The 72,089-nt window shown below is 35.6% G+C and overlaps 2 protein-coding genes across 2 annotated transcripts; both read left to right on the forward strand.

Moving 5' to 3' along the window:
• Positions 1 to 12,826: 12,826 nt before the first annotated feature.
• LOC117915010 (ankyrin repeat-containing protein NPR4-like) lies at positions 12,827 to 17,781 on the forward strand. The gene is made up of 4 exons (XM_034830552.1): positions 12,827 to 13,209; positions 14,020 to 14,668; positions 14,799 to 15,346; positions 16,963 to 17,781. Exons 1-4 carry the CDS (start codon positions 12,913 to 12,915, stop codon positions 17,605 to 17,607), a joined length of 2,139 nt encoding a protein of 712 aa, XP_034686443.1. The 5' UTR covers positions 12,827 to 12,912; the 3' UTR covers positions 17,608 to 17,781.
• A 12,540-nt stretch (positions 17,782 to 30,321) lies between these two features.
• On the forward strand, positions 30,322 to 40,626 carry LOC117915221. The gene is made up of 3 exons (XM_034830784.1): positions 30,322 to 30,675; positions 30,826 to 30,906; positions 40,516 to 40,626. Exons 1-3 carry the CDS (start codon positions 30,322 to 30,324, stop codon positions 40,624 to 40,626), a joined length of 546 nt encoding a protein of 181 aa, XP_034686675.1.
• Positions 40,627 to 72,089: the final 31,463 nt, after the last annotated feature.

The raw sequence follows: 72,089 nt of genomic DNA on the forward strand, positions 1-72,089 counted from the left end.
AAAGTATGTCCAAATGGTAACATGGATATAATATCTATGATGCCATTTTTAACATGTTAAGATTTTATTGGATATATTCAAGAGATATGTTATATCTTATTCTATCTTATTCAATCAATCAAACTTAGATTATTTTATTTGATATTGTTATCCATTAATCAAATGCATCCTCTATATTTTACACCAATCTTGCACATGTGTTGGTAAATTGGAACTAATTACGCTGCGTCATTTTAATTTGAAATATTATTTTTCTAAGCATAAATCATCTTTGAGAAAAATATTTTTAAAATCATATTTTGATTTATTGTTTTAATGTAAGTGCTTTATATTTTTGAAATCAAAATAACTTTTTTATTTTTGTTATAAATTTTAAATATTTTAACTATAAATAATATTAACAAAGAAATAAAAAAAAATTTATTTATTAAATTATATGATTTTCTGTGAGAAAGAAAAAGATATTACTTTTATGGGTTATAACATCAAAGTGGTACTTGCATCCTTCTCTACCAATCAAACTTGGGTTAGCTTATCTCATCCAGTTATCCGGCCAACCAGATGCATCCTCCGGTTTTGGTACATGGCTGGCAAGAGACAAGGGAAAGCACGTATGCACCAAAGGGACCACCTTCCAACCTATACATATGAGGCGCTTCACAGCATGATGAGATAAATAGATCACTTCATTTCGCTTCACTTCAGTGCCTAATAAACACGTAATGGATCAGCCGGCTGCTTCGAACCACGGTGAAGAATTGCAGAATCTTAACTCGGATGATAGCCCAACCCGGATCTCCAACCAGGCTGCAAATGGAGATGGCAGTACTAGTACAGACATGGATGCGGACGTGTACACGGCGGCAGCAAGAGGGGACAAAGCATTCCTCGCCGAGAAAATTTCTGAATTTCAAGTCCAATTGAGCCCAAGCATAACACAATACTCCACATCGCAAGTGAATTCGGTCAAACAGAGTGTGTGAAACGGATCCTTACGTTGCCTTCATGTTCATCTCCACTGCAATGCCCTAATCTGAAAGGGGACACTCCGCTTCACTTTGCAGCAAGGGAAGGGCATCTGGAGGTCGTGGAAGCTCTTGTATGCAAAGAAAGAGAACTTCATGCAGATAATGAAACTGGAGTTGGAGCAGATAAGGAGATGTTGATCAGGATGACAAATAAGGGGAAAGACAGCCTTGCATGAGGCGGTGCGATATGGCCATTATGGTGTGGTGAGGTCATTGATTGAGAAAGACCCTAAGTTTACCTATGGTGCTAATGATTCAGGTACCACTCCTCTTTACATAGCTGTGCGCGGAGAGAGTATTTACAGGCTTGGTGAAACTAATCATAGACAAAAGTAGTACTTCATCCTCTTACAATGGCTAAATGGGTAGAACGGCCTTGCACGCTGCTGTATTATGCAATGATGAAGGTAGTATGCTCACAATACTAATGATTATGTTATTTTCATATATGTAGATTAAAAAGGAACATGCATGCCTTCATTTATTTTGTTCATTTGCTTAATTTTCTTAAAGTTTTTTCCTTCATCTATTAATCGGAATGACAAATAAGATACCGGAATGGAAGCCAGACCTCACCAAAGAAGTAGATAAGAATGGGTGGTCTCCACTTCACTATGCTGCAAAGAGAGGTTGTGATCTAAAAATAGTGGAGTTATTGCTAAATAACTCATAAAAGAGTGTAGCTTACCTTAGGAGCAAAGATGGAAATAAGACCGCCCTTCATATTGCATCTTTCCACCATCATACAGAAATAGTAGAGAAGATCCTATTTCACTCTCCTGGTTGTCAGGAGCAGGTCGATAACGAGGGCAATAATGTTTTTCACTTTGCTATGATGAAAGAGGGAGACGATGATTTTAAACCTAGTAATTACTTTGACAATGAGTGGTTAAAGGCGAGAGGACTTATCAATGAGAAAAATGCTCAAGGAAACACACCCATCCACTTGCTCTCTCTTAATTCAATTTCAGATTTTTGGTTCGTATACACAAACAAAGTAGATAAGAGGGCATACAACAATGAAAATTTGACAGCTTACAACATTACTTTGAGGGCCAAAGAGGACATTTCCGGGAAAAAGGTAGGGCTCCCAAATAACTTCAATTATATGTTTACTGGCAAATGTTAGTTTAATTTACCATGTTTCTCATTTCCTTGAGCTGTGTTATGTTTTGTTATTTTTATTATGTTTGGTTTCCTTCAACCTAAACTTGCCATCCTTTCATCCATAGCCAATCGACTCATGTTGGGAGTAAGATCCATCACCAAAGCATTAGCTAATTTTTTATTTCTTCTCTCCAAAGTTTCAAGGAAGGATCATAGAGAAAAGGAAAAGAAGGAAATAGGGGAAAAAACTTATAGAATGTTTCTTTCTTTTCATTGTTCATTAAGAAATTAAGCAAAAGAAATTTAAATTTAAGAGGGATGTACTTAGCATAAACTTTTTTTTTTTCATAAAAAAAAAAAAGGAAAATGGGAAGAAAAATCATTAATATATTTTATTTAGTAATTTTTTTTCTTATTATTTTTGGCTTGTATCCAAATGTGAAAAAAAAAAAAACTACTTTTTTTTAAAAAATATTTTTGTCCATTACTTTTCAAAATCAGATGTAGTTTAAGATTAATTTGAGGAAAAGAAAAGGAAAAGAGCAAAGAAAATAAAAAGATAAGAGCAATTTATAAGATTTTCTATCATTACATTATTCATAAAAAAAGTTTAAAAAAAAAATAAATTGCTGAGAAATGTACTCTCTCCAAACTTTTTCCACTCTTTCTAAGGAAAATATTTTATTATGTCCATTTTTTATTTTTTATATTTCCATGGATTCTTCTTGGACTATATGTGGTTCATGAAAAACACTAAAACTGTGTTTATCTCTTTATATTTTTCTTCTCTTCATATTTTTTTCTTATATTTTTTGGAAATAAACATAGCCTTATCATTTGTTTTCGTTTTTTTTTTCCATGACCAAAATATGGCCTTAAGATTTCTCAAGAAAATATTTTCCACATTTTAATTATTTTTATCACATTTTAAAGTAGTAGAAGGTTAGGCTTGGTGAAACTAATCATAGGCAAAAGTAAGGAAACTGACACTACACTCCCTTACATTGGCTTCATGGCTAGAACAGCCCTGCACGCAGCTGTAATATGCAATGACCACGGTAGTATGCTCACAATACTAATGATTATGTTATCCCCACATGTGTAGACTAAAAGGGCAAATGCCTTTATTTATTTCGTTCATTTACTTAATTTTCTTAAACTTTTTTTCCTTTATCTATTAATCAGAAATGACAGAGACGATACTGGGATGGAAGCCAGAGCTCACCAAAGAAGTTGATAAGAATGGATGGTCTCCACTTCACTATGCTGCAGAGAGAGGTGATCTAGAAATAGTGAAACTATTGCTAGAAAAATCAGAAAAGAGTGTAGCCTACCTTAGGAGCAAAGATGGGAAGAAGACTGCCCTTCATATTGCATCTTTCCACCATCATACAAAAATAGTAGAGAAGATCCTGTCTCACTCTCCTGGTTGTCGGGAGCAGGTCGATGATAAGGGCAATAATGTTTTTCACTTTGCCATGATGAAAGAGGGAGATGATGATTTTAAACCTAGTAATTACTTCAACAAAGATTGATTAAGGGAGAACGGACTTATCAATGAGAAAAATGCTCAAGGAAACACACCCCTCCACCTGCTCTCTCTTAATCAAATTTCAGATTTTTGGTTCATATACACATATAAAGTACATAAGAGGGCATACAACAATGAAAACTTGACAGCTTACAACATAACTTTGAGTGCCAAAGAGGACATTTCCGGGAAAAAGGTAAGGCTCCCACATAACTTCAATTATATGTTTACTGGCAAATGCTAAAATTTAAATAAATTGGCACTCATCATATAAACTATTTTATTAAGAAGTTTTAGATTAACCCCATATCTCTTGGAATAAATAATCTTGATTTGATGCATTTAATTAAATGTTGGTTACGTTTGATGGATTTATCACATTCAGTTGTTTACCCAGCAATGAGTGACTGTATGTGAAAAAAATGGGTTCATCAATTGAATTAAATTTTAATCTTCCTCTCATCCAATTTCAGGATCAGATTCGAGAGCAGTTCGAGAGAGCAGTTCGAGTGGGTTATGCCTGAAACTAAATCTTCGGAAGCTAAGAAAAGGGAGAGAGAGAAAAAAAGCAGAGAGTATGAGGAGAAATCCTTGGCAGCCTACGACATAATTTTGAGGCGCGAGGAGGAGAACGGTAAAGGGGAAAGGGTAAGGCTCCCACATAACTTCAGTTATATGTATTTTGGAAAATGCTCGTCTCAAACTCTCAATCTGCATGTGCTCATTTGAATGAAAAGATATATTTGTTTGGATTCCTTGAACCTAAATTTACTATCCTTTCATCTGAAGCCAATTGACTCGTGTCGGGAATAAGATCCCGACACCAGAATTTATTATCATTAGTAGGACTCTTGTTTATCTTTCATGTCAAAATTAAGATATATAATTGCAAAACATCAATGAGTTAAAAATCAATTCATTGGATTTATTTAATAATTTATATTGGTGTTGAAATTTAAGTAAATTGGTACTCATCATACTATTTTTATTAGGAAGGTTAGAGCAAACAAATAAGCTTTTGGAATAAATAAGCTTGATTTGCTATTGTATTTAAGTTGGATATGCATTTTTCATTTGTATCAGATTTTCAATGGCTTGTTTACCCAGCAATGAGTGACTGAATGTGACAAAAATCGATTCATCAGTTGAATTAAATTGCAATGTTCCTCTTATTCAATTTCAGGATATATTTAACAAATTAATGGACAACAAAAAAAGCGAGGAAAAGGAGAAACGCACTTTTGTACTCGTTCCATCAACATCATTTTGGTGGTGGTGATGGTTGTAATGGTTGGAAAATGAATCGGCAAATGCCTAATATCCCTAATGCTTATTCAACAAGAAAATCCTCTCGGAATTTAGTGGGATTTTTTTTTTTTTTTTTTGGTTTTGTTTTGTATGTTCATTGTGTTTTTATTTTTTAACTTTTTTTTCTGTTTCTGTTTTGTTTTTCTTATTGGTGGTACGGTCCAATATATTTTCTATGAACATGGGCTGCATATATTGTTTTTATAAATTTCTTATTACCTCTAAAAATGTATTTGCAAATGTAGCCTAAAATGTTATTTTTATAGTTGCTTCTATATTTTAATTTTGATTATTCACTGGGAATTTATACATTGATGTTTAATGCTAACCAAGTTAACTTTCCAACAATACAATAACCTAAAGTTAGGGCATCAAACTGAGAAATGAAGGGGCTTCTCTTACTGCGGGCATTCTGGAGGAATTCTATTATCAACCTGCCTTTATCAATGAATTTTCTTTTTACAACTTGATATTGTTTTTCTTTGTTAGGGTCAGCCTCTAGGATTGCTCTGTGTTCCATCAAAACTTAGGGAAGTAGTATATATATATATATGTTGGAGTGATGAGCAGGGTAGCTGATGATGCCAAAAAACTTGGATAAGGAGCTCTAAATGGTGAATAAGTCCAGTTCATTTTAGGTAAGACCACCATCATCACCCGACTAGACCCATCTCATATACTTGCCATTATTGAGCTTGGATGTGTGGGGCTAGCCCACTCCTATATGCGATTAGTTCTTGAAAACTTGGATAGGAATGCCATCAACAAAAAACCTATAAAGTCAGTAAGGCTAGAGATGAAACAAGTTAAATTTCGTAAACTGAAAAAGGTGGGAACCTATTAAAGGTTTGCAAATGCAATTTCTTTCGGTCGGTAGGTTTTTGAGGTTAGCAAAGAAAATAATACGTTGTGATAATAGTTAGTCCATCATTATATACGACCAATAGTATCAGTGAAAGACACACAAGAGCTTCAACTAGAATGCATATTATATGTAATAAACTGTATAGAACTCTCAAACCCAGTGGTACTTAAGCTCCCAGCATCTGTTTCGACTGGGAATCTGCAATAAAAAACCTTCTACCAAATCATTGTTTCGTGTTGAAGGAAGAGATTACATTTGGATTTGGGAGCATTGACAAGCCCCAGATTACTTGTATATCAATATACTCTGGGTTCCATGGGCCTACAAACAAGAAATCATAGGTTTTGGAATAGAATACCAAAGGTAAGTTCCAGATGAAGTGTTCTAGTGTTCTTTGTTGTTATCATTGTTGGCCTTCTTTTCTTTCTTTCTGTTTTTTGTTTTTTCCTTATTTATTACGAAGAAGGTCATGATTTCTTTCTTGAAATAAGTTTGCAGGAATGGCAAGGGGAAGGAGGTTGTGTCAGATAGGGTATGCATTTTAGATGTGCAAATTATTGAAGTTTTTGGGATTTGACTCATCTTTGTAACACTATTATTTCCCTCAAATTGTTCTTTAGATTCATGCAATGTCAACAGTTTCAATATGAAATTCATGGCTGATAAAAGGCCCTCCCTTATACCGGCTATGGATTTTAAAACCATCTCTCACATGACATGCACTCATGCTATGGCACGACCTGTCGAGATAATCGAGGGAAGAGATACTTGAATACATTTTAAGAAAATGGTTGTCTTACGCAATTTGATCTGTTCCGAAGGATTTTATAGGAATGGAAGCCTGGAGTGGGATCAAACCATGGCTTAAATCCTTTGCTCCCTCTTTCCTACACCATTTACAAAGACATTGGTCTGTGGATGATGTGGGTCTTGTTTTCTAGATTGCCTAAAAGCTCAAAATCCAACTCAAAACAATTTACATCTGAAATCAACACCGGAATGAGTCTCTTCATGTTACTCTTTGTTTTAGTCACACACTCATCTTACATAGAAAGCTATCACAATCCTCCCTGCAGAGTTACTCCCATGTAGCATCAAATGCATGTGGAAGAACCCAACCCACATCCAAAAGTCTCCAGCAATGATTCAAAGGCCCACCCTGTTTACCATAAAGCAATTACGGTTAAGACTCTAGATATAGAAACCCTTGATAAGTTTGTTATGGTGGTAGTAGAAAGAGAAATAAAGTTGAACGAAATGAGCAAAGGCATGGTCGAGAACAATGTTTTTGGAACTGGATCATTTATTGAACTGAAAAAAGTACGGGTTTATGGTTTAGTGGTCAAATCGGTCATTGAACCGAGTTTAAATCGGTGATGTCATAAATATATAATTTATATATTAAAAAATAAATTAAAAACTTTTAATATAAAAAAATTTTAAAATAATAATATTTATTTTTTATCTTTGATATTACTAAACTTAAATCATGAATACATATAAATGTATTAATATTTTAAATTTTATAAATAATATATATATATATATATATATATATATATATATATATATATATATATATATATATATATATATATATATATATATATAATATTCAAATGTGAAGAAATATATTAAAATATAAGAAAATTATTTTATTTATAATTTATTTTGTATATATTATATTATTTTTCTTATATTAAAAAAAATATTTTAAATAACTACCATTTGTAGTAAAGTGGTCATATTTGATGATATAATAAGCATGCAAGGGGGCTCAAGACAGCCTTGTCCTGGTCTTATCAATTGGGTTGGGCTTCCACCCAACCTTTTGTTGAGAAGTAAAAAAGGTCAACCTAGAACCAATGGTTCAAAACTAGTTCAATGTGTACTTCAGCCCAAAGGCTATGGACTGAACCGAACCAAGCTTTGGTCAATGGTTGGATCAATCAGACTAGTTGGTCCAGTCGGAACTTTGTATATTTTCTCAAAGGTAGGGCCGCTTTGGGTATTTGCAAGTATTGTCTCATCTAAAACTAATGGTTAGAAACTCAATAAATAACTTGACTCTCTTTTTGTATATAGGTGTATATATAATAATACTAATATTTTTTAGTTCTAAGTTATTTTTAAAAAATTATAGACTTGTTAATAAAGTAAAACTATTTTATTATAATATTAGTATTAATATTTTACCAAAAAATATTTATTTTTTAATTTATTTGTAATTATAAAACTATTTTTAATTTTTAATAAGACTTAAATTGAATTTAATTAATATTATACAAATTTAATTTAATTTTTTTAAATAAAAATAAAAATATTTTTAAAATTAATGATTTATGCAAACAAGGTTTTTTTATTTTTAAGTATAATATATATGTATATATGTTTTTTTTAACTTACCAACAATATTTTAAATATAAGTCTCCGAAAACATGATGAGATCTAATTGTTTTTTCATGAAGTTTTAAAAATTACTAAAATCATAATCCAAAGTATGTCTTGGTTGATATAAAAACATCTATTCATTTTTTAGAAATGATACCATTAGGAACTCAAAAAGGTATAAGTATCAAAAGTTACTTGAATTTGTTTTGTAGGGATCTAATTATGAAGAAATGAGGATATGCCTACCTTGGAGGTAATGCAGAAAGAGAAATGATTAGCATTGATAATTTTTTGTAATGGTATTTATCAAAAAGTATAAACTCCTTAATTTCAAATATTATTTTGCTAGCCATAAATCATCTTTGAAAAAAATATTTGAAAAATAATAGTTTGATTTATCATTTAAATGTAAATGTTTTATACAAATTATTAATTAATTATCGTTTGTAAATTTTTTATATAAATTATTTTAAATTAACATAAAAACTTTTTAGTTATTATTTGTTAGAATTTTCATATTCTTTCAAAAGAGTATAAAGTTCATGTTATTAATTGTATTTTTTTTCCTATTATTGTGCTTTTTATATAATAAGTTTTTTTAAATTTCATGAATGAAAAATTATTTAAGTATAAAATTCTATAAAAATAAAAATAAAAACTTATTAAACAACAAATATGAGTTTTTTGCTTTTATATTCTTTATTATTTAAAGTTTGTTTATATAGTTATCGCACCAACGTTGGCTTGACGATGGATTGGGCAAAACATTTCCAATAACCACTCAATTAATATAAAGGAAAAGACATATTAAAAAGAAATTTAAAGAAGAGACAAGAGAAAAGACTGGAGCACATCCTCTCCACCACAAGACTGTTAAAACATTTTCCAACAAATTTCAACCTTATATGACATTTACACGGGCTGCCAAAACAGACGGGAGAATTTTCCATAACCATTCAAATAACCGTTCAAATATAATATATATATATATATATATCAAAAGACTATCAACACACCAAACATAAGTTTGTCTTCATCTTATCCAAGTTCATCAGCCAACCAAGGAAATGCCTTTTTTTTTTTTTATTTAAAAAAAAATAGAAATTAAAGAAGAGGCAAGGGAAAGGACATATGCAATTCCTTCCACCACACAACCTTGCAGTGAAGGGTGGTTTTCCAAGTCATAGGCTTTTAATGATAGACGTATGTAGATATGGATCAAATTGCAGAAGGCTGTAAATAGAGATGACAACCAAAATTGTCATCACAAGCATCATGGAAATTTAGTCTTATTTCATTTTTATTTATATTACTCCTTTTTAAAATAAAAAATTAAAATTTTAGATGACAGAAAGAATTTAAAAATGTATATAACATATCATAAAATAATATTAATATATAACATTATTCAATATAAATAAAATGCTTTTGTATATTTAATAGCATAATGCAATGTTTTTTATTTATAAATTTTAAATATTTTAAACACAAGTGTTATTAACAAAGAAAAAAAATTACTTACTAAATTTTTTATTATATACTTCATGCATGTTTTCTATTTTTGAAAACAGAAAATGGTAGCAACTTTCTATATAAAATACAAGAATTTTTAAAACCTTACATTAAAAAGCTAATGATTTTTTGAAAACTATTTTAAAAAAATAAAGGTATTAAAAAATTTAGTATCCTAAATTTGAAAATTTTTGAAAATTATTTTTAAAAATATAAAGTTAGTGTATACTTTTTGTATAAGAGTATATATATATATATAAAAGTTCTTACTACCTTTTTTTTATTAAAAAAAACACACCTAGAAGTATGTGGAAATTGATATGAAATTATAAATTATCAAATGATTTTCAAATAGTACTAAACATGAGAAAGATTTTTATAGGGATTTTTTTTTAAAACAAGAATGCAATATATTTTTTATTTAAAAAAAATGGATGTTAAAATGTAGTAAAATTTATATCATATTTTTTTATTCATTTCATAAATTAAATATGAACATGCAATAAAATATTGTGTTGGATATAATATCTAAAATACCATTATTACTTGGATATAATATCTTAAGATTTGATTGGATATAATATCTAAGAGATATGTTATTTCTTATTTTATCCTATTCAACAAATCAAACTTAAATCACCTTCTTTAATGTTTTTATCCATCAATCAAATGCATCCTCCATATTTTATACTGATCTTGCTCATGGATAGGTAAAATGGAACTAATTAGGTGGCATTATATATATGTAATTTAAGTTTTATCACTTTATACCCAAATTCTTTTACTTTGTACATTAGATATGATTTTAGTACTTTGTACCTTGACCTTATTGCTATTAGCATCCTTATTCAACGGTCCAAATTTTATCATAAACTTTGAATGACTTGGATTTGAATTTCAATAGGTGTCAATTTGGTACCTTAGACTTTTTCGAATAGAAGAAAAATAAAAATTTTAACTTAATGAAATTTAAGAAAAATGATGCATTTTATCTTAATTTGAAGAAAAAGAATGAAATTGAAAAAGTATAAAATAAAAAAAAATTAAATTAAAAGAGATAAAAAATTAAAATATGAAGAAGGAAAATAGGAAAATGAAATTTATTATCATTTTTCATCATTTTTTGTTTGATATTTTATTTCCTCATTTTTTTGGTATCTAAATATATAAAAAAAAAAATCACATTTCTTAATATTATTTTCTTATTTCTTTAATAATTTTTTTACAAATGAAATATATTCTTATTATTTAAAAAATGAATTCAATTGAATCTAAAATGATTAAATTTATGAAGGAAAATGATATGATACCAACATATCAAGCTCAAAATCTATGGTGCAAAAACATATTGTATGCGAAAAAATGCTTGATTACAAATAATTTAATATATAATATGAAAAATGAATTCGATTATTATTTTTATTTAACCATGGAATGATTAGCATTCATTTTTTTTTTTTAATACATGATGTAAAAAAAATGTAGAATAGAATGTGACATTTATTAAATTAATTCAAGAAATGTAGAGATGTCATTTTCATAGGAGCCAAGTAATTCCAAGATGCCACCATCATTTCATCAAACAATTCATGAGCATTAAATATCCAAACAGTATCCACCACACACCTATCAATCGCAATAAATACCTAACCCTTGTAAGCCACTAATTCAACTTATTTCAAATGCTCTAAGAATTAATCTAGTAAATTATATTATAAAAAATTCATTAGTTGGATATGAAAAAGTGACATTTTAAACCACATATCCATTGAAAGAAAAATGATAGAAAGATTAGGGTCTCGTTCAATATCGAATAAATATGCATTAAAAAGCAGGACTTATAATTTGATTTTATTGTTTTATATCAAAGTATTTTATTTTTTTATATCTTGATATTATTTTTTTGTACTTTGATTCCATTTATTTATATTTTTATATAATAATTTAGATTTTGTCATATATTTTCAATAACGAAGATTATAGATTCGCAAAATATTGAATTTATATCCTAAGAATTCCTTTTATTAAATATCCCAATATAACAAGAGATGATATATAGAAGATTAGAAAATGAATTATTTTCAGAGAATGCTAAAAATTTTGATACAGAAGCTATAAATTACTTGAATAAAAAATCTTATCAAGGATAAATATAAATTTATTAAATGAAAACTATAAAGTTTATGCTTTTATATACTTGAATAATTTAATCTCTCTTATTTTTTTATTTTTTTTATTTTTTTTTATGTTGCTATTGGCTTGAACATTGGCCTCACAATGGACTAAATATTTCACTTTTGGTAGAAAACTTTCCTGACCACTCAATTAATAAAGGAAAACACACAAGTAAAATAAATAAATAAATAAAAGAAAAAAAAAGAGTTGTGCACCTTCTCTCCACCATGCATTATTTGACTCAATGGTGTTATCCGTCCTCTCCAACATGAGCTGGCAAAATATCTATTAATATAAAAGAAAAACATAAAAATTAAAGGCTATATTTTGCTTCGAAAATATTAAATATAGGAAAATTATTGTTAAAAAAAATATTTTATTATATTTGGTTTTATTATGAAAAATATAATTAAAATTAATTAGGAATTTATATATTTTTAAATTATTTATTTTTTATATAAAAAAGAAAAAAATAAGTGAAATAAGTTTAAAATATCATATAAAAATAATTTATTGATTTTCAATCTTTTTATTTATTTATTTTTGTTTAATTTTTTTCTTCTACTTTTCTTTTTATTTTATTTTTCTCTCGTTTTTTTTTTTCAAAATTTTCATAAACATATCCAACAGAAAAAATTAAAACTAAAGAAGAGACCAAGGAAGGGAAAGGACACATGTCCTTTCTCTCCACCACACAACTTTGCAGTAAAGAGACAACCTTCTAAGCTAGACCAAGGAGGGGAAAGGACACGTGCCCTTTCTCTCCACCACACAACTTTGCAGTAAAGAGGCAACCTTCTAAGCTATACCTACTAGGCACTGTATTTAATGGCAAATCTAATGAATAAAATTTCTAGTCATCTCAGTTAGACTACTTGCTTTTACCTCAACATTCTTTGAAGTGAATTGTTATTTTATAACTTCTATCTTCCTTGCAATTGCAGAAAACACATTTTCTTTCGATTGTCATCTGGTATCACAGTCAAGTTAACCAGATGGTTATCTCAATCCAACCTTCCATCCCATTTTTTCAAGGAAATGGATATGATATTTGGAGCACAAAGATGAAGACACTTTTTATCTCCGAAGATTTGTGGGAGCTTGTGGATAAGGGTTATGCAGAAGATGATATTCCAAGAGATACTATAAGAGATGTACGAAAGAAAGATGCTAGGGCATTGTTTTTTATTCAACAAGCAATTGCAGAAAGTATTTTTCCTCAAATTTCAAAGGCAACAAAGTCGAAGGAAGCCTGGAACGCTTTACAAACAAAATATCAAAGCATAATTAAGGTACTTATTATTGATTAGTTACAATGCATTGAAGTCTTAAATTCAATCAAATAAAAACAAATATATGCTCCTACTAATTTTTAAGAGAGGAATGTGTGATTCTAAAACAAATATATGCTTCCTACTAATTTGTAAGAGTGGAATGCGTGATTATGAGAAGAGTTCTGACTATAGGCTTTATTTTAATAGGTTGTTGGATAATTTATTTAGGAGTTTATTTGTGTTTGGTTGCTTATTTAATGGAGAATATGATGAATAATTTTTGAGTTCAACTCAATTAGACTTCTTACCTTTCATCCTAAACTCTTTTTTATCATTTTTTTAACTTCTCCCTTCTAGGAAGATATCTTTTTTAGATTACAGTTTACAACATAATGACATAATAGATCACTTCCATTCATTTAGCTTTAGTTCAATTCACTTTTATTTGAGAGGATTGAAGGACCTAATCAATACTTAAACTATGTTTGGTTTCAAAAAGTAGCAAAAAAAAGAAAAAAAATCAAATAAAATTATTTTCTCATATTTAGTTTTATCATTAAAAAAATTAAATATAATTAAAATTAGTTAAAAACATATTCTTTTTAAAATTATTTAACCTTTATATAAAATAGTTAAAATGAGTTAAATGAGTTTGAAGTAACATATGAATACAATTTATTGTTTTCTAATTATTTTTTATTTTTATTTTTATTTATTTATTTATTTTTACTTTTCCTCCTTTCTTTGCATTTTGCCACAAATTTTCTGGGTGTCGACAACCACGATGCAGAATTGTTGAATGTTAACTCAGGTTCTAATTCGAATCAGGTTGCGGCTCAAGATGGAGATGGTAGCCAAACTGACATCACACCCATGGATGACCCTGTGTATAAGGCGGCAGCAAAGGGGGACATGACAGTCCTCGCCAAGAAAATTTCTGAATTTCAACTCCAATTAAGCCCAAAGCATAACACGATACTCCATATTGCAAGCGAATTTGGTCAAATAGAGTGTGTGAAATGGATCCTTAGGTTGCCTTCATGTTCATCTCTACTGCAACGCCCTAATATGAAAGGGGACACTCCACTTCACCTTGCAGCAAGGGAAGGGCATTCGGAGGTCGTGAAAGCTCTTTTAGAGGCTGCAAAAAAACCTCCTGTAGATATTGAAACTAGTGATGGAGTAGATAAGAAGATGTTGATCAGGATGACAAATAAGGAGAAAAACACAGCCTTGCATGAGGCAGTGCGATTTGAGCATTCTGATGTGGTGGAGTTATTGATTGAGGAGGACCCCGGGTTTCTCTATGGTGCTAATGATTCAGGTATGACTCCTCTTTACATGGCTGCAGAGAGAGGATTTACAGGCTTGGTGAAACTAATCATAGACAAAAGCGTGGAAGCTGGTACTTCACCCCCTTATACTGGCTTCATGTGTAGAACGGCCTTGCACGCTGCTGTAATATGTAATGACCAAGGTAGTATTTTTCATAATACTAATGATTATGTTATTCCCTCCTATGTAGATTAAAAGGAAAAATGTCTTTATTTATTTTGTTCATTTCCTTAATTTTCTTAATACTTTTTTTTCCTTTATCTATTAATTAGAAATGACAAAGATGATATTGGGATGGAAGCCAAACCTCACCAAAGAAGTAGATAAGAATGGGTGGTCTCCACTTCATTGTGCTGCAGAGGGAGATTGTGATCCAGAAATAGTGCAGCTATTGCTAGAAAAATCAGAAGAGAGTGTAGCCTACCTTAGGAGCAAAGATGGGAACAAAACTGCCCTTCATATTGCGTCTTTCCACCATCATACAAAAATAGTAGAGAAGATTCTATCTCACTCTCCTGGTTGTCGAGAGCAGGTTGATGACAAAGGCAATAATGTTTTTCACTTTGCCATGATGAAAAGGGGAGACGATGATTCTATGCCTAGTGATGATTACTTTGACAATAATTGGTTAAACGTCAGAGGACTTGTAAATGAGAAAGATGCTCAAGGAAACACACCCCTCCACCTACTCTCTTCTTACCAAAATTTTGATTTTGGTTTCATACGGGGGCATCAAGTGGATAAGAAGGCGAACAACAATGAAAACTTGACAGCTTACAACATAATTTTGAGGGCCACGGAGGACATTTCAGGGAAAAAGGTAAGGCTCCCACATCACTTGAGTCATATGTTTTTTTTTTTTTTTTTTCTGAAAATGCTCATTTTCCTATGGTTCTCAAATTGCTTGTGCTTATTTGAATGAAGTATATTTTGTTTTGAAATATGTCATGTTTTGTTGCTTTTCACTATGTAATTGGTTTCCTTCAACCTAAACTTACCATCCTTTCACCCGTAGCCAATCGACTCATGTTGGGAATGGGATCCCTTACCGAAGCATTAGCTAGGTTTTTTTTTTTATTTTCTTCTCTCCAAAGTTGATAGGATAACAGAGAAAAGGGAAAAAAAATTATAAAATGTTTCTTGCTTTTCATTGTTCATTGAGAAATTAAACTAAAGAAATTTAAATTTAAGAGGAATGTATTTGGCATAAACTTCTTTTCATTAAAAAAAAAAAAAAAGAAAATGAGAAGAAAAATCGTTAGTATCTTTTATTTAGTAATTTTTTTCTTATTAATTTTTCACTTGTGTCCAAATGTGAAAAAAAAACCATTTTTCTTAATATATATATATATATATATTCCATTACTTTCCAAAATCAAAATGTTGTTTGAGTTTAATTTGAGGAAAAGAAAAGGAAAAAAAAAAGAGAATAAAAAGATAAGAACAATTTATAAGATTTTCTCTTATTTTGTATGTTCATAAAAAAGTTGAGAAAAAAAATTTAATTATTAAGAAATGCGCTCTTTTCAAACCTTTTCCACATTTTCGAAGGAAAATATTTTATTATTTCCCTTTTTTATTTTTTATTTTTTCATGAATTCTTCTCAAACTATATTTGGTTTATGAAAAATACGAAGACTTTGTTTATTTCTCTCTATTGTTTTTCTCTATTTTTTTCTTTTATATTTTTAGGAAATATTTAACATAGCCTTAACATTTGTTTTCAACTTTTTATTTTATTTTTTATCATTTTCCATGTCCAAAATAGTCTTAAAGACTTCTCAAGAACCAAACATACCATCAAGAAAATATTTTTTCTTCCCCACGTTTTAATTATTTTTATCACATTTTAAAGTAGTAGTAGTAGAAGGTGAATAGGATAAAGAGTTAATAAAATTTTATTTTGTCTTCATTCTTTTTTTCTTTTGTACCCTCATGGAATTATTACCTATACCTCCCAATGGTAAAACTAAAGGAGGATAAGGATGCATGATTCTTTTTCTAATTTATCTTTCATCTATTATTGTTATAATTATTTTTGTGGAGATAATTGCAAAACATCTATTCCAAAACTTATGAGAGCTTAAATATAAAAATAAAAATGAAAGGAAAATAAGGAACTTTATTTCTTGTTTCTAAATTTATTAGATTTATTGAATAATATATGTTGATGTTGAAATTTAAATAAATTGGCACTCATCATACTATTTTCATTAAGAAGTTTTATAACAAACAAATAACTCGATTAATCGCAGATCTCCTGGAATAAATAAGCTTGATTTGATGCATTTAATTAAAGGTTGGTTAAGTTTGATGGATGCATTACTTCTATCATATTTTCATTCAGCTTCTTTACCCACCAATGAGTGACTGAATGTGAAAAAAATGGATTCATCAATTGAATTAAATTTAAATGTTCTTCACCTCTGATTTCAGGATATCATCCAAGATGTCTTGGAGTATGTTATGACTGAAAATAAATCTTCGGTTATGGAGAAGCATGAGAAGAAATGGAAGAGAAAGAAAAGAAGCAAAGAGTACCGGGAGAAACGCACCTCTGAATTACAAAAAGCGGGTGAAACCCATTTGATAGTTTCTGCGCTTATAACAACAGTAACTTTTGCAGCGGGTTTCACCTTACCCGGTGGTTACAAGGATGATGATGGCAAGGCAATTTTATCAAAGGAAGCAGCTTTCATAGCATTTGTTGTGACGGACACCATAGCCATGGTCTCCTCACTATGTGCTGTATTTCTTCACTTTTTTATGACGACCGTGAGTGAAGAGGAGGAGATTGAAAAGCACTTGGGTTGGGCCTTTTTTTTTACCATGATTGGCATGGTAGCAATGGCCATCGCTTTCGCAACCGGCTTGTGCACTGTTTTACCATATTCCTCTGCCCTTTCATGCCTCACTTGCATCCTCTGCTCTTGCTTTTTCCTCTGCCTTAAATTTGAATTTCGATATTTTGGAGGTACGATTGGGTACATGGAAGTAAGATCTTTGCTCAAAAAGAAAATAGCCGCTTTGTTTAAGAAGCTGAATATGGGGTATAAAAGAAAAGAAAATGCAGATGTGTAGATGAGGGCTTTCGGATCTTTGGATGAGCTCTTTTTGAGAGGAGAGAGAGAACTGGCTCCACTGTCTTATTTTTACAATAAGTTTATATTGTAGTGGGAATTATATTTTAGATGTAAGTAGAGTATCGAACTGACTTGTGTGAGCTGAAAGTCGATGCATATGACTGTGGATATGAATGAGATTAGTAATTATTGTTAATTTGGATGCAATTGATTCATTGAGGTTAATATAATCAAAATTGTTTTTATAAATGATTTTTATAAACCTATATTAATAAAATCAATTTTTTTATATAAATTATTTATTTTATTTTATTTTATTCATTGATATCAATATAATCAAATTTGTTTTAAGTTTTTTTTAATTTATTTTTTTATAAGATTATATTAATAAAATCAATTTTAATAAATTATTTTTGTACTTCATTCATTTAAAATCAGTTTTTTTTTAGAAATAATTTATATTGAGTGTAGCCTACCTTAGGAGCAAAGACGTGAATAAGACCACCCTTCATATTGCATCTTTCCACCATCATACAAAAATAGTAGAGAAGATCCTATCTCACTCTCTTGGTTGTCGGGAGCACGTGGATGACAAGGGCAATAATGTTTTTCACTTTGCCATGATGAAAGAGGGAGACGAATGATTTTGAACCTAGTAATTACTTTGACAATGATTGGTTAAAGGTGAGAGGACTTATCAATGAGAAAAATGCTCAAGGAAACACACTATCCACTTGCTCTCTCTTAATAAAATTTCAGATTTTTGGTTCGTATACACACACAAAGTAGAGAAGAGGGCATACAACAATGAAAACTTGACAGCTTACGACATAACTTTGAGGCCAAAGAGGACATTTCTGGGAAAAAGGTAGGGCTCCCAAATAACTTCAATTATATGTTTACTGGCAAATGCTAGTTTAATTTATCATGTTTCTCATTTCCTTGAGTAATGATACAAGGAAAACATTCATAATATCTCAACATTCCTAATATCTCAACACTCCCCCTCAAGTTGGTGCATAGATGTCACACATGCCCAACTTGTCTAAAAATTTTGAGAACACTTGTCTTGAGACAACTTTGGTGAGGATATCAGCCAATTGATCTTCTGATCGAATCTTAGGCAATTCCACAATCTTATCATTCAACTTCTCCTTAATGAAGAATCTGTCCACCTCGACATGCTTTGTACGATCATATTGTACTGGATTATGTGCAATGTCACATGCGGCTTTATTGTCACAAAACAATCGGATTGGTTGCCTAGATAGGTACCCTAAATCCTGTAAGAGGAGTCTTAGCCATAATGCCTCACAAAGTCCTAAAGCCATACCCCTAAATTCCGCTTCTGCACTTGAACGAGCGACGACATTCTGCTTCTTACTTTTCCATGTCACAAGATTACCACCTACAAAGGTAAAGTAACCAGATGTAGACCACCTATCATCCACTGCACCGGCTTAATCAGCATCAGTATATACTTCTATACTCTGATGATCAATATTTTTAGCGAACAAAATTCCCTTCCCAGGAGCATTCTTCAAATACCTCAAAATATGCATGATTGCATTCATATGTTGTTCTCTAGGATTATGCATGTATTGACTCACTACACTCAGTGCATAAGCAAGATCTGGTCTTGTATGAGCTAAGTACATTAATCTCCCCACAAGTTTTTGGTATCTTCATTTATAGGTTGATACTTGATTAGGCTCAACACACAATTTCAGACCTTCTTTTATTGGTGTATCAACAGGTTAACATCCCGACATTCTAGTCTCTTATAAAAGATCTAAGGCATACTTTCTTTGAGACAGAAAAATTCCTTCACTCGATTGAGAAACTTCAATCCCAAGAAAGTATTTTAGAGGACTTAGATCTTTCATTTCGAGTTCTTTAGATAGATAATTCTGCAGAGCTTTTCTTTCTTCAGGATCCTTTCCTGTAACTACCATGTCATCCACATATACGATGAGTGCCGTAATCTTACCATGTTGCTTTTTCAGGAACAAAGTGTGATCTGAATTACTTTGACGATAGCCAAAAGCTCTCATTGACTTTGTGAACCTTCCAAACCATGCTCTCGGGGATTGCTTCAACCCATACAACGACTTCTTCAATTTGCACAACTTCTAACATTACTTTTCTGACCCCATGCATCCTGGTGGAAGATCCATATATACTTCTTCAGATAACTCGCCATGCAGAAAGGCATTTTTTACATCGAACTGTTGTAATGGCCAATCTAGGTTTGTAGCTAAAGACAATAATACTTGAATTGTGTTGATCTTAGCTACAGATGCAAATGTCTCTGTGTAGTCAATTCCATAAGTTTGAGTGTACCCTTTTGCTACCAGTCTTGCTTTAAAACGTTCAATACTACCATCTGCCTTGTACTTCACAGTATAGATCCAACGACACTCAACTGGCTTCTTTCTTGGTGGACAATCTATGAGTTCCCATGTTTCATTCTTCTGTAATGATTTCATCTCTTCATTCATGGCTGCTTTCTACCTTAGATCAGCTAAGGCTTCCGGCACACTGTTAGGAATAGCTACAGTAGATAATTGATTTACAAATGACTTATTTGATTCAGACGAACGATAGTTAGACACATAGTTGCTCATGGGATATTTGACTTTGGTAGACAATTCAGGTTCATATGTGGGTTTAGGAATACCTCTATTATGACGGTGTGGTAACCGTTTCATGAATGGATCAGGTTCCAAATTAAGAACACCCTCAGTAGATGACGATTGGTTTGGTATTTCAATGAAGGCATCTTCGGACCCAAATTGTTCAGATGGTTCAATTGTACCGTCTTTCCTCTCTTTTATCACTTCTTCAGCTTCTAGGTGGTCATTACTACTTGGTTCACCCACTTCCTGGTTCACTAGTTCAAATTGTCCAGATTCATCCTCCTCAAAGATATGATAATCATAATCGAAAGTCTGAATTTCCTTATGGTACTCCCCCTGAAGTTCACACTCAAATGAAAAATACATCGAATCTTCATGAAACACCACATCCATTGTAATAAACATTCATCGAGTTGGAGGATGGTAACATCGATATCTCTTTTTTTATGCAATGCATATCCAACAAACACACATTGCAATGCATGAGAAGTTAACATGGTGCATTGGTGTTTGTGTAGATGCACAAATGCCACGCAACCAAAAACATGAGGAGGTAAATTTAGGATGGTTGGGGCAACTACGACATTAGTAAGAGCTTGGAGAGGTGTTTTGAAGTCAATTGAGCTGGAAGGTACCCGATTGATCAAGTATGTGGTAGATGCGATTGCTTCTCCCCAATAGGATATCGACATTTTTGCTGCTATCAAGGAAGCATGAACAACCTCTAACAAGTGCTGATTTTTTCGTTCAGCGACTTCATTTTGCTGGGGTGTATTGGAACAAGTAGTCTGATGAATGATTCCATGTCCTTCCAAATACTTTTGAAGATTAGAATTCTGATATTCTCCACCATTATCGCTACGCAGAACCCGAACCTTTGCATTGTACTAAGTTTCAATCATTTTATGAAAATTTTGAAACAACAAATTCACTTCATCTTTAGTCTTCATCAAGCATAACCAAGTCATTTTGGTACAATCATCAATAAAAGTAACAAACCAATGCGAGCCACTCAAAGTTGGGACTTTGGATGGGCCCTAAACATCAGAATGTATAACCATAAAAGGAAGCAGACTTTTATTCAAAATTAACAGAAACAAAGCACGGTGGCTTTTAGCCATTTCACAAATATCATAATGGACACTAGAAATATCACACCTTGCAAACAAACTAGGAAACAATTTTTTTAAATAACCAAAGGAAGCATGTCCCAAACGTCGATGCCACAACCAAATTTCAGACTTTTTCATCTCCCCCTCAGATCCATCTGCCATCAAGGCTTGTCGCAACTTATTGGAATGCTTTGACTGCAAGTCCAAGTAATAGAGTTTTCCCCGCTTAATACCACAACCAATCGTCTGTCTTGTTTGGATGTACTTAAAAACAAAAAATTCAGGCAAAAAAAATGACAATACAAGATAAGGCTGCAGTGATTTGAGAAACTGACAAAAGATTGTAATCTAAAGATGGAACAACTAAAACAACATCCAAATTTAAAGTATCAGTAAGAGTTAAGGATCCTTCCCCAATGATTGGGGTTGTGTTACTATTGGCTGTGGAAACAATTTTTTGTGAGGAAGGTCTAAGGGGTGAAACCTGTCTATAATCAAAAGTCATATGATCTGTAGCACCAGAATCAATTATCCATGAACTATTAATAACAGGTGTAGAAGTATTTAAAAACTTACCATCATAATTTGTAGTGGCTACCAATGCAGAGGCATTCTCAGTAACATCAGCCTCTGTTTTTATTTCGGCAACAATTGCAGTCGAGGTTTTCTTGGAATATTTTTTCCGTTGATCATGATTATGATCCCACCAGTCTGGATATCCCACAATTTCAAAGCAACGACTCTTGGTATGACTAGTCTTATTGCAGTGAGTGCATTTGAAGGTTGACTTATCAATATTAGGGCATGTCTTAGGATGGTTGGTCTTGGATTGGTCCTGCTAATTCTGGGTTGATCGTTGTTGGACTACCATAGCTAAGGTGTCGGACCAGATCTTGGGTAGTGGCTGGCCTTACCGACAAAATATCCAAGATTTCAGTTCCATGGCTCTGATACCATCTTCAAATTGATGAATGAGTTTTTTTTTTTTTTTTTTTTTTGTGTTTCTTATTCATGCTTTTATTCATTCATGTACATAGTATATATAAAGGGTAATCACCATTCTAAGAATGGGAAAGAATGATACAAGGAAGGAATGACATAAGGAAATAATGATACAAGGAAAGGAATGATATAAGGAAATAATGATACAAGGAAAACATTCCTGATATCTCAACATTCCTAATATCTCAACACTCCCCCTCAAGGAAAGAATGATACAAGGAAAGTATTCCTAATATCTCAACAATTTTATCAAAGAAAGCAGATTTCGGAGCATTTGTTGTGACGAATACCATAGCCATGGTCTCCTCACTATGCGCTGTATTGCTTCACTTTTTTATGACCATGTGTAATGGGGAGGAGTACCTTGCAAAGCACTTGGTTTGGGTCTTTATTTTGACCATGATTGGCATGGGAGCAATGGCCATCGCTTTTGCAACTGGCTTGTACGCTGTTTTACCACATCCCTCTACCCATTCATTCCTCACTTGCATCCTCTACTCTTGCTTTTTCCTCTCCTTTATATTGGAAGATTTTCAAAATTGGAGAGGTATGATTTCGGGCATGGTTAGAAGAATAACCTCATGGCTCACAATGGTTATTTCGTGTTTTCTATTTCTCTTCGAGTTCTTGGTCATTTGGACAATCAGAGAATGGTGGCCTGGTCTACAAGAAAAGATAATGCACATGCAGATGAGGCTCTCGGATCTTTGGATGAACTCTTTTCTGAGAGGGGAGAGGACCCACTCTGGGCTTATTCATATTGAAAAAGAAGAGTCTCAAGCAAGGAAAGTTAAAACCATGCTCTACTGTCTTTGATATATGTAGAGTATTGAAATATTGACTTGTTTGAGTTGAAAGTCAATGGATACAACTGTGATTATATATGAATAAGATTAATAATTATTGTAAATTTGGATGCCATTGATTCATTGAGATTAATATAATCAAAATTGTTTTTACAAACGATTTTTATAAGTTAATATTAATAATATCAGTTCTTAAAACTTTTTTTACTATTATTATTCATTCACATAGTATAATCAAAATTTATTTTAATAATAATAATAATAATAATAACAATAATAATAATAATAATAATAATAATAATTATTATTATTATTATTATTATTATTATTATTATTGTTATTATTATTATTATTATTAGTATTACTTGATCTGTTGGTTCGCAAGTATACGAGTTGTTCAAGAAATATAATTGTACCAAGTACGGATATCGAACCCACAAGGACTATGCTACTAATTACGTACTAAAATTTATTATTTCCATTGCTATTTAATCAATTGAATTTTTAAAGTTTCAAAAGAAGGTAACTGAGACAGTTAAAGAAAATAAATTCAAACTCTTATTATTTATACGCTCTGGGGCTTTTGATTTTACTGTAAACACTTTCATGCAATTGATTACTTAACCTAATTTCTGTTATGCTTTATTTAGAGATTTAGTTCCCTAAGCCAACCAATATTTTCTCTTGAAATATATTAGATTGCTCCTTAAATTACTAACCCAGCATAGCTCTATGTGAATTTAAGTTTAAAGGAGTAATTAAGATCTATGGAATTATTATAGATTTAACTGTTAATCTCTTAGAACATGGTAATGTATCTCTACTATTCATTCATTCTAACGTAATATATTCTATGGATCTAATTTAGATTCTAACTTTCGTTATCAACCTAAATCATAAATTCAATCAAAACTTGGGCCCTTAAGAATTAAGAGCTTTTAAGTGAAGAATACATACACAAATAAATTGATGCAAAACAGAGAATTAAATTAAACTAATCAAAAACATAAATCATGATTGAGCTACATCTCAGCCCTAGACAAAGGAAATTAGTTCATATTAAGATGAACAAACATCCTAAATTACAATCATAAAGAAATGGGAAGAATAAACTAGAAAAATAGAAGGCAATCACCTTCTTGATCTCCAAGCTCTCTCTCTTCTCCGAAGTCTCTCCGAGACCCCCCAAAATAAACCCTACTTCCGTCTATTTATAGCCTCGCTATCACAAACTAAAGTCCCACCTAATTCGGATCTAAACAGAATGAGATAAGAACAAATAATTTTCAAATTTTAAATATCGCGTCGCGGCACTCAATGCCTCCCGCCGAGGCGCTTTAGTCTCAGGTCCCCAGGATTTCTGAAATTCCTTCGAGCTCTACGGCAGACAAGCTCTTCCCGCCGCGACAGTTTTGTCTCGGGTCCCCAACTATGATTTTCCACATGCATGCACCGCAACGCTTAAGTCCTTCCCGCCGTGGCGCTTTTCTCTCGGGTGAGTTACGAAAAATGTCACATAAGAGGCCGCCATGGCGCTTGAGAGCTCCCGTTGTGGGGTTTTCACATTTTTGCCAAACTTCATATTTTTCTTCTAGTTTTGCCTCGTATTGCTCCATTTTCGTACTCTTGGCTATTTGAGACCTAAAACAATAAAAATAATGATTGTTGAGATAAAATTACTCTTAAACTAATGAAATATCAAGTTGAATTATAGATAATATGTCGCTCTAAATCGACTTATCAAATTCCCCCAAACTCAACATTTTTCTAGTGTTCGAGCAAAAACAAAATAAAATCTAACCTAAAACTATCCTAAAAACAATTAAATCACAAACTAAATCAAGACTCAAAACTTCTCAAACTTCCAGAATCAAATTCATTCGCCAAGTTTAATTCATAATATTGTCTAAAAAATTACTAATAACACAAAGTCGTTAAGAATCTATAAAACATTACAAAAATTAGAAGGGTCACTCAGACATTCATTCCATTCAAACCTTCAATCTTCCGAAAAATCCAAGTAAGCAACCTTTCAAACAATCAATTATACAACCCGAATAATTTTATAAAAACAATTATAGATAAAGTCGACCTCTAAAAAGTAATGTATTATATCAAATCTCATAGGCTTGGCTTTCTTGTCACTCTCCACTAATGTAGACTCATCATGTTACCTCAGATCAAAAAGTCTTTAATAAGCTTGCAATGTTAGGCTAAGTTGTTGGCTCAAAAAGAATGGAAAGGATAAATTCAAAGAATGAGAACACTCACAATTGAACAAAATGTAACAGACTCAAGAGCTTTTAATACTAACATCACTTCATATCATCTTGAAACTTTTCATACTTTTTCTTTCTTTCGTGCTCATAAACACTTTTCAAATATTTCACCACTAATGCCATTCTTTTTCCTTTTTTTTTTTTTGTTTTTTTTGTTTTTTTTGCACACATTCTTCCTTTAATTCTTCAAAACCCTAAACTTATTTCTCTATTATAGCTAGGGTTAATAATACAATTTTCCATCATTTCCTCCTTAATAAAATATTTTTGCTCTCAAACAAAATAAATAACAAACATGTAAATGTTTTCATCAAGGGTAATGATAAGTGTTTAGGCTTAAAATAGGTAGGAAGATAGGTTTAAAGAAGGAAAAATAAGGATAACATTACATAAAAGGGCTCAAATAGGTAAATAGTGGATAAAATATTCTGGGTAAGGTAAGAAAAGCTCAAACGATCCAAAAATGGCCTAAATCATCACCTAAGTAACATGAAAAATCTATGATTTTGCTTTGAGTAACAATTAACCAAGTTATAAAGTTTGTTGAGATCTTTAATCATCCAAAATTGTCTAAATAAAATGTCTCTAAGCATACAAAATAGGATTGTTATCAAAATCACGATACTAGACCAACATCAAATCTCAAATCCAAACAGAACAAACATCCAAATTATCCTCCAAATCTAAGTAATATCATATTCCATCCCAACAACCACACATCATAGCAATCAATATATAATCATTGACTATATGAATCAACTTGAAAAACAAAAAAATAATGCTAAAAAATCAAGAAGTTTCAAAAAGATTTTTAACTGAACTTAGCTAAACCCAAAAGAAATTAATCGTTCTCCCAAAACTTAATTACTTTCATTGCCCTCAATGAACAAAAGAAAATAAAGTAAGGAAAAAATAAGAAAAAGAAAAACCGCCTTTTTGATGAATTTTTTGGGACACATTGAAAAAATTGTTCATTTCTCATTCAATAGTGTCTTAAAAGAAAAAGAAGAAGAAAAATTCTTGTGACCAAATAAGATTGTTTGCTAACATCAGTAATCATAACTTAGTTTATACAAACCAAAATAAAATAAAATAAAACATAAATAAAAACTTAAAAAAAAAACAGAAAATAAAACATAAAAATTTATTGTAGCTCCTCATCATTATCCTCATCACCACCAACATCTCCGCCATTCTCCATTGGCTTTGAAGAGGCATGCTCCTCTGGTTATGGATGACCCGAAAAAATTGGCATAGTTGGGAGCTGAGACATATCCACCGCCATTCCAATTGCCAACAACCTCATCATCTTTCTAATAGAATTATTGGAGGAATACTGATAATCAATTAGTTATTGCAGCTGCTCACCCTGATGAGTAACTTGACCTTTTAATTTTTCCATAAGCTCGACCATAGTAAGGGGTCTTGAAGAAGAAGACTGTTGCCTTACCTGTGAACCCTAAACAACCGACCCTATTCTATCATTCCCCTTCATTTCTTGCACCTTATTATTTGTTATTTCTGACATAGGAGCTAAAGCCTCCTCATTCGGTCCATATTGGACCCCACTAGTAGCGCATATAGCAGTAATTAATGACGGATAAAATAAGGACATGGATGAATGCTTAGCACACTGAATGATATGAGATGATAAAAATTTCCCCAAATCCAGTGACTTTCAAGTAACAATAGAATAAAGAAGCACTGCCTGCTCTTTATTAATGTCACTAAAATGTCTCATTGGCATCAACCTCACTGCCAAGAAATAATACCAAGCTTTACATTCCCTAGTTAACCCAATACTTGGGAAGGTGACCAGCTCATCATCCAACATCTTCCATTGAGTGCCCGGAACTGTAATAATCCTCAATACCTCTTGATAATCAATTTCTCCACTAAGGGAAACAGTATAATCATCATTCTCAATATCAAACAAGTTGAAAAAGACATTAATAGCATGTCCACCGAAACCTACTTGTTTTTCTCTCACAAATACCTTTCGATGATGTTGTTTAGGCGCATTGACATAAAATTCCCTAACAACCAGAATGATAGTAGCTAGAAGTTGAGCATAAAAATCATCATATTTTCTCTCCCTAATATTAGCAGTAATGGTTGGTCAATTTATTCCAGTTACACACAAACCCCTCTCATCTATCGGGTTTTGGTTTGAAACAGAGTCATGATATCTATTCTGGGCATTTTCACTAACAAATTTGGTTTTATCAAATTGTATCACACCCTTGCCCTTCCTTTTCTTGCTACCTGATGCATCCATATTCAACACAATCTTCAATCCAATAGCAAATCACAGAAACAAAAATCAAAAGTAGAAATCCTTACCAAATTACAGCAAAAAGGTAGAAACAATCACCCCAAATAGCGACCCAACAAGAAGATAGACTGAATTTGCGATTTCCCTTCCAAAATTACACCAAATGAATCTTCAATCTTGCCAAATCTCTAAAAACTGTGAGTAATCCCAAAAGAAAACAAAGAATTCTGAGTTAAAATATGATTAGGATCGAAAGATAGAGAGAAAGTGAAGAGAATATGAGAAAATGAGAAAAATTGTTCATTAAAAATGAAGGAAGATGGCCCTTTTAAAACACCCACTTACTCATCGCACAGCGGCACTCAAGTCTTTTCGCCGCGGTGCAAAACCCTAATTTTTACAAGATAAATTCAATTAGGGGTGACCACTGCGACACAAAGCCTTATCCGCTGCGGCGGTTTAGCTCGGGTTTTATCATGATGTAGCGTTTGAAGAGTCAATCGCGACGCCTTTCATTGGGTATGTAAAATGCCATTTTTCTTCTAAAAATAAAGGAAAAGTAGTTAAAAATAAAAATAAATCTTAAACTACCAAACAATTAACTCTAAAAATTCACTAACTAAATTAAATTTGAAACAAAATAAAAATAAAATTGATAAAAATCCTAACAACTAAAATAATTCAAAATTCGAAAATAAAAATTGTTCAAAATGAATTGGGTTGCCTCCCGAAAAGTGCTAAAATTCAAATCATTGGTTAGACTTTCTTCACTTTTCTACTTTGGAATTGAAAGCACAAAGAACACCCTTTCAGTGCTAAAATTGCCTCCCAAATAATGCTTCAATCATTGCCCGTTCATTGTAAAAATTCCCTTTGATGGATGATGAACTTCTATTGCTCCTAATGGTAAAACCTTGCTAACTATGAGTGGACAAGACCATCGTGATCTTAATTTACCAGGAAAAAGCTTGAGACGTGAGTTGAAAAGAAAAACTTGTTGACCAACTTTAAAATCGCAATTCTGAATATGCTTATCATGCCATCTTTTTGCCTTATCCTTGTAAGTCTTAGCCTTCTCATAAGAATTATTACAGAATTCCTCCATCTCATTTAATTGTAACAATCTCTTCTCCTCTGCAGTTCGTAAGTCAAAATTAAAAAATTTAACAGCCTAAAATGATTTGTGCTTCAACTCAACCGGAAAATGACATGATTTACCATAAACCAATTGATATGGAGACATCCCAATAGGTTTCTTAAATGTCGTTCTATAAGCCCATAAAACGTCATCCAACTTACTTGACCGATCCCTCCTAGAAAAATTAATTGTTTTATCCAGGATTCTCTTGAGCTCACGATTAGATACCTCAACTTGACCACTTGTTTGCGGATGATAAGGAGTAGCTATACGATGTGTTACTCCATATTTACCTAATAGTGATTCAAATTGACTGTTATAAAAATGAGATCCCCTATCACTTATGATAGCTCTTGGCATACCAAATCTTGCAAAAATGTTCTTCTTAAGAAATTTAACCACCACCCTAGCATCATTGGTCTGCAACGCCTCAGCTTCATCCCATTTGGAAACATAATCTACAACAACCTAAATAAAACGATTAGCATAAGAGGATGGAAAATGACCCATAAAATCAATACCCCATACATTAAACAATTCTATTTCTAGAATATTTGTTAAAAACATCTCATTTTTCCTAGATAAATTCCCAACCCTTTGACATTTATCACACTTGGAAACAAAATTAAATGAATCTTTAAAAAGAGAAAGCCAATAAAATCTTGATTGTAAAACTTTGGTTGTAGTTTTAGTAGCTCCAAAATGTCCTCCAACTTCATGGGAATGACAATGATGCAGAATACTCTTCATCTCCTCTTCTGACACACATCTCTTGATTATTTGATCGACACATTGCTTATACAGGAAATGATCATCCCATATATAGTACTTGAGATCTAAGAAAAACTTCTTCCTCCTTTGATAAGTAAGCTTGGGAGGCAATATCTTCTTAGCCAAATAGTTGACAATGTCTGCATACCATGGCGCATCTTCAACTGCAAAAAGTTGCTCATCAGGAAACCTTTCATTAATATCATCATCAACTTCTTCAGTAGGCTCCACATGATCCATTTGAGAAAAATGATTTGCAACTAAATTCTTGGTTATTTTCTTGTCTTTGATTTCCAAGTCAAATTCTTGTAGCAGTAAGATCGAATGAAGTGGCCTTGGCTTTGCATCTTTTTTAGCAAACATATCCGTAACCTATATGACTTTAGATGGCAAGAGCCAATTAAGACAGATCCAGCTAGACAGGACTAGAACAAGTACTCTTACCATAAGGATCACGAACACACCACTAAACAATGCAAGAGTCTGCATTACTTGGTGGAAAAACTCATCAAGGCCAAGCACCTTAAGCAGTACGTTCGTACAACCAACAAGCAAAGCGAGACAACACCAGAGGCAGTCATCCAAGCCCCTGCATCTCTGACAACTCTCATAGCTATCATTAACTATATACATGGAAGTCCGATAGATGACAAGCATAGCTCTAGGCGGCAAAGGTGGAAGTTGCTCCGCATGGCTTCTATAAGAGAACGAATTAACTCCATCAAGCGCACATTCATTGAAGGAAGTGTGCATTCAATTGACGACACAATCACTTTCCCTCCAATAGATGTCAATCGGGTGTTGCAATCGCATGAAGACGCCTTGATCCTAACATTGGGAGTGGGTGGATTTGACATGCGGAGAATCCTAGTTGATCTAAGTAGTTCAACTGATCTCTTGCAAATGTCAACCTACAGGCAAATAAGCCACTTGCCATCTGCCCTAGAAAATCTAAGACGTCTGTTATCTGGATTTAATAGAGTTACAACAACCTTCCTAGGCGATGTTGTGTTTCTCCTCCAAGTTGACCCAATCACAATGAACGTATGACTCTCGGTGGTCGACAATTTGTCTCCATACAATGCCATTATGGAGCGTGCATGGCTTTACAAAATGAAAACCATTCCTTCTACGTACCATCAAATGGTGAGCTACCTCACAGAAGTGGGATGAGTCGATCTTCTTGGCAACCAGCTAGCCGTGCGACAATACTATCAGGTGGAGTTGGAGTCTGGATATCCGATCAATGAGAAGACGCCTCCGGAGCCATCGAATGTAAGGAAACTATAGCAGTTATTGAGTTCGACAGAGAAAGATCCACCCTCGATTAATCTGCTCCAACCACTTCTCCTCTCATATGACATAGATCAAATCACCTACACCAGTTCCTTACACAACAAGGACATCTTTGACTAGACTCACTCAAACATGTCGAGAATCCATCCGACTGTGGCCTCCCACAAGCTTAACTTCTCACCCACCTTGCGGTTTGTCCAATAGACGATCCAACGTTTTCATCCGGACAGACAAAAAATCATCAGGACGTAAATTGACAAGCTATTGGCAGTTGGATTCATCAGAGAAGTCAAATATCCAGATTGGTTAGTGAACGTGGTGGTAATCCCAAAGAAAGATGTAAGGTGGCAAGTCTGCGTAGATTACACCAACCTCAATGACACTTGCCTAGGTGATAACTTTCATTTGCCTTGAATAGATCAAGTAATCGACACCACTACTGGGCATGAGATGCTCTTCTTTTTATATGTCTTTTTCAGATACCACCATATCCATATGTTCCAACTAGATGAGAAGAAAACAACCTTTGTCATGGCATAAGGACTGTATTGTTACAGAGTCATGCCGTTTGGACTCAAGAATGCTGACACTAGCTACTAGAGACTAATGACAAAAATCTTCAAGCCCCTAATTGACCAAACCGTGGAAGTCTACATTGACGACATTGTTGTAAAGAGCATGACTCGAACTGAGCACATCCAGCACTTGGAAAAAGAATTTTGTCTAATGTGGGTATACAACATAAAGCTCAATCCACCTAAGTGTGCCTTCGGCGCCAGTGCAAGGAAGTTTTTAGGGTTTATGGTTACCTAAAGAGGAATTGAAGTTAATCCGACTCAAGTGAAAGCCGCCCTTGAAACACCCACTCCAAATAGTAAAAAGGAATTGAAATGCCTCATAGGTCGTCTCACACCTTTAGGTCATTTCATAGCTCGTTTCATAGATAAGTCACGACCTTTCTTCCTCACACTTAAGGTGGTAAGAACGTTTGGCTAGATAGATAAGTATAGGCAAAAATTTAAGGCAATCAAGCGTTACCTCACTGAACCACCCATTCTAAGCAGCCCTAAGTCTGACGAAGAACTCTACATGTATCTGGCTATATTCGATTGCACTATCAATGCCATCCTGTTTCAGCATATATGAGACAAGGAGCAGAGACCCATATATTATGTGAGCAAAGCAATGGTGGATGTTGAGACACGATATTCCCAAGTAGAGCATATTGTTCTAGCACTAAAGAGTGCCATTCGAAAGCTCCTCCCATACATCCAAGCTCATCAAGTGACCGTACTTACAAACCAGCTGCTCTAAGTCACCTTGCATAAGCCGGACCTATTCGGACGGATGTTGCAATGGGCAATCGGGTTGAGTGAGTATGGGATCAAGTATCAATCGCGGTTATCCTGAAAATGGCAAGTTATGACCGACTTTATAGTTGAACTCCTTCAAAAACAAACACGTGCCATCGATTGCCCTGGAAAGTAATGGTGGATACTTCATATAGATGGAGCGTCCAGGGTGTTTGGATCCAGAGTAAGTCTCGTCCTACAGTCACCAACGGGGAAACTAATAGAGCAAGCTATCCGTCTTAGATTCTTGACTTCCAAAAATGAGGCAGAATATAAAGCTGTGCTAGCTGGGCTAGATCTCGCCCTAATGTTAACCGCAACCAAGTTGGAAATCAGGAGCTACTCTCAACTAATTGTTGGGCAGATTCAACGAGAGTATGAAGCAAATGATGAATGTATGGCCTGATACCTCGCCATGGTAGAAAAACACTTAAAAAAAAACTAGACGAGTGGATCATCAGACGGGTGCCACGAGATGAGAACGGAAAGGTCGATGCACTAGCCTGGATAGCTGCCACTCTTCCCATAAATGGGACGATAATGTTGCTCATCTACCTCAAAGTCGTGCTTTCAATCACTTTCGGTCTAGTATGCAATATTGGCCAAACAGACTCAGGATGGATGTTCAACTTCATAAAATACCTCCAAACAGGAGATGTACCAGAAGACAGGAAGCAAGCACACAAACTCTGCATACAAGTAACACGTTTCACTTTAATTAATGATCAACTTTATAAATGATCATTCAGAGGCCCATACCTAAAGTGTTTGAGTGAGCCAGAGGCTAAGTATGTCCTAGCCAAACTCCATGAGGGCATATGTGGCAATCACCTAAACGAACAAACTTTGGCTCACTAAGCCTACATGCAAGGATACTATTAGCCCACCATGAAGCAGGACATTGAAAGCTATGTCCGAAGATGCAATCGATGTCAACGACACGCTCCCATTTCTCGTGTACCTTCGGAATCCCTCAACCCAATCATAAGTCCTTGGTCGTTTGTGCAATGGGGAATGGACATAGTCGACCCCTTGCCCATTGGAGTAGTATAAAAGAAGTTTTTGCTCGTTGCAACTGACTACTTCAACAAGTGGGTGGAAGGAGAAGCCTGTGCCAGTATCAAAGACAAAGATGTCTCTAAGTTCGTTTAAAAAAACATTGTATGCAGATTTGGAATTCCACGAGCAATCGTCACGGATAATGGGCCCTACTTTGATAGCGCTATCTTTCGAATATTTTGCTTAGATCTAAATATCAAGAATTTGTACTCAACACCCCGCTATCTGCAAAGCAACGGACAAGTAGAGGCCACAAACAAAACCCTGTTGAATGAATTAAAGAAAATGTTGAAAGGAGTAAAAGGAAAATAGGTAGACGAATTGCCTAGAGTTTTATGGGCTTATTGAACAACATCTAGATGGCCAATCAAAGCCACTCCTTTTGCCCTTGCTTATAGGATGGAAGCCATCATTCCAACCAAAATTGGCATGCTTACTGCCAAAACAGCCATGCAAGATCAAAGGGACAACCTTTAGTTCTTCACTTCTAACAATTATTTGTAATTTGTATGGAAAATGAGATCACATTAGTGGCACGTATGCTTTAAGAAAATACTCTTAATGATGTCGGATTCCAAAGGAGAGAAATGTTAACTCTCTAGAACCAAGAAAATATGAGTATCAAAAGTTATTTGAATTATTTTGTAGGGATTCAATAAATAAAATAAAATAAAGAGAAAAAAAGAAATGAGGGTATACTTACCATGAAGACAATGCAAAAAGAGATCATTAGTATTTAATAATTTTTAATAATGGTACTTTTCAAAAAGCTAAAATTTCTTAATTTGAAATATTATTTTGCTAAACATAAATTATCTTTGAGAAAAATATTTTAAAAATAATCTTTTAATTTTTCATTTGAATGTAAGTGATTTATATTCTTAAATCAAAATAAAATTTTTGGAAAAAAAATTGATTTGTATCAATAAAAGAGCATCTCTAAACTTTTTATTTATGTCATCTAACCCTTTGAGAAATTGAGAAATTGTCAAAGTACTACTGATGATGAGTTAGGGATTGATGAAGAATATTGATAAAATTTGATTTAATAACCAAAAAAAGGATGAGATGTTAAATGAGCATGAAGAAAAATCCATATCAAAGAGCAAATAAATAATCCTCAATGAAACGGGGATAACATTATCAATCATTAAAGGAGTCAGGACCAATAACGGAGATAACACCACCAATCATGAAAAAGGAATTCGGACCCAATAATGGAGATAACACCACCAATCATGAAAAAGATGAAACCGGTATAAATGAGTGGGTGAAAACTTTTTTGCTTATCCACCACACACAACAACATAATAAGGGAAATAACACCATCAATCATTCAACAAAAATAAAGAATTTTTTGCTTTTACATATTCCTTATTGTTTAAATTTTGTTTATGTTGTTCTTACACCAACATTGGCCTCTCAACTGACTAAATATTTGGGTCTGGGCAAAGCAATTTCTATAACCACTTAACTAAATAAGGGAGATAAGAGAAAAGACCTGGGCTAGTGCATACTCTCCACCATAAAACTAATCATCATCTTCCAGCCTTTATACAGTTCTTATACATGGGCTGCCAGAACAGAAAAGAGGGTTTCCATAACTATTCAATTAATGTAAAAGAAAAACATTGACTTCTTTTTAAAATAAAAATAAACAAAAAAAGAAAAAAGAAAATTGGACTCTAATTCCAATGCAAATGGATATGGCAGCCAAAATGTCATCATAAGCATAGATGCCATTGTCTATAGGACATGGATGTCATCACAAGCAAAAAGGAAAATTTTCTTATCATTTTTTTACTTTTTTTATATTACTCATTTTTAAAACAACAAATTTTGATTTAAAAAAAATTAAATTTTTAGTTACCAACAAAAAAAAAAAGAAAAAAGGCATTGAAAATGTGTATAACAGAACATAAAATAATATTAATATGTAGTATTATTTAATATAAATAGAATGCTTTTATATATTCAAAAATATAATGTAATAATTTTTATTTATAAATTTTAAATATTTTAATTACCAATGTTATTAACAAAGAAATAAAAAATTAAACTTAGTTTATACATTTCATATTTTCTATTTTTAAAAACAATATCTAGTAGTAACTTATTATATAAAATACAAGAATTTTTTTTAGAGCCTTCTATTAAAATGTAGCTAATGGTTTTTGAAAACTATTTAAAATTTTTTAAGGTATTTCAAGATTTAATTTTATTTAAATTACTATTTAAAAAATATAATTTGAATTTATACTCTTTGTATTTGAATTTCAACTTTTTTTATATAAGGTTTTTACCACTATTTTTATGTTTTGTTAAAACAATACCAAGACGTATATTCAAATGGACATGAAATTATCAATTATCAAAATGATTTTCAAATAATACTAAAAATGAGAAAGATTTCATTTTTTTTTAATAGGAATGTGATATATTTTTATTTTAAAAAATATTGATGTTGAAATGTGATAAAATGTTTTGTTATATATATATATATATAATTTTTTCACTTAGATATAATATCTTAAGATACCATTTTTATTGGATATGATATCCAAGAGACATGAGGGTATTTATGTCTTATTTAATCCTATTCAACCAATCAAACTTAACTTATTTTATTCAATGTTATCCCACCAATCAAATGTATCCCTCATATTTTACACCATCTTGCACATGGGTTGGTAAAATAGAACTAATCATCTTGTGCCATGTATGTAATTTAGGCTGTATTACTTTATACCCAAATTCTTTCACTATATATATATATATATATATATATATATATATATATTTATATAACCAAAATATATGTTTTACTAGTTGTACCTTCTTCTTATTATTGTTCGTATTCTTATTCAATTGTTCAAATTTTATCATAAACTTTTAGTGGCTTGGATTTGAACTTTAATATACACGTTGTAGACCCCTTAATAGACCAAAAAGTTTTTTTTTTTTTTTTTTAAATCGTTTCTCAAACAATCTCCCAAAAATTCCAATTTCCAAATTCAATTTTTCATGCCATCTTCAAATAAAATTTTCAAAATCCCAAATTTAATTTTTATTAATGTCATCTTCAAATAAATTTTCCAAGATTCCAATTTTCATAATTTAATTTTCAAAACTCCAATTCTCAATTAATTTTCAAAACTCCAATTTCTTTCAAATTTATCCAAAACTCCAATTCTCAAATGATTTCCAAAATTCCAATTTTCACATTTGTTTATTATTATTATTATTATTTTATTTATTTATTTTTAAAATTCCATCTTTAAATAATTTCCAAGATTCCAAATTTCATAATTTGATTTTCAAAACTCCAATTCTCAATTAATTTTCAAAACTCTAATTCATAATTTAATTTTCAAAACTCCAATTCTCAAATGATTTTCACAATTCCAATTTCCAAATTTACTTTCCAATTTCCAAAATTCCACTTTTCGCAATTGTTTATTATTATTATTATTATTATTATTATTATTATTATTATTATTATCATTTTATTTATTTTTAAAATTCCATCTTCAAATAATTTCCAAGATTCCAATTTTCATAATTTAATTTCCAAAACTCCAATTCTCAAATAATTTTCAAAATTCCAATTTCTTTCAAATTTAATTCCCAAAATTCCAATTCTTGAATTTGATTTTCAAAACGCCAATTTTCAAATAATTTTCAAGCTTTCAATTTTTGAATAAATTTCAAAACTTTAGTTTTCTTTTAAATAGTTTTAATTTCACTCTAGTTTTCAAATGTTTCTTTAATTCTACCACTTTTCATTTTTCTTTAAGGTTCCGGGACACAAAAATCTCGTTTTTAATAAACTTGTTGCATTTTTCTTTCAGGCAACCACCTTCATACATTTTTCTTTGATATTAAAATAATTTTTTTGTTTCTCTTGATTTTAAATAAGCAAGAATGAATTTTTCATAATTCCAAAATAATGGAATTTATGAGACTAATTCATACAAGATAAATTGGGTTTTGGTGGGGGCCACACATATGAATTTTCTTTTCTAACTGTCAATTGTTATACTTCATAAATATTGCCTGATCTTTGTCTTGCTCTTTGACATGCATGTGATAATTTTATACTTCAACTAATCATGTTTCCATGATAGCGCACTATGAATTGCTGCTAAGGTACAATCTCACTCTCACTTTGCTTATTCTTATGCATGATTCGTTTTATTATTTGATCATTTCATTGGTATCCATTACTTTCCTTATCAATTGCCGCACTCGTTTCACCTTATTTAGTAGAGACCTTATTATAAGGCTTAGAGGGGTGCTACGGTCTTTCACCGTGCCTTCCTAATAAGTAACTTGACCCTCAGACCCAGACTCAGTTTTTCACAGACCTATTTTTCCTTCAAGAGTCACACTTAAGGTTTTTCTTTCTTATTTTGTTTTTCCCTTCAAAAATAAAATAAAAATAAGTGGCGACTCCAAGTCTTTTTTTAAAAAAAAATCAAAATTTTCACTAAACAAATAAAAAATGAGTTTCGCCATCGAGTAGGAACACATCGTGCTAAAATACGGGGTCCATAAAATAGCAACTCCATTGGGGAAAAGTAAAGGGTCAAACTTGAATTCAAGTTGAGGCAAATGTGGCATTTGATTAGTCAGTTAATGGATATCTTTCCTTTATGCTTCTCTATGCTTGAGTGATCATAGCATATTGAGGATTTTGATGTGGTGATTTTCTATGCTTGATTGTTATATCTATCTGTGACATTGGCATGCTGATGATATTGATCGATAATGCTTTTGCCATGATTATTCTGCTCACCTTGACATGTACATTCTTCTTGTTACTTATCTCATTCATCTTGACATGATTGATTTTCTTGGTTGTATATTATCTTGATTATCATGGAGCATGCTATCCTTGCTAGATATTCATCTCGATTATCATGTTCCTGCTTAGCTTATGTGTAGATATGAGTGATATACATATGCTTTGCATGACTGTCTGTTGCATGACTTCTCTCATTCTGTGTGATTGCATGAGTTGCTTATCTGTATGGAACACACACCTATCCTCTTATCTCCAAGTTCTTAGTCTCGATCGAACTAGTTTCCCTTGATCTCGTATTTGATATGAGGTTTGTTGCTTTGTTTGCTCTTCGACCGAGCTAGTGATTAGGAATAGGGTCTAACGATGGGCTATATCTATGTTTGGGAGCATTTGGAGATGGCCGACACATTGATGTTGAATGGAGTCTGACTTTTGAAAACTTGTATAGCCCAGAGCTAGATTTAAGGATATTTGTGTGACCAATGTGTTTCATTTTCTGCTTTAGCTTCATAGAGTTTTTAGTTGCACCCACACCACTCACTGTGCACTTTCGTTGACTACTAAGTGCTAAGAGTTGCAAGAGCTTTCACTATAAGAAACCCCCCTGGGATGTCGAGGTAGTGCATGTGTGGAGGTGATGACCACCTTTCATGGAGGCGCCCCGTCTCTTCAGAGGTGTGTAGAGGATTGCGTATCGCCGGAGGATATGATCGTTTCTGCTAGGGATCCTTTAAAGTCCACCTCTTTTCTTTTTAGAGTCACCTTTAACCTTTTAGGTTGAACCTTAGATCCTTCGATCAGGATTTCATTTCCTACATATGGGTGCATCTGTGGGTCTTCAGAGCCGTGTCAGTAGTGATAGGTTTAGTTATCTTCGTAGTAATCTCTTGTATATTTGCTCAGAATTGGATATTAGTTTGATTACTTCCAGGTTACCTTTCGGCATATTTGATAGACATTCCTTGTAGAGTTTCCCTTACACCGTATCTTATCTAGTATTTCTACTATTGTAGGAGTATTGATACATTCGATCTGGATTTAGTTTCTTGGATCAGAATTAGAGGTAGATTGATTACAGTATTAGACTAGTCAGACTAGAGATTAGATTAGAGAGAGTTGTGGATTCACAGGTGGTCACCGCTGATTAGTTTGCTTCAGCCATGGCTTCGATTCAGGAGGTTATAGCTGGCCTTTGCCAAATGATAGATACGCAGAAGGCCTAGTAGGTCTCGCCTCAGGATAACGCATAGTATGACCCTATGGTGCCACTACCTTCTCCACCTAGTCAGTCAGTACCACAAGCTATACCTTTCACTTTGCATAGTAAGATCGAGGTTGCCCCGCCTCTTAACACATTGCCCATCCCGACCTTATAGGACCCACATGCACATATGGATAGACTTGAGTAGAGGTTGAGGCAGATGAGGGCTTCAGATGGAGCTATTATTTGAGAGGATTTTGATGGAGCACCAGTGGCTAGTTTACCGACAAAGTTTAGGATGCTTGAGATTGAGAGATACACAAGCATTGGTTGTCCTTACATCCATTTGAGGCTTTATAGTACGGTTATGAGGGCCCATGGTCTGGATGAGGCCTAGATGGTTATGCTTTTCCCTATGTCCTTGAGTGGTACGACATAGTGGTGGTTTGCTTCATTGGATGTATCACGCCGTCGGACTTGGGATGATTTGGCCCAAGAGTTTTTAGACAGTTTGCATTTAACATTGTCATTGATGTTTCAAGGAGAGAGTTAGAGGCTTTGAGGTAAAGGCCAAATGAGTGAATCACCTCATTTATCTCCCGCTGGAGGGAGAAGATTTCACAGGTTATTTATCTCCTACTGAGGAGCTTGCAGCCTCGACTTGCTAGGCACTTGATGGGATTTCCTCATATGGATTTTGGATCTTTGGTACAAGCTTTATACGACATAGAGGAGGGCATAGCTAGAGGATTATGGTTCAAGTCTTCCCCTACTAACTCTAAGGGAAATAAGCCTTTAGGAGGATAGAGATCAGGAGATGTTGGTGTTATCAGTTCAGCAGGGTTGAAACCTCCTATGCGCTATCAGATAGTTGGGTGGATTTTTGGAGTCTACTACCCACCACCACTTCAGCAGTATAGACCACGAGCACCTTCTCAGCTGTACGATCAACCTACTTGTCTCCCACATTAGCACTGCCTTATTATGTCGCACAGGGCACAGAGAGACTTCCCACTTCATATCTTGCCCCAGTGCAACCATGCAATGCAACACAGTTTGCAGTGAAACCCCCAACTTCATATCCTAGATCTAGAGCTCCACAGACTTCCGCTCCTTTTGCTTTGAGGACGTAGAGACAGTTTTCATAATGGGGTATGTCGTTGAGTCAGGCTCTTCAGAAGCTCACAAAGGCTGGGTTATTGACAGCTCTTGCTCCTAGGCCGTTGTTTCAACTCGTCCCGCCACAGTTCAGGATGGATTTACATTGTGCATACCATTAAGGGGCAGGGCATGAGACTGGTCGTTGTACTACTCTGAGGAAGGCCATCTAGGATTTTATTGATCAGGGTGTGGTTCATGATCGCTCGGATTTTTGTCATTTATTGGATCAAAACAAAATTTATTACCTAATTCACTCTTCTATAGCAATTTGTACCCGATCAAAAAGTGGTTTTAGTACAAACTACTATAGTATAGTGGTTTTTAGGTATCGTCCACAAGGATGGATTATTCTTGGTAATTAAGGCTTGAATGAGATGATAAGAAATGATTGTGATCAAGTGAAATTGACTTGAAATTGCATGATAAAATTCCAAAATAACAATGTACTCAAATTGAGAGGAAAATGAAGTGTAAAAGAGAAGAAAATTAATAAGATGTGAGATTCTCGGAGTTAGGATTTTCTAGAGAGCAATTTCTATGGTGAATAGGTGTTGAGATCTAATTTTCATCAAGTTAGATTGAAAACCTAAATTTTCATCTAAACCGATTTTTGATTTAGCTTTAGGTCTAGATCTAATTTCTCTTCAAATTAAGTAATCTAATCCAAGAGATCAATTCGAATCATATATTCAATTCATCTTAAATTATCTTCCGATGATTCACACAATGCAACTATTCAATCTCATCAAATCTAACATTAAGAATTTGATGAATCTACCTAGCTTGCATTGTAGTAATCATCCAAGACAATTTGAAGAGAAAAATCCCCAAATTTCAATTAATCAATCAATTGGATCAAATTACCTTTGCAATTCAAGCTCAATTCTCTAATTCACCATAGATCTTGCCTCTAGATCTTCCCTCCTCCGAGAAAAACGAGATTTAGCCACTCATGCTTGGAGATTTGATCTCACAAGACATGTTTGGCTACCGAGAAAATAAGAGAAACTGAAGGAAAGTAGAGAATTATATAGAGAGAAGAAGTATGAAAAGTTCTACAATTAGAATGTATCAAAAGTCTTTAAATGAGTCAATCAAGTTTCTATTTATAGGCCAAGGTCAAGTGGACACTTGGCATCATCTAAGAGGTCTTCCGGAGGCTTCTTCATCAAGGAATTTGGAGAAAATGCATTTTCGCATGAGCCCCTAGCAATTTTGCATGATGGTGCAAAGTGGAAAGTCCATTAGCTGCATTTTCGTTTTGCTGGAGTGTTTCGCATGACTGTGCGAAAATTTCGCATGGTCATGCGAAATCACTTTTTACATTTCCCTTATGTGCTGCAGCCAAGCCTATTTTGTTTCATTTTGCATGACTATGCGAAAATTTCGCATGGTCATGCGAAATTGAAAAACATGCTTTTCCGACTCCTCCTTGCAATTTCTCCCATTTCTTCATTTTTAATCCATCTCCACCACCTTCAATTAAGCTCCAAATCCCAATCCAAACCGATTGCATTGCTTCTTTCATTATGCATTTGGATCATCATCAACTTTATTTGTTTTCTTCAATTTGATTCATCTCATTTGTCACCAATTTATCAAAATCATACCTTGAAATGACTCCAAAACTTCATAAAACTTGTTAGTAACTCTTGCAAGGGCAAAAACATGTTAATTGAGTGTTTTAGGCATAATTACTACTCAAAAGATGTGAAACTCATGAGAATTATTATCTAAAATATGCTTTTTTTGAGTAGTAATCAGTTCACTTGGGTCAACCGAGTGTAACTACTAACCTATTACCGGCCCATACTACACACGTGGTTCCCCCTCCGGCCGATGGCATACATTTCATGGATTTCACTGAGCCTAATGATCACATTCACATACTGAGTTGGGATGATTATGAGTCGGAGCCCATAGTAGTGGAAGAGAGCTATGAGGTTGATGGAGTGATCTCAGAGTCACAAGCATTTGCACCATTTAGACTGGTCCTTGACACGCCACCATTGTAGTTGACCACAGTTGGGTTGTTGATTTACCCATGCTATAACATTCAGTCTCCATTTATATTGAGTCGAGATCCTGATGAGACGGTTGCTTCGGATGTTCAATATGTTAACCGTGGGGGGAGAGTGGTACGACAACAACCTCCCAAAGTTGCTAGACCTTTAGAGAGTGATGCCACTCGAGAGAAGACCAAACGAGAGAAGACTAAACGAGATGATGATGAGATGTTAAGGCAGCTTGAGAGCACTCAGACCCACATCTTCATTTGGAGTCTTTTAGCGCCATCTACATCCCATTGAGAAGCACTGGTCAGGGCATTGAGTCATATATGAGTTGAGACATTTACCTCTCTTGAGGGATTAGTCCACATGTTGACAGTTGACAGGGTCACATGCATTGTCTTTTCTGCTGATGATCTACCCCTTAGAGGTTTTAACCATACTCTACCTCTCTAAATTTTTGTTGGTTATTATGGGCATCGAGTTCCATCTGTTCTTTTACAATAGTCGCTCTCAACTTCGGACCTTTAGAATTTGAGCCATATTCTCAGATAGTTCGAGCCTATGACAGTACACGCAGAGAAGTTTTAGGTATGTTGATATTAGACTTGAAAATAGGCCTGGTCACATTTTCTACTTTATTTCACGTTTTGAGGACCATAGCCTTTAACCTGTTATTGGGTTGGTTTTTGATCCATAGAGCCGGAGCCATACCATATTCCCTTTATCAGAAGGTGAAGTTCATACATGAGGGTGGATTCATTACTATACAGTCTACTAGAGACACTTATTCTACTTCCGAGTCAGTATTAGAGATTAGTCACGACAATGACGACCTATTTCTGACTGGCTTCACCTTTGATGAGATACAGACTGTGGAGGTTGAGCAATTCTATAGAGATCATGTGGCATTTCCTTTTAATGAGTATGGTAGTATAGTGGTTTTGGACATGATGAGGTCTATGTCTTTCTTACTAGGCTTAGGTCTAGACGTCGTTAGCATGGCTCTAGAGAGTTCATTGTCGCAGTTGATCACGATACTCCTTTCAGTCTTGGTTTTGTTCCTACTGAGGTCGATTATTGATATATGGTGCAATTGCGAAATGAAAGGGTGAGAGCCCAATTGACTCACATGCCATTTGACTATCCTATTTGCCCATACAATATGAGCTTGGTAGACTACTTTGTGAGGGCATCGGAGCTACAGACACATTCAAGTGGGATTATTGATGGATTCAACGTTGTTCAGGAGGCCGAGCTTCAGCGTCTTGTCCATCCATTGTGGTTGAGTGATGCAGCTCCTGGCACTTCCGCTTCTGCATTAGCTACTTGTAGACCCTCAATTTTGTCCCTCGACACTGACATTTATCCTTTGGGTGTCACCTGCACCCATCGTTCTCATATGGCACCACTAGGGCCCCTTTTGGGCTTAGTCGGTGTCCGAGCCTCGTGTGGGCTTGTCTGTGGTCCATTGTGGTGCGTATGTGGTTCATTTTGGAGGGTCATCGTGGCCATTTTCCTATTCGTTCACATCACCCTATAGGAAGGAAGTGGGGTCATCCCGATGTTTTAGCTTAGTTGGAGTTTATAGGGGCATGTTGAGGTTCGGAGCACTCGGGCTTGTTTTGATCATAGCTCCCTCATTCAAACTCGGAATTGCACACAGTTTTTTTTTCATGGATTCCTTACTCTTCCAGAAACATTCTATCAAATTTTCAAAATTTTTTGCAACCTGTTCAACCGGTTGGCATCCGGTTTAGCCGGTTCATCGAGTTAGCCGGTGTAGAACACTGATTTTTGGTAATTATTTTGATCATATCTCCCTTTTCCGAACTGGGAATTGCATACCATTTTTTTTATGGATTCCTCACTCTTCCAGGAACATTCTGTCTAATTTTCAAAATTTTTTTGCAACCTGTTCAACCGGTTGGCATCCGGTTCAGCCGGTTTATCGAGTCAGTTGGTGTAAAACACTGATTTTGGTAATTTTGGGACCCAAATCCTACATGGCTCAGGCCCATAAGCTCCAGATCGGTTTTGGGCAATGTTGTGGGCCCATTTTGGGCCTTGGTTTAGGTTCCTTGCAGCCCACCACGAATCCATATGGATTATTGGTGGTGAAGCAAGCTAAAAACTGAAGGGAGTGAGCTGGCCTCGTAAGTGCAAGAGAAATAATGGGGGGTGTGTTTTCCATGCTGATGGAGGGATTTCGGTGCTGAAGGGGAAGGAACCCATGAGGCTCAAATGCTGAGAGGGGTATGAGTATAAAAGGTGAGAAGGTAGGAGGGCAAAAGAAAAAGGAGGGCACTTTGGAGAGGGGATATTTTGCTGGTGAGAAAAACAGAAGGTCAGGGCATCTTCTGAGTTAAGAGCGTGGGGGAAAGCTTCAGCACTGTGGTTATTTTGAAGAAGAGAGCTACAGAATCTCAGTTTTTGGAAGTCATCATCGGCATACACGGATCATATTTGGTGGAAATTCTGAGGTAAGTAGGCTGAATTTTTTTTACCTACAGTTTATCTTCATCTTCTTCATATGCGTTTTCTCCTTCCGCATCATCTTTTATTTCCTTTGATATGAAGATTATATTGCTTGGGTGTAGGTAATAAAGGCCACACATGATTGTTTTTTATTGGTTATGAATGGTTTAGAAACTTTCTGACCAAATTTAGGATTTTTTATCAACCGGCTAAACCGGTTCAACCGGTTCAGCGCCATAGCTGGCTGCCTTTGTCAGCCATGAGGAACCCCTGACCTTTCTTTGTCCGGTTCTCACTCATCCGGGCTTGGAATTGAGAACCGTTTCTTTTGTTTGTTTCCTTATTCAGTTAGAAACTTTTTGGCCAAATTTTGGATTTTTGATCAACCGTCTGAACCGGTTGGGAACCGGTTCAACCGGTTCAGTGCCATAGCTGGCTGCCTCTATCAGCCATGAGGAACCCCTGACCTTTCTTTGTCTGGTTCTCACTCATCCAGGCTCGGAATTGAGAACCATTTTTTTTTTGTTTCCTTATTCAGTTAGAAACTTTCTGGCCAAATTTGGGATTTTTTGTCAACCGTCTGAACTGGTTGGGAACCGGTTCAACCGGTTCAGCACCATAGTTGGCTGCCTCTGTCAGCCATGAGGAACCCCTGACTTTTCTTTGTCTGGTTCTCACTCATCCAGGCTCGAAATTGAGAACCGTTTTTTTTTTGTTTCCTTATTCAATTAGAAACTTTCTGGCCAAATTTGGGATTTTTTGTCAACCGTCTGAACCGGTTCAACCGGTTCAGCACCATAGCTGCCTGCCTCTGTCAGCCATGAGGAACCCCTGACCTTTTTTTGTCTGGTTCTCACTCATCCGGGCTCAGAATTGAGAACCATTTCTTGTGTTTGTTTCCTTATTCAGTTAGAAACTTTTTGGCTAAATTTGGGATTTTTTATCAACCGTCTGAACCAGTTGGGAACCGGTTCAACCAGTTCAGCACCATAGTTGGCTGCCTCTATTAGCCATGAGGAACACCTGTCCTTTCTTTGTCTGGTTTTCATTCGTCCGGGCTCGGAATTAAGTGTCGTTACTTTTGTTTGAATCCTTACTCATTTAGGAGTTTTCTAAAAAAATTTGGGAATTCTTCTCAATAGGTTGTACCAGTTGAGAACTAGTTCAACCTGTTCTGCTGGAGGACTTTAGGTAGCCCTCGATTTTGGCATTTTTTCGAGCCCGTATCCATTGGGGCTCAAACCCATTTGCTATAGGGCACTTGTGAGCCATCTTGAAGGTTTAAGTCAGTGTTTGATTTTAGTTAGTATGGGCAATTTTGAAGTTATGGGTGGTGTGGTCTAGATGAGTCTAGTTCGATTTGTATGACATTTGAGGAGTCCCTTACCTCATTTCAACCAGCTATCTTCCTTTTTGGCAAGCTTTGATGCTTGATTTTGAATACATGTTGTGTGGCTGACTCACCCTCTATTGTAGTACATGGCTAGGGACCACAGGTATGAATCGTTGGTTTTGATTGTTGAATCATATGCATGCATGGTGCTTAATCTTGAATGTTTGTTATGTGTTTATCTATGTTTGGCTGACCTTTTATGCAAGCGCTTGGCTGGGGACCACAGGTACGCACCCATTGTTTTGGTTGGTTGAATTCATATGCATGCCAAATACTAATTAGGATTGTGTGATTCATGACATCTATTTAGCCTAGGGTTTCATTTTTTACCCATATGCTCCCACATACCCAATTCATTAGTAGAGACCGAGTTCCGGGCCTAGAGGGGTGCTACCTCGCATGAGGTACCTTCCCAATGGGTAACCTGATCCCCGGACCCAGAATCTAGTTTTTGCAGACCGCTTTTTCCATACTAGGGTCATTAGGGGTTTTTGTTCTTATTTAATTTTCCCCATTTTAAAAATAAAAATAAAAAGTAAGTGATGACTCCATACAACACCGTTCCTTACCGGGGGCGGGTTTTTCAAAACTGGAAAACACAAACTTTTTCATTCTTTCTTTTTATTTAAAAGTGAGTCGTGCCGGTCCGGTGGATCGGGTGAGAGTCCACACTACCCCATCATCTCCAAATCGTATGAGCCTTGGGACACTCTATTTCCAAGACGAGGTCGATGAGCATGGGATGTTTGCCGAGATTGGGGACATGGTGGATGAAGTTGTTCTACATGATGAGTACATTGATGAGATGCTCGCGATGAGTATGGGTTAGATTGATGAGATATTTCAGCTCGAGCTTGCTTCACCATTTGATCTTTTTAGGGTGTCCGCCATCAAGGTTGCTAAGAAAATCCAGTCTGCTCCTGCTTTAGAGTTCTCAGAGGATACTATAGTAGTTGATGATTTATTTGAGGCCCTGTTGGCCTAGTTGAGGGAGTGTCCGACTTTGTGGACCTACCTCTTTCATTTGATGTTTTATTAGGATTTGTCTCCCGTTCTGATGATGTTCATGGTTTAGAAACCATAAACAGATTACACTTTCTCTTTATTAACAACTGAAACCATAAAACTACCCATTATTGCATTCGGTACCTTACCCAACTACCTTAGCTCCAATAAACAAAAAGTCTAGCCACCCATTCTCTGAGGAAACATCCTCAAATCTTGTTTGGCTAGTAAGAAAAAATACAATCAAAATGAGTAGGTAAGGCAGAGCAAAGCTCTGTATTTTACTTCCTTCCCAACTATACAAAAAGTTGATGCTCTCTGAGAACAAGTTCCCGAGATATCTTTTATGAAAATTACAAGAACAATATACATATGGTTATTCACCCTTTTCTTCTTACTTAACAACTAAAGAATCCTATAATTGATGGATTACAAGGAGAAAATGGGGATTTAGACATCAAATATCTGAAGCAAAATATCTAAAAATGTCGGTCGCAAATATCTGGAAGCACTCAGGAGGATTTCGCAGGCGTGTAATATGGCTGCGAAATTTCACAGACGTACAAGATGGCTGCGAAATTATTTTGCAGCCAAAGGCTGATTTCGCAGCCTGCGAAATTGGCCTTCAGCTTGGTGTGATCGGCTTCCAATGGCTTTGATTTCTTCATTTCAACTCCGATTCGTGCCGTGTTTGAAGCGTTGGACTGTTGACTTCCCAAGCTTCGAAACGACTTATAATATGCATCAAATGGGCTCTAGGAAGTGCTCCAAAAATGTCAAACAGTTGATGTCCACTTGAATTCTCCATGTTGCTTTCATCCTTGCATTCATGATTTGTTTTTAGCAAAGGACTACAAAGCTCCAAAGCTTGAATTCTTCATGTAAATGAGCTTCCAATTGCTTTGCCATGGATTCCATAGAACTCTCCTTAATATTGGATTGCTTTGGTGATCAAATTACTATCAAAAGCACCAAAACTTACACAATTTGATAAGAAATGATTGCAAGGGTACTTAATATGCTAATTGAGTTAAAAGGTAATAACTACTACTCAAAAGTGTTTAAAAGAGTTAATTACAAGCTATCAAATAACACTTTTTGAGTAGTAATCACTCCCCCCAACCGACATAATGCTAGTCCCTTAGCAATAAAGGAGAGAAAAAAGCTAAAGAGTAATATACTTTACAAAATCATGCTGATGACTTCAAAAAATTTTAAGTGGCATGATGATCAAGCTCTCACATGGGACATTAAAGAAATAAAACTCAAATTTCAGCAAGAGTTATCAAATACTTTACCTAATCACAATTCCAAAAAGAGAAGGCATTATGCAAATTGAAGCTTTAAAATCATTTCCACTTCCAAAGGACCAAACCTTACTCTTCCACTAAAATCTAAGTGTTACTTGATAGTTTCCGAATATAGTATGCTAAACTAATCTCTCCCCCCAACCTAGTTCTTTTTCAACACTTAGCAAACTGACCAAATTCAATAGGCTAAGAACACACCCTTTTATTTCAATTTTTTTATTTTTTTTAGTAGGTGTACAAGGCTTGAAGGTATCTTTTTCTAAATTGTCCATGTAACGAGGGTCTATCGATGACTCCCAACCAATTAAGGTTTAGGGCATCAAGCTTTAAGGATCTTTCAACCACTAACTCGGATTTTATCCCAGACTTTTGAGAATGAATTTAATACCCAAGCACCTACAGTATGTTAAACTCTACCTATTCACCCTTGCAACGAGCATTAAGGTCGGTGACTCCCAACCAATGAAGGCTTAGGGCACCAGGTTTTAAATATTTTCACCATATACCCTTCAGACCTTACTCGAGTTTCAAGGCAAGCAAACATTTTTTTTTTTTCAAAGGCTCATTGGCCTTTCATAAGCTGTCCCAACACTATTAAATGAGGTCAAATGTACCAAGTCTAAATTTTCCTAAGTCAAGAGGGAAATAGTTTTTCATCTTATAGTCGGAATCTATTGTGCACAGTGTGTGAATAGCTTAAAGTGGAAGAACTACGGTTGAATTCAATAGAAGTTTCAACAATTCATCAACTTTAGTAAGCATAATACAAACTCTATGTCAAGTAAAAACAAAAATTCGATTTCTCTTATTTTAATTTGAGAATTTTTCTTTAATAACCATGGAGAGTGGAATAAAAACTAAAAAAATTTAAAATTAAACACAAATCAACTAAATTACAAAAATACTTAGCATTAACAACAAAAAACTTCCTTCCTCAACTCTCCCTCCAACCAAGCTGAACATTGTCCTCAATGTGGCATGAGCGATTGAAATTAGAGAGAGGAAGTGGTGCCTCCAGAGTGGTATGAAGTTCGAGTAGAATAGGAGAAACCACATGTTTCAAAAACAACAAAAGATATGAGTAGAGTAATTAAAATAATATAATGCTAAGAGTGCTAAAAAATTGGTAGATTTGTATTACTTGATGAAAGTACAATAAAAAGGAAAACACGTAATACAACCAATCCCAATATATATAATATCAAAAGCATGGGATTACAAGTGCTACTATAGTAAGGCAATACACAAAGTAAATACATAAAGGAATTTATGCATATGATCAGATAGTGGGAGATGGGAAGATGATGGCTCAGGTGGATGTCTCTGCATCTCCTGTAGTCGGCTCCTCAGAGGGCATAGCCTGCTCTACGAAAGGAGGGGCCTGGGATGGTTCTGTGGGCTCTAAGAGAACATGAATGGGGTGCTCAGGAGCTGAAGGAATACCCAGATGGTGCTGAATCTGCCTAAAGATGGCAGTATGCTGAGTCTGAGTGGCGATAATCTACTTCTGATGAGCACGAAGAGCTGTCATCTGCTGAGTAAGGATGCTTTGAGAAGTGGTCAATGTCTGCAAAGTGTGACATAGGCCTCTGTACTCGGAAATGGATATGGCAATCCTAGGCTCAGATGAAGAAGGGGGCTCTGATGTAACTGGAATAACAAGGGGAGTCCGTGGTGTGGAAGGAAGAGCAGAGGGTGCAACCTCAGGTATAGACTCTGTAGAGGGCACTGCAGGGGCAGGTGCTCTCATGTCAGTTGGTATCTCAACCGGCTGTGGCTCCTCTGGCTGTTCTGGATGTGGAATCTCTGGATGCTCTGCTCCAACTGGGGCTCCCGGCTCTACACTATAGGTTGTCATACTCGTCCATTTTTCGAGAGTGAATATCTCTCGGCAAATGCGTTTGCGCTCAAGCTGAGGCTCAGATGGATATCCCAAGTGCTCCAAAATCTAACATAGCAATCTGGGGAAGAGAAGTGGAATAGCATCTGCTCGGATCAGCTTCTTCCTATGGACCTTCTCTTCAAAGTACAGAAGAGCGGCCATAATGAGATGATGAGGGCCAAAGAAGAATCCCTCAGATATCCTGAACAATGCCTCTAGTAAAACTCCTCTCCTCTGCACCCAATGCTGAAGTAGAAAGATGTTATGGCACAGGAGTGCATATATGAAAAACATGCTAGGAGGGAGCTCCTTCCTCAATAGATAGTGACGTGAGGATGCTCATCTGGACAGAATATGAACTATGTCGCTCTGGGCAGGATGAGTCCAGACTCGATAATCCTCTGGACGGGCTGGCTCGTATGGAATATGCAATGCCTCTGCTATGTGTTGAGCTCCCAGAATACCATGGCATTCGTCTATGGTGAAGTGGATGACAGTAGGATCTTGGACCTGGTGTGTGGTCATGGACTGATAAAAGTCCATTGCTACATAGGAATAGAAAAAATCCCTAGGAGTCAGCAAATGATCCATATGATACCTGTGTAGCAGATGGAAGGAGTCCTTGAGCTTTGGCTGAAGTCTAAAAGTGGCTGTGTCAAAACAAAGCTCGGAGTGGAATGGCCTAGCCTTGCAATCCAAATTACCCTCAATGGGCGGCTGAGTGACCATGGGACGTCTGATAAGCACCTCAAGAGTCATGCCTGAGGGAATCTGAGACTCTGTGGGTGGCGGTTGAGACGGTTGAGGCTCTGAAGACGGCTCTGATAAGTCAATTAGCTCTAGCTCTAATACCCTGGCTTTCTTCTTTGGGGGACGGCTACTTGACTTTGTCTAATAGCGCCTCGCAGGAGGACTCAACGGTGCGTCTTCAACCAGAGGTGGGACGACTAGTGGTTGCGGAGGCTCGGGTATGGAGCCTTGAATAGGGGTCTCTTTTGGGGCTCTCTTGCGGCCTGACGGAGATGAGGACTTAGCTCCTCTGGTTCTTGCCATGGCTGACTGAAGGAAGGCAGCCAGAGGTGCGCGCGCTTGGGCTCAGATGAGAGAGCAAATGGACGGTTGTTCTGGCTTGGTTCCTCTTTGGCACCTTTTTGTAGTTCAAATGACTGGTTTTAAAAAGAAATGTGGAATTTATAAGGTTCAAAAATGGATGCCAAGGGTCGTTTTAATTTTCACAGAGGATGGCTGATTTCGCAGCGGATGGGCATTTTCGCAGCCCATTTCGCAGCTGCGAAATGAGGGTGGTGGGATGCGAAATGGCACTCGTGTGCCAAAGGGGTGTTTTGCAGCTGCGAAACACCCTGGGAAATGGGGCTTTGGCTGCAAAAATTGAATTTTTTAAGCTTTGGGGATTTCACAGCCATTTCACAGCTGCGAAATGAGGGTAGTGGGCTGCGAAATGGCACTTGTGTACCAAGAGGTGGTTTCGCAGCTGCGAAAATTTTCGCAGAGGGGGGGCATGGGGCTACGAAATGATTTCGCAGCAAAATGGCAATTTCGCAGCGAAGGCTTGATTTCGCAGTGGACTTTTTGGGGCTGCAAAAATATTTCTCAGCCAAAAGCTGATTTCGCAGCGGCTTTCCTTAGGCTGCGAAATTTCGCAGGCCATGGGTTTTCTCCTGCTTTTGAACTTCTTCTGGCTCCAAGCGACCTTCCTTCAATTTCTTTGCAATTCCTCCTAAATTAGATCATTCAAAAAGATTAAGTTACATATAAATAACATAACTTAAGACCAAAATTAAAATCAAAAGAATTAATAAAGCTTTTAAATTAACAAAATTAAACAAAAAATATGGACTTTGGTGAAACCAAATGCATCTAACCCTTTTCTGATTAGGCTTTATGTGGCTCAAGGAGGTTGATTTCCTGCTTTTCTTGCTTGAATGGCTCAATGAATGGCTTGAGACGATGACCATTGACCTTAAAAGTGTCAGTGCTGTTGGAATTTAGTAATTCCACCATTCCATTTAAGTGCACTTGATGAATAATGAAAGGGCCTATCCACCTTGACTTGAGCTTCCCAGGAAAGATATGGAGCCTTGAATCATAGAGTAAGACTCTTTGTCCTTTATGGAACTCTTTGTTGGAGATTAATTGATCATGCCATATTTTCATCCTCTGTTTTGCAACTTTGGAATTGATGTAAGCATCATTTCTTAATTCCTCCATCTCATTAAGGTCTAAGCACCTCTTTGCCCCGGCTCTGATCAAGTCCATGTTTAACTTCTTGATTGCTCACCAAGCCTTATATTCAACTTCCACAGGGAAATGGCATGCTTTTCCATAGACTAGGCGATAAGGAGACATGCCAAGAATAGTCTTGTAAGCTGTTCTATATGCCCATAGTGAATCATGAAGCTTAATAGACCAATCTCTTCTACTCGTGATCACCACCTTCATCAATATATTCTTGATTTCCCTGTTTGCTAGCTCAACTTGCCCGGAAGTCTGAGGGTGATAAGGTGTAGCTACCTTATGCTTCACTCCATACTTGGCTAATCGGGTTTCAAAAGGTCTATTGCAAAAATGAGTACCTCCATCACTGATTATGGCCTTGGGCACCCCAAATCTTGAGAAGATGTTCTCTTTGAGAAACTTGAGAACCACCTTGTGATCATTGTGTTTACAGGGGATTGCCTCAACCCATTTAGAAACATAGTCCACCCCCACCAAGATATAAGAGTTACCAAAAGACATTGGGAAAGGTCTCATAAAGTCAATGCCCCAAACATCAAAGAGATCAACTAGTAGAATGGGGTTCATAGGCATTTGATTCCTTCTTGTTAGTTTTCCAAGCCTTTGGCATCTATCACAGCTCCTACACATGATGTGGGCATCTTTGAAGAGTGATGGCCAAGTAAACCTTGATTGCAACACCCTCATGGCTGTTTTCTGAGAGGCAAAGTGGCTTCCACATGCACTTTCATGGCAATGGCTGAGGATTCCTTGTTGCTCTTCTTCAGGGACACACTTCCGTATTATTTGATCTGTACAATACTTGAAAAGGAAAGGCTCCTCCCAATAATAAGCATGAATCTTTGCAAAGAAGTGCTTCCTGTCTTGTGTTTTCCACTCACTTGGAACTTCACCAGTAACTAGATAGTTAGCAATATGAGCATACCAAGGAGTTTTTTCTAGCAACATGAGTGATTCCTCAGGAAAGTCATCATTTATAGGTAAGACATGGGAATTGTGTGCTATAACTAACCTTGAAATGTGGTCAGCTACCACATTCTCTACTCCTTTCTTATCTCTGATTTGGAGATCGAACTCTTGTAGTAAGAGAATCAATTTAATCAACCTTGCTTTTGCATCTTGTTTTGTCAATAAATACTTCAAAGCTGAATGGTTAGTGAAAACAATGATGAAAGATCCTACTAGATAAGCACGGAACTTGTCTAAGGCAAACACCACAGCTAATAATTCTTTCTCTGTAGTTGTGTAGTTTCTTTGAACTTCGTTCAATGTCTTGCTTGCATAGTAGATCACATAGGGCTTTCCATCTTCTCTTTGGCCAAGCACAGCTCCTATAGCAAAGTCACTGGCATCACACATTACTTCAAAGGGTAGTTCCTAGTTAGGAGCCCTCACTATTGGAGTTGTTGTCAAGAATTGCTTCAGTTGATCAAAGCTCTTTTGACATCTTTCATCCCATATAAATTTAGCATCCTTAGCCAAAAGCTCACAAAGAGGCTTTGAAATATTAGAGAAATCTTTTATAAATCTCCTATAGAACCCTGCATGGCCAAGGAATTGCCTTACTCCTTTTACATTTGTTAGGGACGACAATTTGACAATAAGTTCCACCTTTGCGTTATCAACTTCAATGCCTTTCTCGGAGATGATATGGCCAAGGACAATTCCTTGACGTACCATAAAATGGCATTTCTCCCAGTTAAGCACCAAGTCTTTCTCAATGCATCTGTTAAGAACCGCTTCCAAGTTGACTAAGCATTCTTCAAATGTACCTCCATATATGGTGATGTCATCCATGAAAACCTCCATAATTCGCTCCACCATATCACTAAAGATACTCAACATACATCTTTGGAATGTTGCGGGTGCATTGCATAAACCAAAAGGCATTCTTCTGTAGGCATATGTTCCAAATGGACATGTGAAAGTGGTCTTCTCCTGATCTTCAACATCAATTTCAATTTGAAAATATCCGGAGTACCCGTCCAAGAAACAATAGAAAGGATGGCCCGAGACTCTCTCCAACACTTGATCAATAAATGGCAATGGAAAATGATCTTTCCTTGTCACAGCATTCAATTTTCTATAATTAATACACACCCTCCAACCTGAAGTGAAGCGTGTAGTAATTTCTTCTCCTTTTTCATTTTGAACCACAGTAATCCCTGACTTCTTTGGTACCACTTGAGTAGGACTCACCCAAGGGCTGTCAGATATGGGGTAGATAATACCTGCTTGAAGTAGCTTCAGCACTTCAACTCGCACCACCTCTTATAAATGAGGATTCAATCTTCTTTGAGGTTGACTAATTGGTTTAGCTTCTTCCTTCATGTATATATGATGTGTACAAACCAAAGGACTAATGCCTTTCAAGTCATATATTTGCCATTCTATTGCTTTCTTACACCTCTTGAGAACTTCAAGTAGACACTTTTCCTGATGACTAGTAAGAGATGAAGATATAACAACAGGGCATTGTTTATTTTCTTCCAGGTATGTATATTTTAACTCCATGGGCAGAGACTTCAAATTGAGTTTTGGGGTCTCTTCTTTAGCATCTTCTCGTGCCTCCTCTTCATTGAATAAAGGTAGAATCTCTTCTCTCCTCCTCCAACCTTGTAGAGTAGCAAGCATATCAGAGGGTTCAGGCAACCCTTCTTCAAGATCCCCAAGACTTTCATTCAACTTGTCTTTCATATTCTGATTACAGTGCTCCTCCACTAGAGTGTCAATAATGCATACCTCCTCTGGACCTTCTTCTTCTTCCGGAGTGATTTGCTTTTTAGACATATAAAAGATATTGAGCTCAAGTGTCATGTTGCCAAAAGTGAGTTGCATGAGTCCATTCCTACAGTTAATGATTGCATTTGAGGTAGCAAGGAATGGCCTTCTAAGGATGATAGGAACAGAACTAGCTTCTTTGATAGTAGGATCCGTATCAAGAACAACAAAATCTACTGGATAGTAGAAATTATCAACTTGAACTAAGACATCTTCAATTACCCTCCTTGGAATTTTCACTGATCTATCTGCTAGAGATAAAGTGATTGATGTTGGCTTCAACTCACCAAGTCCCAATTGCTTGTAGACAGAGTATGGTAGCAAATTCACACTTGCTCCCAAGTCTAACAAAGCTTTCTCCACTACCTTTCCTCCAATCATGACTGAAATGGTAGGACATCCCGGATTTTTGTACTTAAAAGGAGACTTGCATTGTATGATAACACTTACTTGCTCAGTCAAGAAGACTTTCTTGTTCACATTCAACCCTCTTTTGATAGTACACAAGTCCTTTAGGAATTTTGCATATGTTGGAACTTGTTTAATCATATCCAGCAATGGAATATTGACTTTCACTTGTCTCAATACTTCAAGAATTTCTGATGCATTTCTAATCCCCTTTTTCCCATACAAATCTTGAGGAAAAGGTGGAGAGGTGTGTTTCTTCAACATTTCTTCCTTAAGAAATATTTTCTCCGGATTTGCATTCACTATTGAATCATGGTCCTCTTTCCTTTCACTTATATCTTTCTTCTTTCCTTTGATTTCCTCCCTCTTCTTTGTCTCTTCTTCTTCTTCCTCTTCAACATGTGGCTTGGGTGTTGGCAACTCAACCTTTTTACCACTCCTTAGAGTGTTCAAGGCTTTAACATCTCTCACCTGTGAGGATTCTCCCTCATGAGTTTCCACTTCATGGATACCCTTGGGGTTTTGGTGAGGTTGAGAAGGAAATCTACCCTTCTCTTGCACTGTGTTCAAGTTAGTGAGCCTTGAGATTGAGTATTGGAGATTATCTATCTTTTGAGATAAGTCATTTTGCATCCTATCCATCCTTTTATTCAAAGTATTCTCTACACTGTCAATTCTTTGACTGAGTTGAGCATTGATGGCTTTTTGGTCTCCAACAAAATCTCCCACAACCTTGCTGAGATTCACTATTGCTTGTTCAAGACTTGAAGATTGTTGAGATGTTTGAGCCGACTGTTGGTACTGAGGTGCTCTTGGCTTCCATGAGAAATTTGGATGATTCCTCCAACTTGAGTTGTAAGTATTTCCATACGGAGCATTGTTATTGGGCTTGAATTGTCCAACAACATTTGCTTGATCTCCAAACATTTCCCTAGCAGTTGGAATTGTAGGGCACTCCTCCACCAAGTGTTCATAAGATTGACAAATAGGACATGGCTTTACTTGTACTGGTGTTTCAGCAACAGCTTGCACTTCATGCATTTTTTTCAGTTCTAGCTCCTCCAATCTTCTTATCATAGCTGCAAACTTTGCTTTCATATCATCATCTTCATTCAAGGTATACATCCCAACCTTAGCATTAAAAGCACTCGGTTGAGACTTCATCTTTCCCACTTCTCCTTTGTTTGGTTCATCCCATCCCCTTGAAACTTCAGCCACATAACTCAAGAAATCCATTGCTTCCTCCAGATTTTTGCTCATGAAATCTCTTCCACACATTGTCTCGAGGAGTTGCTTCATTGAGGAAGACATCCCATCATAGAAATAACTCACCAATAGCCACGTATCAAAACCATGGTGAGGGCAAGCATTGATGGCTTCCATGTATCTTTCCCAACACTCATAGAATTTCTCATTCTCTTTAGCTGAGAAGTTTGAAATTTGCCTTTTCAAGCCATTTGTTCTGTGAGTAGAAAAAAACTTCTTGAGGAATTCAGCTTGTAAATTAGTCCAAGTACGGATACTCCTTGGCCTTAAAGAATTAAGTCAAATCTTGGCCTTATCCTTTAAAGTAAAAGGAAATAACTTAAGCCTCATCAAGTCGATTGAAGCTCCTCCTTCTTGGAATGTATTACAAACATCTTCAAATTCCTTGATATGTGCATAGGGATTCTCACTTTCCATCCCATGGAAAGTTGGTAGAAGTGGAACAATATGCGGTCTGATCACTAGCTGCTCAGTAGGGGGCACTATACATGATGGTGCACTCATATGAGGTGGATGCATGCGGTCCCTCATTGATCTGAAAGCATTAAGATTGTCCTGGTGACCATGGTGACTATGCTGATCTTCAGGTGTAGCTTCCATGATATTCAAGCTCAATTCCAATTCCTTGTTATGAGGTGTATCACGTTTAACAAGCCTTCCTCCACTATCTCGTATCCAATTTGGCATACACAACTAGTGTCAACTGTAACTAAAACAAAAATAAAAGAAAACAAGACTACAAAAAGACTAAAATGAACTAAAAAAAATGAATTAAAAGATATATTAGAATATGAACAAGTAAAGAAACAATAATAATAAAAAAATTAGTAAAATGAAAGAAAAATCACCAAACTTGTGATGAAAATCACAAGTACTCTGAAATAATATCACAGTGAAATTGGCACCTTCCCCGGCAACGGCGCCATTTGATTTCCGTGCCCAGCTGGTGTACCTTGATTTTGGTCCCCTGATGGAAGTAATCAACAAAATTTATAACCTATTACACCATGTACTAGGATAGCCTCAGCTAGCATAGCATAGTAGCTCTATTGTTCATTGGGAAGGGTTTTCAATTTACAATTGATACCAATTCAAAGTTGAATTGGTGCTTTTTCATTTCAAGGTTAGCTTCAAAAGAAAACATAAACTTTGGTTGAAAAAGGTTTGGTTTCAAGCTAACGGAAAAGAAAGTAATGGGAATTACTTATAAAGAAAAATGCTTCTTGGAGTTTTAGGATCACTGGGGTCAGGCTCCTCATGCAAAAAACAGAGTTCCGGTCACTTTGGTTCTTTTCCTCGCATTGGAGAATTAACATATAGTTCATTCTCCAACCGGTGTTGTACAGATGCAACCCGTTTATGAATTTCAGCATTAATTACCTCTCACTGATGCATCTCACAATGGCTCATGCCTCTTACCTAGCATTTACCATTCAAGGTGATCATTAACCTTGGACTTCCCTTCTCAAGCTCGCAAGAGATAACTAATGGATGTCTCCTTAGAGTCCAAAAGCTTACCAAGTGTTGGCAATTCTAGAAAATCCTACCTTCAAGTCACCTCCCAAAGGCTCGTAAGAGATAAATTAGTGCATCTCAATGAACGGAGATCACTTGCCTTACCAAGTGTTGGCCCAAGTGAATTGAAGGCGTTTTAAGTTAACTAAAAACATAGAAACCATAAACGGATTACACTTTCTCTTCATTAACAGCTGAAACCACAAAACTACCCATTATTGCATTCGGCACCTTACCCAGCTACCTTAGCTCCAAGAAACAAAAAGTCTAGCCACCCATTCTCTGAGGAAACATCCTCAGATCCTGTTTGGCTAGTAAGAAAAAATACAATCAAAATGAGTAGGTAAGGCAGAGCAAAGCTCTGTATTTTACTTCCTTCCCAACTATACAAAAAGTTGATGTTCTCTGAGAACAAGTTCTCGAGATATCTTTTATGAAAATTACAAGAACAATATACATATGGTTATTCACCATTTTCTTCTTACTTAACAACTAAGGAATCCTATAATTGGTGGATTACAAGGAGAAAATGGGGATTTAGACATCAAATATCTGAAGCAAAATATCTAAAAATGTCGGTAGCAAATATCTGGAAGCACTTAGGAGGATTTCGTAGGCGTGTAATATGGCTGTGAAATTTCGCAGACGTACAAGATGGCTGCGAAATTATTTCGCAGCCAAAGGCTGATTTCGTAGCCGAAGGCTGATTTCGCAGCCTGCGAAATTGGCCTTCAGCTTGGTGTGATCGGCTTCCAATGGCTCTGATTTCTTCATTTCAACTCCGATTCGTGCACAGTTTGAAGTGTTGGACTTCTGACTTTCCGAGCTTCGAAACGACATATAGTATGCATCAAATGGACTCTAGGAAGTCTTCCAAAAGTGTCAAACAGTTGATGTCCACTTGAATTCTACATGTTGCTTTCATCCTTGCATTCATGATTTGTTTTTGGCAAAGGACTACAAAGCTCCAAAGCTTGAATTCTTCATGTAAATGAGCTTCCAATTGTTTTGCCATGGATTCCATAGAACTCTCTTTAATCTTGGATTGCTTTGGTGATCAAATTACTATCAAAAGCACCAAAACTTACACAATTTGATTAGAAATGATTGCAAGGGTACTTAATATGCTAATTGAGTTAAAAGGTAATAACTACTACTCAAAAGTGTTTAAAAGAGTTAATTACAAGCTATTAGATAGCACTTTTTAAGTAGTAATCAATGGTTATTCATTTAAGGATTTGAGCATTTTCGAGTATATGTATGTCTCTTATGATATCACTTTATCTGCACCATCTTCACCCACATCACAGATACTTGATATAGATGATGAGATTATACAGCATGATTCAAATGATGACTTATCTTCTACTCCTGATTCGGGCCCCACTAATCAGAGAGTTTCACTTGCTATAGGAGATGTTGAGACTATCGATTTTGATACAGCAGATCAACCTAGGTAGTTGAGGATTGGATTGGACTTATCTACAAATGAGAGAGATAGCCTCATCCAATTACTTAGATCATATTTGGACGTTTTCGCATGGTCTTATAAAGACATGCCAGGCCTTGATCCATCTATCTTCCAACATTGTTTACCACTTTTGCCCAATGCCAGACTGGTTAAGTAGAAATTGAGACAATTGCACTCTCGCTTGAGCTTGCAAGTGAAATAGGAGATTCAAAAGCAGCTCAGTGTAAGATTTTTATTACTGGTCGAGTATCCCGAGTGGCTGGCCAATGTCGTCCCTATTCCTAAAAAGAACGGCAAGGTGAGAGTTTGTGTGAATTTTTGAGATCTCAACAAGGCCAATCATAAGGATGATTTTCCTTTCCCACACATTGACATGCTAGTTGACAGTATGGAAGGTCATTCAATGTTTTCCTTTATGGACGGATTTTCCAAGTACAATCAGATCTTGATGGCTCCAAAGGACATGGAGAAAACGTCCTTCATTACCGAGTGGGGTACTTATTGTTACTGAGTCATGTCATTCGGGTTGAAGAATGCAAGAGCAGTGACTACCCTCTTCCATGAAATGATTTATCTAGATGTCGAGGTTTATGTGGATGACATGATAGTGAAATCTCGAGATAGAGTAGATCGCCTAGCAGTTTTAGAGAAATTCTTTGAGAGGATCAGACAGTTCAAATTAAGACTGAATCCCAAGAAGTGCACTTTTGGAGTGACTTCTGGGAAAATGTTGGGATACATGGTCAGCAAGGGAGGCATAAAGGTGGATCTAGATAAGATTAGAGTCATCCTTAACATGCCTGTGTCGAGGACTGAGAGAGAGATCAGAGGCTTCTTAGGTAGACTTCAGTACATCAACAGATTCATCGCTAGATTGGCATACATTTGTGAGCCCATTTTTCGACTCTTGAGGAAGAGTCAACCTACTCTTTAGGATGATCAGTGCTAGTGCACATTTGATAGGATCAGAGAGTACTTGTTTTCACCCCCAGTTTTGGCGCCTCCTACACCAGGCCATTCCTTACTCCTATACCTGTCAGTCTCAGACATAGTTTTGAGATGCATGCTAGCTCAACTCAATGATTCAGGCAAGGAGCGAGCTATTTATTATTTGAGTAAAAGGATGTTAGATTATGAGATGAGATATGTCATGATTGAGCACTATTGCTTGGCATTGGTTTGGGCTACTCGGAGACTAAGACATTACATGACCAAGCATTCAATGTACTTGATATCCCGTCTAAATCCCCTGAGATATTTGTTTGACAAGCCTACTTTGGTCGGTCAACTCATGATATGGTTGGTACTTCTGACCGAGTTTGACATCCATTATGTCACTCAAAAGTCTATCAGATGGAGCATTGTTGTAGATCACTTGGCCTCATTACCAGTTTCTGATGGTAGAGTTATATATGATGATTTCCCAAATGAGGATGTTTTTACTGTGGCTAGTCTGTCAGGTTGGCGCATGTACTTAGATGGTGTGGCCAACTATTTTGGATATGGGATAGGTGTCTTGTTGATATCCCCTCATGGTGATCCTATTCCTAGATCTGTTTGTTTGGCATTCTCGGATTGACATCCTACCACGAACAATATTGTTGAGTATGAGGCTTGCATCTTAGGATTAGAGACAGCTCTTGAGCTTGGGATCAGACAGATGGAGGTGTTTGGTGACTCCAATATGGTATTAAGAGAGATTCAGGGCGAGTGGAAGACTATAGATATGAAGTTTAGGCCTTACCATGCATACTTAAAGCTGTTGGTTGGGAGATTTGATGATTTGAGTTATACACATCTGCCTAGAGTGCAAAACCGGTTTGCTAATGCCTTAGCTACTCTAGCTTCCATGATTGATATTCCTACTGATACGGTTGTTCGCCCTTTACTAATTGAGTTGAGATCAGTTCCTACCTATTGTTGCTTGATTGATGAAGCAGAGTTGGATGATGGTTTGCCTTGGTACCATGACATATACCAGTTTTTGAGACTTGGTGCATATCTTTAGTGTAGACCCTCCATTTTGTCCTACTAGCACATGCCCTATTGTGTGTTCATTTAGTACTTTACAGCAATTCCCCGGTGGCCCATTACTATTCGTGTAGTCTATATTTTCTAAGCCACCTTAAGGACTTTGGTTGAGGGATTTATCTAACCCCGTTCTGATTTTTGGTAGCCTTAATTTAGAATTAGGCTCACTTAGGCACCCTAGGCCCATTAGGCACCATCTTAGGCCCACTTAGGCATCCTAGACCCGCTTAGGCACTCTAGGCACATTTAGGCACCTTAAGCCCATTAAGCACCACCCTAGGTCCACTTAGGCACCCTAGGCCCACTTAGACACCACCTTAGACCCACTTAGGCACCCTAGGCCCACTTAGGCACCCTAGGCCCATTTAAGCACACATGGCCCATTAGGCATGACTAGCTCACTTAGTTTTACTAGCCTTGCCTAGGTCACCTTTTAGCCACATCTTACATGGTTACATGGCTTCATGGCTCACATTTTTGCATGCTTTGCATAACTTTCCTTTTTATTATTATCTATTCAGCAATTTTATATATTACTTTGGTATTTTTATCATTTCATAAAACACTTTTATTCAATCTGATAATTTTGTAAAATACTTTTATTTATTTTAATCTAATAATTTTGTAAAACATTTTGAATATAATATAATAATTTTGTACAATATTTTTGTTTAAGTTAATCTAATGATTTCATCAATTACTTTTAGTTAATCTAATAATTGTATAAAATATTATATTTTTTTTGTCAATTCAATAATTTTTACTCATTTTTTAAAACACATTTTTTTTTTAATTTAACTTATTAACTTTGGAATTTTGTAAGGAGATTTATCAGTGGGAAGTTTGGCTTCTTTAGGAAAGGAAACTTGGAGGTTGTGATTGAGAGATATTTAGTCCATGCTTGAAAAATAAAAAAATAAAGAAAGAAAGAGAGACCCGGAATGGAAAGATAGGAAGATGTTTTTTTAGGTGCCATGAGGTAGACAGAGAGTGAGTCCACATTCAAGGAAAATGGGGAAAGTGCAACCGCATGATTGAGGGAAAGAAATATGATTTTCTAGGCAAAGAGGAGTAGGCATGGGGAGGATTGATAGAACATTTTCGAGCTGGCTGAATGAATCTGAATTTAAGGAAAGATACAAAGAGGTTTTGAAAGATATTATGTAGATTTTGAGGTGTGATATTTAGGGTTTTATTCAGAAAGAAAAGGAGTTTTCTGGAGAGAGGAGTCTGACGGAGTTTGGAAGTGAGGATTGGGGGAAAAATAAGTGGATAGAAGAAGGAAAAGGGACGATTGAGAAGAGGCAGCCACATCATTAAGAGATTTTTCGGAGGCACCGTACCATTGAGATGAGGAAGGATCTTCATCTGGCTACACCGTTCTTCAGGCAAGGTTAGTGTTTTTTTTAACTTTGTTTTGTTGGATTCTAAATGCAAATGAATGTGTATGTATGGTTCGTTATGTTGTGAATGAGTTCATTGTTGGCCATGCTAGGATTTATATGATTAGTTATGAGAAAATGAAAGCGGGTGTGAGATGTTGTGGCCGGTTGCGTGTGGCCACAAGTCATTGAGTGTAACATTGGAACAGTAGATTTCAGAGGTAGATTGGGCCCAAGCTCGATTAGACCAACTCAATCTCCTAGATGAGAGGAGATTGAGGGCAACAGACCATGTTCATGCTTATCAAATAAAGACGACCCATGCATTCAAAAAGCGGGTCAAGCTTAGACCGCTATAGAGAGGCGACTTGGTTCTAAAGGTCATCAGGGGATTGATCAGAGATCCCAGAGGGAAGTTCAAACCCAATTAGAGCGGACCTTATTTTATTAGGGAGTTGACCTTAGAGAGTGCTGCATGGTTGATGGATTTAGATAGAAACCGATTCTCAGAGCCAACTAACGTAGATCAATTAAATAAGTATTATGTTTGAGACCATGGTCACAGGATAGGTGGCCATCATTTCGGTTAGCCATATACCTTGTTATTCTTTTTTGACATACAAACCGTTGCTAGCCCATTGAGCCTTGCAATATGCATCAGAGTCTTTCTTTCTTATTGTCTTACTCACATTTCTACATCGGGATAGGGGTCCTTTAGTGTATGCATGATTCATTTAGGAGTTTCATGAGCCTTGGGCCTATGGGCACATCATTCTCTCATCATTTTCCCTACCATCCATATCTCATTGGTTGTGTTCTTCATCTCTCCTTCTTTATTCTATCTACTACTTGTTTTGCTTCATATTCTCTCCACCCTGAGTAGTGATCCTCCTCAATTCATTACATGGAGGATAGTCACATCATTTCCACTATCTATCCCACATACACTGATTCAGAGATCCTTAGTTTGAGAAGGTCATCTTGTTAGAGAGAGTTTTTGTTACCTTAGCACTTGAGAGTGTGTCTATCCATTATTGATATCATCTTTGGGGGTTCATTTATTTATGTTCAAGGTATGTGCATTTGTATACATATAAAAAAAAAAAAAAAAAAAAAAACTAAGAAAAAGAAAAGAAAAAAATGATGAAAATGAAAAGAAAAGAAAAATAAGCGCATGTATGTATGTGCATAGTATTCTCCGTCATTGAACATGTATATTGATATCTAAGGGTCATTTTATTAAGTATGTTTGTTATTGAGAGTTCGTATGTGAGCTTTCTGAGATCCTCTTTTCTTTGTATTCACTTTGTCATATCTCTTTGAGAGTGAGATGAGTGACCTTTTCCTAGAGACTTTGGGTCATTGTCTTTTCCATCATTATATTCATTATTGATGTGGCTTCACTCCATGTCTGACTTGAGATGATCATCACTTTTCTTCGTATATTCATTGTTTCGCTATTATCCTCGTCATTGCTTGTGATTTATCCCAATCGCTTCACCCCCCTATTCTTTTCTTACACTGACCAATTCCAGGTTTAATTTATCCCTTGCATCATTCTTGCATATCTCATTATCAGTTTGATTTGTCTCATTGTCTCATTGTCTCATTATTGATATTATATTCACATTGGGCACCCTCAGGTCCATGGTTCACGAGTTTTTTTATACATGTTGCATTTTATACATGAGGGCATGGGTTTTTTATCATTGGGTATTTGGGTTTAGTTTCCCTTCATTTCTATTACTTTATCACCCTAACCTACGTTACATCCCATGTCTTAAGACCACCCTGAGGCCATGGGATCAGATGTCGTCTTCGATAGCCCCTACTTGGACAGATGTTTGGGATTTGGTTGATATTTAGATATCATCATGCTTCTTCTTTTGGGAGACGTCTTTTTTATGTTTGGATCTGATCCAGTTGTGGATATGGATGACTAGGATTGCACATTTGATGATGGGTGATTAGATATTGTTCGATTTTTTCGATCTACCATACATCTCATGCCATACTAGAGCATATTTCCATTTCGATTGAGATTTATAAATCTTCATGGAGTCACATGATCCTCATCACTTATGAGATACACATTGAGACGATGACCTATTTGTTATCGTATCATTATCTCCCAAGGGAGCCTTTCTTGAGTCATTCAGTCAGACCTACATTTTTTGGCATTTGGATGTCATCATGATTTTCCTTCTAAGATATGTTTCTTTGATTTGTTGATCTGATTCAGTTGTAGACATGGATGGCTAGGATTACACACTTGGCAATTGATGATTTGGTGCCATCTGATTTTTGGACCTACCACACATCTAATGCCATACTAGGGAATATTTTCGTTTTGGTTGAGATTTGTAGATCTCCATTGATTTGCATGAGCATCCTCATTTACGAGATACATGTCGAGTTGATAATCTGTTTTATTTTACGATGATTCCTTATTGGAGTCTTTCTTGATTCATTCAATCAGGCTCATACTTTCCAATATTGTCGTGATTTTATGATGGAGTTATCCCAGGTGCATAGACTCTCATATCATCATTTCAGTGGAGTACATGTCAGATCTCTTATATATCCCATGGAGCTATTCTCGAGTCATTAAGATAGACCGGATACCCTAGTTACTATACTAGGGCATATTTCCTTATTTTAGCTGTGGAGATGATTGTTTTCTCACAGACCTGTTACAGTCTCCATTATTCGGCCGAAGGATATTTATTTGCATTATTAGCCACAATTTCAATGATTTTTTCCAAGATGAGCCTTCAACAGAGCACAACCTCAAGGGTTTGACTGTCCTACTATCCATGACTCTTTAGTAGATTGAGATCGTGGTAGTTACCTTGGCGAACTATTCTCTTGAGACTTCCCAACGGATCATTCATTTGAGATGACGATGGATTCCCCCAATAGAACATCTTGAGTCAGAGACATCCAGATTATTATAACGCTTCATCAAACCTCGTGTTTTGGTTGGATGGATTGTGAGGCTATATTTATAATCGATTTAACCATTCTGACTTGCTAGTATAGCCTCTTTTGAGACTCAGATAGCTTTTTTCAGATCTTTCCAGTGGATTGAGAGTTGTGGCAGCACGCTACACTGGAGCATATTTCTTTCCTCATCATTTCCTTGCAACTCGATGTTCAGAGTCGCCATCTATTATCAATTATGACGTTCAAAGTCATCTTTCTTAGTTACGACATTCAGAGTCTTCCTGCTCAGTTTGACATTCAAAGATGTCAGTTCTCAGTTATGGTGTTCAGAGCCACCATCTCCTTACAGCTTAGCGTTCAGAGCCGTCATCGTTTCTTAGTCAAAGTCATCTTTCTTAGTTTAACAATCAGAGATGTCAGTTCTCAGTTATGGTGTTCAAAGTCTTCATCTTTTTCAGTTTAGCGTTCAAAGTCGCATCTCCTACTTGGCATTCAGAGTCACTATCCCTTTTCAGTTTGGGCGTTCAGAGCCACCATCTCTTTTAAGTTTGGCATTCAGAGCCACCATCTTCTTAGTTTCGGCGTTTAGGGCCACTATCTATTTTTAGTTTTGGCATTCAGGGCCACCATCTTTTCTCAGTTTGGGCGTCCAGAGCCACCATCTCTTTCTAGTTTAGCATTCAGAGCCACCATCCCTTCTTAGTTACAATGTTCAGAGTTGCCATATCTTCTCGGTTATGACGTTCAAAGTCGTCCTTCACAGTTGATTCATGCCTAATTGGTGTCTCAGCTGATTCGTGTCTAGCTGGTGCTCCTTGATTGAGGAAGTAATCAACAAAATTTATAACCTATTACACCATATACTAGGGTAGCAAAGACAAAGCTACTATAGCATAGTGGCTCTAGGATCGTTCATTGGGATGGGTTTTCACTTTGCAAATGATATTAATTCAAAGCTGAATTGGTGCCTTTTCATTTCAAGGTTAGCTTTAAAAGAAAACATAAAGACGTTTGAATAAAAAAAAAGTTTGGTTTTAAGCTAACCAAAAATAGTAACTAATTTTAACTACAAAGAAAAGTGTTTCTTGGAGTTTCAGATCACTAGGCTCAGATTCCTCATACAAAAAGGGAGTTCCGGTCACTTGTTTCTTTTCCTCGCATTAGAGAATTAACATATAGTTCCTTCTCCAACCGGTGTTGTACAGATGCTTCCCATTAATGGATTCAAACACTAAATCCCTCTCACTGATGCACCTTGCAATGGCTCATACCTCTCACCTAGCACTTGCCATTCAAGGTGATCTTTAACCTTGGATTACCCGTCAAAAGCTCGCAAGAGATAACTAATGGATGTCTCCTTAGAGTCCAAAAGCTTACCAAGTGTTGGCAATTCTAGAAAATCCTACCTTCAAGTCACCTCCCAGAGGCTCGCAAGGGGTAAACTAGTGAATCTCCATGGACGGAGATCACTTGCCTTACCAAGTATTGGCCCAAGTGATTTAAAGACATTTTAAGTTAACTAAAAAGATAAAAACCATTAACGGGTCACACTTTCTCTTCATTAAAAACTAAAACAACAAAACTTCCAATTTATGCATTCGGAAACTTACCCGGCTTTCTTCACTCCAAGAGACGAAGAGCCTAGCCTCTCATCCTCTAAGGAAAAATCCTCAAAGTTTGATTGGCTAGAAAGAAAACTAACGAGAAAACAAGAATATATATGAAAAACAGAGCAAGTGCTCTGTTCGTTGATTCTATATATGATATATTATATCTTTTACAATGGATGCAAGGGAATATATATAGAGAAGTTTTTCTAACCTTCCTAGCTAAGAAATCTTATGGTTGGTGGATTACAAGGAGAAGAATGGAAATTTATACAAAAATATCTGAAGAAAAGATCTAAAAGAGTCGGTCGCAAATATCGGGAAACTTCAGGAGAAATTCCATAGCACTGTGCAAAATGGCTGCGAAATCATTTCGCAACAAAAGGGTGATTTCGTAGTCGTGCAAAATTCTTCCTTCAGCTTGGAGTGATTAGCTTCCAAATGCTGTAACTTCTTCATTTCAACTCCAAATCGTACACAGTTTGAAGCGTTGGATTCTTGACTTCCTAAGATTTGAAATGGTATATAGCATGTAGAAAATGGACTTCGGAAAGTACTCCAAAAGTGCAAAGGAAGACTACAGCTGCTGTCCTCTGTTTTCTTCACTCTGTTTTCCTCTTTGCTTTTCTCCTCTTTGCTTCTCTCCTTTTTTCTTCTCTCCTTTGCTTGGCTTGTCTTAATGATCCAAAAAGCTGTCAAAACACTAAAACTAGCCACAAATATGATTAGAAGTCATTGCTAGGTCCTTAACATGCCAATTGGAATAAAAATGGAGAACTACTATACAAAAGTGCTTAAAACATAATGACTTAAAGGTGCAAAATAGCACTTTTTGGGTAGTAATCAACAGTTTGGAGTTCAAAGCCACCATCTTCTTAGTTTCGGTGTTTAGAGCCACCATCTATTTTCAATTTCGGCGTTTAGAGCCACTATCTCTTATCAGTTTCGGCATTCAAAGCCACCATCTCTTCTCATTTTGGGCGTTCAGAGCCACCATCTATTTTCAATTTGGCGTTCAAAGCCACCATCCCTTCTTAGTTACAACGTTCAAAGCTGTCATATCTTCTCAGTTACGACATTCAAAGTCGTCCTTCACAGTTTGGTGTTTAGAGCCACCATCTTATTAGTTTCGGCGTTTAGAGTCACCATCTTTTCTCAGTTTCAGCGTTCAGAGCCACCATTTCTTCTTAGTTTGGGCATTCAGATCCACCATCTCTTTTTAGTTTGGTGTTTAGTGTCATCATCTCTTCTCAGTTTGGGCATTCAGCCACCATCTCTTTTTAGTTTGGTGTTCAGTGCCACCATATTTCTTTAGTTACGATGTTCAGAGTTGTCCTGCCCAATTTGGTGGTCAGAGCCACTATCAGTTCTCAGTTTTGACGTTCAAAGCCACCATCCCTTTTAGTTATGGCGTTCAGAGCCGCCATCTTTTTACAGCTCGACGTTCAAAGTCGTCATATCTTCTCAGTTTGGCCTTCAGAGCCATGTTTCAGTTTGGCATTCAGAGTTGCATCTCTAATTTGGCGTTCAGAGCCACCATCTCTTTTTAGTTTGGCGTTCAAAGCCGTCATCCCTTCTCAGTTTGGCTGTTTAGAGCCATTATCAATTCTTAGTTTCGATGTTCAGAGCCACCATCTCTTTTCAGTTTAGCGTTCAGAGCCATCATCTTATCATGATCGATCATTCATTGCCACCTTTTCGGCGTTCAGAGCTACATTCCTGGTGTTTGGAGCCGTCATTTACAGTTTTGAGTTCAGAGCCACGTTGCTAGCATTTTCTTTTGGTTTAACATTCAAAGTCATTCTTACTATTCAAAACCATTTTCATCAGTTGTAGGCGTTTGGGGCCATGTCTTCAGTTTGTCATTTAGAGCCATCATTTTCTTCAGTTTGGCGTTTAGAGTTATGTCTTCATTTTGGCATTCAAAGCCATTGTCCTGCTTGGCATTAAGTGTCACCACATTCCTTTAGTTTTAGCATTCAGAGTCATTATGCATACTCATTCCGACATTTTGATTCATTTTCTCTCTTTTGGAGTTCAGAGTCGTTCTTCCTTAGCTTTGTCATTCAATCATAGCTCCTAGCATCCATATTCATTGGCATTGCATATCTTGCCTTCACGATTTTAAATTCATCCTCATTTTCCTCACCTCATTACCTTGTGCTTATCACTTGCTCATCATGCTCTTCTAGACTTCCCCTTCCACTACACATGACAATCCTTTGAGTTCACGGCACATATTTCGGTCATGTTGTTGGGCACCCTAGACTTAGCGTTCTCATGTAGTTCACATAGGGCAGTCCCCTTTGGGTGCATTCTTTTCTATACTCCTAGGTGGTTTGACCGTTAGTCATCTTTGACATCGATCTTCGAGTCACTTTGGGAGGCATCTTAGGGAGAGCCTAGATCCATAGCACAACTTTAAAGGCACCCCGAGAGCTACCCTTCTATTAGGATTTTAGAACCCCTTTTGTTTTTTTGTTGGTTTAAGCGAGTTTGTGTTATACTTGTGTACCTTTAGGGGTCTTTCTTTTTCTTCGGTAGAGTTCACTTCATTCCACTCACTATTCACACTTTCTTTTCACTTTAGTGTTCACATTCCTTACACTTGTGAACCCTAAATTCCATCCATTATGTAAGGCATAAGCTGAAGAAGGGCATATTTGTAGACCCTTTAATAGACCAAAACGTTTTTCTCTTTCCTTTTTTTTTTCCTTAAAAAAAAAAAAAAAATCATTTCTCAAACAATCTTCCAAAAATTCCAATTTCCAAATTCAATTTTTCATGTCATCTTCAAATAAATTTTCCAAAATTCCAAAATCCCAAATTTAATTTTTTTTTTTAATGTCATCTTCAAATAAATTTTCCAAGATTCCAATTTTCATAACTCCAATTCTCAATTAATTTTCAAAACTCTAATATTTTTCAATTTTAATTTCTAAAATTCCAATTCATAATTTAATTTTCAAAACTCCAATTCTCAAATGATTTCCAAAATTCTAATTTCCGAATTTAATTTCCAATTTTCACATTTGTTTATTATTATTATTATTATTATATTTATTTTTAAAATTCCATCTTCAAATAATTTCCAAGATTCCAATTTTTCATAATTTAATTTTCAAAAGTCTAATTTCTTTCAAATTTAATTTCCAAAACTCCAATTCATAATTTAATTTTCAAAACTCCAATTCTCAAATGATTTCCAAAATTCCAATTTTCGAATTTAATTTCAATTTCCAAAATTCCAATTTTTGCATTTGTTTATTATTATTATTATTATTATTATTTTATTCATTTATTTATTTTTAAAATTCCATCTTCAAATAATTTCCAAGATTCCAATTTTCATAATTTAATTTCAAAACTCCAATTCTCAAATGATTTCCAAAATTCCAATTTCCAAAATTCCAAATTTCGCCTTTGTTTATTATTATTATTATTATTATTATTATTATTATTATTATTATTATGTTCATTTATTTATTTTTAAAATTCCATCTTCAAATAATTTCCAAGATTCCAATTTTCATAATTTAATTTTCAAAACTTCAATTCTCAATTAATTTCCAAAACTCCAATTCATAATTTAATTTCCAAAACTCAAAATTTCAAATAATTTTCAAAATTCCAATTTCTTTCAAATTTAATTCCCAAAATTCCAATTCTTGAATTTAATTTTCAAAACGTCAATTTTCAAATAATTTTCGAGTTTTCAATTTTTTAATAAATTTCAAAACCTTAGTTTTCTTTCAAATAATTTTAATTTCACTTTAGTTTTCAAATATTTCTTTAATTCTACCACTTTTCATCTTTCCTTAAGGTTCAGGGTCACTAAAAAT

The sequence above is a fragment of the Vitis riparia genome, chromosome 5, assembly GCF_004353265.1.
Source record: "Vitis riparia cultivar Riparia Gloire de Montpellier isolate 1030 chromosome 5, EGFV_Vit.rip_1.0, whole genome shotgun sequence".
NCBI lineage: Eukaryota > Viridiplantae > Streptophyta > Magnoliopsida > Vitales > Vitaceae > Vitis > Vitis riparia.

What these genes read in the sequence shown, in the direction of transcription:
- LOC117915010 (XM_034830552.1), top strand. Translation starts at nt 12,913, where the DNA reads ATGGTTATCTCAATCCAACCTTCCATCCCATTTTTTCAAGGAAATGGA. An exon ending in TGTAATATGTAATGACCAAG is followed by an intron (nt 14,669 to 14,798) that starts GTAGTATTTTTC and finishes TCTATTAATTAG; the next exon opens with AAATGACAAAGATGATATTG. An exon ending in AGGACATTTCAGGGAAAAAG is followed by an intron (nt 15,347 to 16,962) that starts GTAAGGCTCCCA and finishes CTCTGATTTCAG; the next exon opens with GATATCATCCAAGATGTCTT.
- LOC117915221 (XM_034830784.1), top strand. Translation starts at nt 30,322, where the DNA reads ATGGCTTCTATAAGAGAACGAATTAACTCCATCAAGCGCACATTCATT. An exon ending in TTGACCCAATCACAATGAAC is followed by an intron (nt 30,676 to 30,825) that starts GTATGACTCTCG and finishes CTTGGCAACCAG; the next exon opens with CTAGCCGTGCGACAATACTA. An exon ending in CGCCTCCGGAGCCATCGAAT is followed by an intron (nt 30,907 to 40,515) that starts GTAAGGAAACTA and finishes TCGTTGAGTCAG; the next exon opens with GCTCTTCAGAAGCTCACAAA.